This window comes from Tenrec ecaudatus, chromosome 8 (assembly GCF_050624435.1).
Source record: "Tenrec ecaudatus isolate mTenEca1 chromosome 8, mTenEca1.hap1, whole genome shotgun sequence".
Lineage (NCBI taxonomy): Eukaryota > Metazoa > Chordata > Mammalia > Afrosoricida > Tenrecidae > Tenrec > Tenrec ecaudatus.
The window spans coordinates 34,065,680-34,137,768 of NC_134537.1; the positions used below are offsets into that span (position 1 = coordinate 34,065,680).

Here is a 72,089-nt window from a genome sequence, read left to right on the forward strand (position 1 = left end):
AAAAATAAATAAAAATTTTCTCATTTTGAGTAACTTTTTAAAATAATTTTATTGGGTGCTCATACAACTCATCACAATCCATACATACATCAATTGTGTAAAAAAGCACATTTATTTGGCATCAGCTCCTCGTGTTTCCCTCTCAGTCCTTTCTCACCCCTCCCTCATGAACCATTGATAATTTATGAAGTATTATTTTGTCATATCTTACACTGTCCGATGTCTCCCTTCACCCACTATTCCATTGTCCATCCTCCAAGAAGGAAGTTATGTGTAGATCCTTCTAATCAGTTCCCCCTTTCCACTCCACCATCCCTCCACACTTCTGGGATCACCACTCTCAGCACTAGCCCTGAAAGGATCATCTGTCCTGGATTCCCTGTGTTTACAGTTCCTATCCTCTGATCTAGCCAGATTTGTAAGATAGAATTGGTATCATGATAGTGGGAGGGGGGAGGAAGCATTTAGGAACTAGAGGAAAGTTATATGTTTCATCGGTGCTATACTGCACCCTGACTGGCTCATCTCTTCCTTGCGAGCCTTCTGCAAGGGGATGTCCAGTTTCTTACAGATGGGTGATGGGTCCCCAATCTGCACTTCCCCTCATTCACAATGATTTGATTTTTTGTTCTTTGATGCCTGATAACTGATCCCTTCAGCACCTCGTGATCACACAGGCTGTTGTGCTTCTTCCATGTGGGCTTTGTTGCTTCTGAGCTAGATGGCTGCTTGTTTACCTTCAACCTTTTAAGACCCCAGACACTATATCTTTTGATAGCTGGGCATCATCAGCTTTCTTCACATTTGTTTATGCACCTGCTTTTTCTTCAATAGTGTGGGAAAGGTGAGCATCATGGAACCCAGTTTAATAGAACAAAGTATTCTTGAATTGAGCGAGTACTTGAGTGTAGGCCCAATGTCCATCTGCTACCTTCATACTAAACCTAGAAATATATGCACATAGATATATTTCCCCATCCTCATTATAAATATATTTACATATATACATGCCTTCATTTAGACTTCTATGAATTCACTTTGCCTCCTAACTCTTTCCTCTATTTCCTTTTACTTTCCTCTCATCCCACTATCCTGCTCAGCCTTCATTGGGGTTTCCGTAATTCCTCTGGGTTACATTACCCTTCATCATGCCCTACCAGGCCTCCTACACCCTCCTCACCACCAATTTGGATCACTTGTTGTTCCCTTGTCCCTGGGTTTGTTAACACCACTTCCTTTCCCCTCTCTTGACCCATTCACATACTTGCCAGACCGTCAGTCCTGTTGTTTTCTCCTCCAGATTTTTCATCCAGCCTATCTTATTTAGACAGACCTGCAGAGATAATAACATGCACAAAAGCAAAACAGAGCATAACAAAGCAACATATGAAAACAAAGCATCAACAACAACAAAAAATGTAATGACAAAACATCACCACCAACAACAAAGAAAAGCATATAGTTAGTTCAAGGACTATTTGTTGGCCTTTAGGAGTGTTTTCCAGTTGAGTCTGATGAGGTGCCAAGCCCTGGCCCCAAAGTCTATTTTTGGTATTCCCTGGGGACTTCATTGCTCTGTTCCCCTTCCTGTTCTGTTGTGTGTCCTTAGTGTTTTGCCTTGGTGTGGTGGGATCAGATCAGGTGCAATTCCCACACTGCGTCTCCAATGTTGTCCCCTGTAGGGCTATGGGAAAATGAGGGATGTCGTGTCTCTTAGTGGGGCGGGCCATATGGTCTTCTCTGTGGATTGGCTGCTCTAAGCAGAAATAACGTCCTCAAGGCTTGGTGATCCAGAATGTACTCCCCTCTCTCTTCTTCCCTCTTCATTTGCTCCTGTGTGCTCTGATCAGACATGTCCCTCTCCCTGAGCTGCAGCTTCAGTGCTGTCATCTGAAATAAATTCTTCTGGGAGGAGGGGCAGATGTCCACATAATTGGGATTGGGGCCAGCCCCTCAGACCTCTCCACTGGTTCCCTACTCCATACCAACATGTTGCATTTACATCTTAGAGCACCAGGTTGAAGTCTGGTCCCTCTTTCCCTGATGACATATAAACAAGACCCTCTCCTTGGGTGGTTTAGTGCCCTGATTCCCTGCTACGCATTACTTTTATCCCCCCCCCCACCCTTCTTTTTAGTTGACTACTGTATGTATCCCTGGATTTGGTCTGGCCCCTGCCATACTACCTGGACCTCACCCCAGGAATGTTTGAATACAGTGGCTTTTTCCCTATGCCCCTGTTGCATGTTTTTTTTTTTTTTAAGTTTACTGCAGCAGACTCATGTAGTACTTGTCCTTTTGTGCTTGGCTTACTTCATTTAGCATAATTTCCTCCAGTTCATCCCATGCGGTGATGTGCTTCACACGTTCATCGCTGCTTTTTAGCCATTCATAGTACTCCATTGTATGTATGTACCACAAGGTTTTAATCTACTCAACAGTTGATAGAAATTGGGGTTGTTTTCAAGTCCTTGCAATTGTGAACTGTGCCACGATGAACATTGGAGCACAGATGTCTGGCCATGGTTTGTTTATTGCCTCTTCTGGGTATATGCCCTTTAGGTAGCTTGATTTCCATCTGTTTTAGATATCGCCAGATCAATTTCCATAGTGGCTGTACATACCTACAGGTTCACCAGCAGTGGATGAGAGTTCCTGTCTCCCCATAGCCCCTCCAACACTAGTTGCTTTCTGATTTCTTGAATTGGGCTACCTTTGAGGGTGTCAGGTGGTACGTCATTGTTCTTTAATTTGCATTTCTCTTATCGCTAAAGATTGGGAACATTTTCTCATATGTTTGTTGGATTTCTGCCCCTGTGAAACTTCTGTTCAAGTCCTTTGCCCACCTCCGCAATAGGCAATAAGTTTGTGTGTGTTTTCTTTTTCTTTTTGGAAGCTAGCAGAGTATTGTAGATTTTAGTAATAAGGCCTATGTCTGATGTGTCATTGCTAAAGAGGTTTTCCCAGTCTGTGGCCTCTCTTTTTACTCTCTTGGTGAATTCTTTTGATGTACACAGGTGTTCTATCTTCAGTATATCCCACTTGTCAATTTGTGAATCATTTGTGTCCTTCCCTATTTCTAATAGCCTGTGAATTCCTTGTGCCAAAGTTCTCAAGTTGGTCCCAGTTCCCTCATTGATGACCCTAATCGTTTGGGGTTTTACCTCCAGGTCTGTGATCCACCTTGAGTTTATTCTTGTGCATGGAGTGAGAGAAGGGTCTTGCTTCATTTTTCTGTAGGTAGATATCCATTTTCCCCAGCGCCACTTGCTGAAGAGGGCATCTGTTTCCCATTGGATATTTTTTGGACCCTTATAAAAGATCAGTTATGTGTTTGCTGATGATTTTATTTCTGGGTTTTCAGTTCTTTTCCATTGGTCTGAGTATCTGTCATTGTACCAATACCATGCGGTTTCGACAGCTGTGGCTATGCAATATGTGCTTAAATCAGGTAAACCAAGTCTTCCCTCTGTGTCCTTCTTCAGGAGTTCTCTGCTAGTTTTGGGCATCTTCCCTCTCCAAATGAAGTTGGTAATCAGTTTTTCCATTTCTTTGAAGAATTATGAGGGTAATTGTATCGGGATTGCATTAAACTTATATAGAACCTTGGGCAGAACTGACATCTTTACTATATTGAGTATTCCAGTCCACAAGCATGGGATATTCTTCCATTCGTTGAGGTCACTCGTGGTTTCTTATAACAGTGTTCTGTAATTTTCCTCGTATAGACCTTTTGTTCTTTTAGTAAGGTGTATCCTTAGATATTTCAATTTGTGCTTGGCTACTGTGAAGGGTACCACCTTTTTGATCTGCTCTTCTATGGTCTTTTCCGATGTGTATAACAGTCCGATGGACTTCTGTCTGTTGATCTTGTATCCTGCCACTCTGCCAAACTCCTCTATTGCTTCCAGTACTCCCCTTGTGGAGCTTTTGGGATTCTCCATATATAATATCATATCATCTGCAAATATCGATAGTTTCACCTCCTCCTTCCCCAGGCAAATGCATTTGAAGTCTTTTCTTTGCCTTATGCTGTTAGCTAAAACCTCTAGTATGATGTTAAATAAGGGGCATCCTTGACTGGTCCCCTTTTTCAGTGGGATTGTGTTAGTCTTTCCTCCATTGACTGCCAGGTTGGCTGTTGGTTTTTCATATATAGCTTGTATTGGCTTGAGGAATTTTCCTTCCACTTCTGTCTTCTCGAGTGTTTTAAACAGGAATTGGTGTTGGATGCTGTCAAATGCTTTTTCTGCATCTATCAATACTATCATGTGGTTCTTATAGTTTTTCATGTCAATGTGCTGGCTGATACTAATGGTCTTTCATATATTGAACCATCCTGCATCCCTGGTATGAATCCCACTTGGTCATGGTGAATTATTAATTTTATATACTTTTGTATTTTATTGGCCAGTATTTTGTTAAGGATTTTTGCATCGATATTCATTAGGGATATTGGTCTGTAGTTTTCAATTCTTGTGGGATCTTTGCCCAGTTTTAGTATCAGAGTTGTACTAGCTTCATAGAAGGAGTTCAGGAGTTTGCCATCTTTTTCTATGTTCTGGAAGAGTTAGTGTAAGATTGGTATTAGTTCTTTCCTGAATGCTTCGTAGAATTCTCCTGTGAATGCATCTGATCCAGGGCCTTTTTTGGTTGGTAATCCCATGATAACCTTGTCTATTTCTTCTATTGCTATGGGTCTGTTGAGGTTCTTGACATCCTTTGGGGATAGTCTAGGGAGGATTGTTTTTCAAAGAAATTGTCCATGTCTTGCAAGTTGCTGAATTCATTGGAGGAGAATCCTTCGTAGTACTGTGGAACTATCATTTTGATTTCATTAGGGACTGTTGTAATGTCCCCTCTTTCATCCCTTATTCTTGCTTTTGAAATTTGTTCCCTCCTTTCTTTGATTAGGTTTTCCAGTGATCTGTCAATTCTGTTTGTCCTTTCAAAGAACCAACTTTTAGCAGCATTAATTTTTTTCCATATTTTTTCTTATTTCTCCTGAATCTCAGTCCTGATTTTTATTATTTCTTTTATTTTGCTATTAGTAGGATTTCCCTGCTTTCTCTGCTCTAGCTATTGTAAATTTTGTGACAGCATATCAATCATGAGTCTCTCTTCCTTTTTCAGGTGTGCATGTGTTGCTATGAAACGTCTTCTGATAATTTGTTTTCTGTGCCCCATAAGTTTTAGTATCTTGTGTTCTCATTCTTGTTGGTTTCTAGAAATTTCCTAATTTCATCTCTGATCTGTGCCAGTATGCACTCCCTTTGCAGTAGAGAGTTATACATCCTCCAATTGTTTGCTCTTGTTTTCTTTGTCTTCCTTTGTTTGTTTTTAGGCTTATGGCACAGTGGTCAGAGAGAGAGGTCTGTATGATCTCAATGTGCTTAAATTTATGCAGATTCGCCTTATGCCACAGCATGTGGTCTATATTCGAATAGGTGCCATGCGAGTTTGACAAGAATGTGAATTTTTTTTGTATTTGGATAAAAAGCTCTGTAAATATCTATCAGGTCAAATGGTCTAATAGATTTTAAATCTTTAGCCTTCTTGTTGAGTTTCTTTACCCGTGATCTATCTTTCTCAGAGAGGGGTGTATTGAAGTCACCCACTAGAATCGTTGAGGTTATGATTTCTTTTTTTTATCTTTTGGAGTGTTTGGTTGATGGATTCAGCGGGCCTCTCATTCGCAATTGTGTAAGGAAGGTGAACATCACAGAATGCCAGGTTAATAGAACAAAGTGTTCTTGTGTTGAGGAAGTACTTGAGTGGAGGCCCAATGTCCAACTGCTGCCATAATACTTTGTAAATAAATATATGTTTATAGATCTAGTCCCCTATCATTATTTATAAATGTATTTACATATATCCATGCCTGTATTTATACCTCTATAAATATCCTTTGTCTTCCAGTGCTTTCCACTATTTCCTTTTCCTTTCCTCCTGTCTCACTATCATTTTTGGCCTTCCATCCGGTTTTGGTAATTTCTCTTGACTACATTGCTGTTGATTAATCCCCTCCTCGCCATCAGTTTTAGATCACTTATTCTTCCCTTGTCCCTGGGTTTGTTGTCACCCGCTCCTTTTCCCCCACCTTCCTCTCTCCTGTGTTCCCCTGGAACCATCGGTCCTATGTTCTCTCCTCCGGATTGTTCATCCCACCTATCGTGTCCAGATAGACTTACATAGTCAATAATGGATGCAAAAAAAAAAAAAAAAACCCAAAGCAGGGCAAAACACAACAGCAACAACAAAAGACAAAAAAATAAATCAGCCACAGCTAATGCACCAAACAAAAATTAGTTAATCAATTAATTAATTAAAATTGAAAAGACCTCAAACAGTTCCAGGTTTGTCCACTGACCCTTATGAGTTTTTTCCAGTTGAGTCCCACTGGGGTGCCACACCCTGACCCCAAAGTCCCCCTTTAGCACTCCTCGGGGTCTTCTTTGCTTTGCTCCCCTTGCTACTCCACTGCATACCCTTAGTGTTTCACCTCGATGAGGTGGGGTCAAATCAGGCACATCTTCCTCACTGTGTCTCCAGCGATGTCCCCCTTAGTGCTATGTGCCAATGAGGGACATCGTTGTGTCTTGTGGTGGGGCCGGCCCTGTGATCCTATCCTCTCTGTGCATTGGCTGCTCTAACCTGGAATATTGTCTTCAAGGCTTGGTGGGTCTGGGTATGCTCCACTCTCTCTCCTTCCCTCTTCCTTTGCTCCTGATCAGATGCACCCCACTTCCTGAGTTGCAGCTTCAGTGCTGTCCTCTGAAGTGCATTCCTCTGGGGTGGGCGTGGGGTGGGGCGTGCCCATGTAGGTGGGAACAGGGGCCAACCCACAGACCTATTGGTTCCCTGCTTCATACCTGTTTACTGCATTCACGTCTTGGCATGCTGGCTAGAAGTCTGATCCCTCTCTCCCTCTCCTGTGGAGATATAAACACCCTCCCCTTGGGTGAGTTAGTGCCCTGCTCCCCTGCTACCCAGGCCTCTCTTTTTTGCTCCCTTCCTTATTAGTTGGCTGCCATACGTATCCCTGGGTTGGGTTTGACACCTTTCGTAGTACCTGGACTTCACCCCCAAGAATGTATGTACATAGTAGCTTTTCCCATATGCCCTTTTTTGCATTTTTTTTGCTTTTTTTTTTTTTTTTGCTTACTTCAGTGGACTCATGTTGTACTTGTCCCTCTGTGCTTGGCTTTCTTTACTTAACATAATTTCATTCATATCTTCCCATGTGGTGGTATGTTTCATGCATTCATCTCTGTTTTTTAGCAATGTGTAGTGTTCCATTGTATGTATGTATCAGTTTTTTAATCCAGTCATCTGTTGATGGAGATTTGGGTTGTTTCCAACTCCAAATGTGAACTGTGCCACAATGAACATTGAAGCACAGATGTCTGGCTGTGGTTTGTTTCTTATCTCTTCTAGGTATATGGCCAGTCGGAGGATTGCTGGGTCATGTGGTAGCTCAATTTCCATCTGTTTTATGTATCACCAAATCAATTTCACCAAATAGATAATGGTTCTACACACCTACAGGTCCACCAGCAATGGACAAAAGTTCCTGTCTCTGCACATCCCCTCCAACACTTGTTACTTTTCTGATTTTTTTGAATTGAGTTATCTTTGAGGGTGTTAGGTGGTATCTCATAGTTGTTTTAATTTGCATTTCTCTTATGGCTAAGGATCTGGAACATTTTCTCATATGTTTATTGGCCATTTGGATTTCTGCCCTTGCCAAACTTCTGTTCAGGCACGTTGCCTACCTCCTCAATGGACAATTGGTTTTTTTCTTGTTGTAAGTTAGCCGAGTATTATAGATTTTAGTAATAAGGCCTTTGTCTGGTGTGTCATTGCTAAAGATGTTTTCCCAGTCCGTGGTCTCTCTTATTACTCTCTTGGTGAATTCTTTCAATGTGCACACATGTTTACAAAGCCGGATGCAGCATTAGAGGTGAATTAGGCCAAACTCATTTCATGTGTTCTATACAGAAAAGAATTTTCCCAAGGTGACAGTAAAACAGTGACAGAGACAAAGCCAGAAATCTTTATAAGGTCAGATATATTTCTATCACATCAACCATCAACTACTGTGTGTTGTGCATGGTCTCTCAGTCACTTTTTTAAAATGTAAAATTGCAGTCACTCTGCTATCCAAAAATAGTAAGTGGCTGTGACTTAATGGGCTGAGTAAAAAAATAAACTGAAGAAGAACTTGCCCTATTTAACAGTTTCACTTAAAGGCTTAGCTGGCTCACTGCTTGCCTACAAGGTCACCATTATTTCTTTCCAAGAAAGGTTGTTGTGGGCAGTACTGTGGGCACCGTCATACTTTGTCATGTAAGAAGGAGGGGCCCATGAAAAAATATCTTGTTAAATGCAACTTTATACCATCTGTTCTCTGTCAAAATCGGAAAAGTACACCAAGAAATAATAGAAAGGTAATCAGACTTGAGTACTTTATCTTTTATCTTTGGTGAAAATATGGGTGCAGTCTATTTTGAATACTTTGAATTAAGAACACCATGTAAATAAAATGTCTCATAATTTCTTAAGATTCCCCTGAAAACCCAGCATTCTTGTGAATTTCTAAGAGGTGGATTGACTCTACCTAAGTCCAACTTCTGAGCTTGACAAGAGAGCCTCTTAATCACCAAAACAGTTTCTTCAACATCACCTTTCAGTGGTAGATTATTGAGAAGTTTTATAGCAAACAGCATGTTAGCCCATACACTGGCTCCTATTGCCATTCCTTTTCCACTTAATCCTCTTGAACACTTTCACTTACTTCCCTAAAAAAAGGAATGGCCCCAACCCCCTTTAGAGAATTTTTACAATAGTGATGACTTATTATAACACTGATAATAAATGATGAAAATATTTCTCTTCATTTTAACAGACTTCTCATTTACCCCTGCTCTAAATATAAATAAGTCAGGTTCCCTGCTACTGAAGTTTCAGAGCCTGGAGCATCCCATGCGTCAATATGCAGTGTCAATATGCAGTGTCAAACACAGAAAACCAGAACTAACTCTATATGTGGTTTCTAGAACTTCAATTATCCCCCACCTTGCTCCTCTTCAGGCACCATTCGGAGGATCCTTAGCCCTGCCAGGGCACTGGTTCTGCATTGTTTTGCTATGCACACGGTCAGCACTTCCAAACCACCATCAGCTCCTTGGGAGAAAGACTGGGCCTTCTCCTGCTGTAAACAGAGACAGACTCAGAAACCCACGTGGTGTCATGATGAGTCAGCATTGACCCAATGGCAGGGAGAAAGGTTTTCGGGATATAAGTTCTTGGATGTGGAAAATCTAAAACAAAGAGTAAGATGTGATCAAATGCAAGATGTTTTCTAATTCCAGGGTACAGTTGTAACAGTGAAAATGCACGCACATGGTAGACCAATTGGTTATAAAATGAATGAAGTGTGCACCTTACACTCCGATAAGGCGGATTCTGTGTCTTTTGAAATGCCAGTCTATCTAGAGAAGGTACTACTTTAAAATCACTCAACAAAAAATGTTTGTGGGCTAACAAACTTTCAGACATATCAACTTTGGTTCACTCACAGAGTCAATAACATATTTTAAGTGTGCCTTCTTTGGATCTGCAGTGGACATGGGACTAGGTACATTTTTTAAAAAGAATTCTAGGCTATATGTATCTACTATTTACAAAATAGGGAAATAGAGCTGAACCAAGTCTTTTGCTTCCCTACCTATAATTTCCTCTGTTTCTAATTTTGAAGCAATAAAGTTTTAACGAGATAATCAAATGTCTTTTGTGTCACAGGTGCCAGGGTGTTTGTTTTCATTAATGTACCAAACGCATTTTTAATAAGGTGGCCTTTTGATTAACTGGTTACAGGCATGGCTTTGGACCACTAAATGTCTGTATTTATATTCAGAATTTATTTTTATTATCTCCACATCCAAATAATCATGATGTGGCTATCTGAAAGATACATTACATTATGACATTTTTCCTATATACACCCAAGCACAAAAATCAATATGAACAGTCACCATTCTGAGCCATTTATAAGATTGCAGAGTGAAGGAAACCATGATTAATAAGACATACATGAAAATAGTTGAAAGAAATTCATGTGAATAGGTTTATAAATTTAGAAATATTCACACTTTGTGAACTGTTTTGAACATTCTAAAAAGCAAAGACAGGAAAACATCACAATTATAGTTTATCTTTGATTAAATGAGTTATTTAAAGCAAAAGGTATATCAGAAATATGAAATCATTCAAAGATATTCGTATAGCATCATTTATGGTGAGGGAAATGGAAGACACATTGGCAAAAAAAAAGAAAAAGCAATATCCTTCAGGACTGATTCTCTAGGAAATCTCTCAGAGAACTTTTTTTTCTCATTATTCTCTTTCTTGATTTAAAGAATGAAGTAGTCATGGATTATATTATATGGTAAAAATTCAATTTAAGTATCAGTTTGGTGCTTCCAAAATAATAGGAATTACATTGAAGTAGCTACTACCAGCCATTGTGTGACAAGATTCTAGGACAAATTAATTGATGAAATAACAAAGAATAAGTTTAGAATAAAGTACAAAACAATTAAAATTATATATGATAAATAAGCGTATACACAATGCTAAAATACATTTATAAATCATAACACCCATGAGTAATACAGATTTTACCCTGTCTCTATAAAACATCCGTCTATCCTTATTCTACCTTATACTCTCTGCTATCGAGTCAATGCTGAATCATAGCAGCCCTAAAAGACAGGATAGAACTGGTCCTATGGGTTTGCAAACTGTAGCTCTTTATGGGCATATAAAGCCCTATCTTTCTACCCTGCAGGAGCTGGCGATGTCAAACTTCTCAAATACATGTCATTGACTTGTGTGTTCTCCATTCAAATAAAGCTGTCATGTGATAATGATTACTCTAATTTTTTCCATTTCTCTTTAAAATTTCATTTTTAAACAAACACACACACACTTAAGTCATTTAAATCCATAGCAGGACTCTATCTCAATTGATAAATCTATTCTTGAGGGGACACTTGACTCCGCTCTAACAATGAACAGCAAAGATAGGGACTTTTGCAGGCACATGACTCCTTATATACATGTGAGAGATTCTCTGAGATATGCACCCAGGTGTGGAATAGATGAGACCTAAATAGGACAATATTATTTTCAATGTTCTAGGTGTTGCTAAGTTTTCCCCAAATGATTGGATCCATTTATAATCTCACCAGCAGAATTTGTGTTTTTGTTGTAGTTCCTTTCCTGTACCTTCTCTTAACATTTGTATTGATTTTAAATATTTGGAAATCTGTTGTGTATAAAATGTTATAGCATTTACTTGCATAGTCATTTTAAATGTATATGCTAATCTATTACATATGTGTTAAAATGTCTTTCGATTTATAAGTCTATTTGATCATATTCATTATGTCTTATGATACATAATGTTTCTGTTTTGATGTAGTGAAATATGAACATTTTAGTATAGAACACAAGGACATAGATGTGTGGTACTATTGAAGTGTTTAATTTAAATACTTTTAGACACAGACATTCTCTCTGATTTAACACAGATTCTGTCAGACAAGTTTCTTTTACTCTTGGCTTATTTTACACATATCCCCTTAGACACTTGAAACTGTAATCCCTGGATAAGACAGTCAAAGCACAGTATTCACTATGCGAACTGGAATTCTAAGACTTGGAGTTCTTTTGCTGCAGATTACCATCATAGCTCTACCCCTCCAGTCTAGGTGTCCTTGGAAATGAAGCCTGATAAAAGTCATAGTAAGAGATTGACAGTTTCTATTCAGTATTATTTTAGTTTTGTAGATATACATGCCAGCACATGGAAACAAAATATTTTAGTTTATCACTTGCCTCTAACAATCTCTATAGGAACTTTTTGTTTTTCTCTCATTATATGCCAAGCTAATAAATATTAACCCTGCTATGCCTGGTCCTTAGATGCTGGGCTGGAGAGTGGTGAGTGCACATTTCATCCTGGCTGTGATGTTGATGCGGTGGAGCTCGGGAAAAGTGTTCTCAGTGGATGCAACAACAAAGGTAATGGGAGATAGCCTAAGGGACCATATACATTTTATGAATATAGTCAGTCCATCTTGAATCAGAAGCCAGTGCATCACGCAAATAAGGACATGACAAAATTAATAGTGATAATAAGGACATGCCTTGAAACTACAAAGTCAAATGGGAAAGAGCTTTAAAAAATTGTGGGAAAATTCTCTTTCAATTATTTTTTTCATAAACTTTTGAAACTCCCTTGTAGGTATTCCAGTTACCTTATTATTATTCCCAACATGACATTCAAGGTTGTCAAATTCAAGTGTAAGAAGTAACCACTATTAGCCTTGTCTTCCCAGTGGATACAGAGCAAGTCAGTTGTCTAGATGTTGAAAATACTGAGAACAAGAAGATTTGTATTCCTTAAACCAAAAAGCCAGTAAACATTTTCAGACATATTTATAATCTAATTACTGACACCAAGATGAAGTTCTTTGATGTAAAAAAATAAGTTGCTCACATATCAAAATAGAAATGATTTCAACCAAACTAAATTAGTGTACAAATGTTTTTTAGTGCTATTACTGAATAACAAAATAAAATAAATGTGAGGACATTTCCCAAAGAGTTCATTTGGTTTATTTGATTTTTTAAGAAATACATATTTTGCCAATTTTCTCACTGAGAATTAAAAATTATTTTAAAAGGACCTGACTGCTACTGTATATGTCATATTAATTGGAATAATAATTTTGGTTTTGGATTTTGGTAGGTTGTTTTTGGAAGTGGGCTTGGAGATATCTTTGCCTCCAATTTCTTGCCTTTAGGGTTTCTTTCACATAATTATAGCCTGCTTCTCTATGTGATTTCTATTAATAATGAATACCAAGTCTTCTCCATTTAATGAACTTCCTTAATCATCTTAAAGCTTATTTACCTACTTTTATCTCCCTCTTTTTCAAACCCCATCCACAGTACTGTCAGAGCTAATTAACTTCTTTTACTATTTTAATCTTATAAAAGAAATGAAAAGCTGCTGCTGCTCACAAGCCAAAACCCACCACATTGTTTCAGTTTCCTTTTAAAATTCTAGACTTTGTCACTTCCCTAGATAAACTTGACAACACAGGATTAATAGGTGAGAAGCAGATTGCTCAAGAACAACTCATCAGACTTTGACGGACTGATTGCCTTAGGAGTATGCATTCGGCAGCTCTGAGTACCTATGTCAGACTAAGTATTTCAAAAGAAAGTTGCTTGGTTCAAAATGGAAAGGGCTTTTTAAAAAAAAAAAAGTGGAATTACTTTATTGAGGAAAATGGGGAAATTAGAAAAGATTGGAAAACAGAAACAGTCCAAGAAGAAAGATTCGCAATAAAGAAAATGAAGGAGACCAAAACACAGACCAAGAACTGGAACATAGAAGAATGTGACTAAAGAGGAAAATGTAGCAGATTCCTGACATTAACACTTCTTCCCATCGAGGAGTATTCTTAGACCCTTTGCATAGCAGCAGCAGTTCAAGGACAACAAAATGACTTAACAAACAAAAACTCCCTGGCATTGAATTTGGTCCAAGTCATAGTGAAAAAAGCACACAGCACATATACACAAGTGCTGCTATTGAGCCAAGGAAAGGGGAAGACAGACTTCACAAACTGGACACCCATCACTTACTTTTACATCTTGAATGAAGTGCAAAGCAGCAAACATATAAATATTTTAAAAATCTTGCTGTAAATGTGTGATGGAGCATACACGGACACAATTATGAAAGCTTCTTAGACATAACCAAACACCTTGTGAAGATGGGTCACAGGGCTGGAGGCTTAGGGTCATCGTCTCAGTACTCTCAGATTATGCCAATATATCATAAAAGAGACCAGGTGGAAATCACTGAAACTATGGCCCTTCGTCACCCTTCAGCTCTAGAACTGACCACATGCCCTGTGGCTCAATTTGCAACCAAACAATGGACAAGTCTATAAGGGGAGCCATGATACTAGTATGCACACCTTAGAATAAGCAACTATTTGGGATCAATAGGGCGGAAGCTGGGATGTGTTTCCCTTATGTCTGATACAGACTCTAGCACACAATGCCTTCTTATTAATTGGCATGGACATGTGAAAAATGGATGAACAATAAAAGAAATAAGAATGAAGTTTGGTTTCCACAAAATTCATTTATATATATATATATATATATATATATATATATATATATATATATATATATATATATATATATATATATATATGAAGTCTATTGACTACTGAGTCCCAACAACTCCCCTCCAAATTTTCCCCCTGAGAATTAAGTTTTTGAACCAACCAGGTGCTCTGTGAAAGAAGTATGTGTCCATCTTCTTCTGTAAAGGTTAGAAAATCTTTTTTTTAATCATTTTATTGGGGCTCATACAGCTCTTATCACAATACATACATACATATATTGAGTCAAGTACATTTGTATATTTATTGTCATCATCATTTTAAAAACATTTTCCTTTTTAATTTAAATCATTTTATTGGGTGCTCGTACAAATCTTATCTCAATCCATATACACATCCATCGTGTCAAGCACATTTATACATTTGTAGCCCTCATCATTCTTGAAACATTTGCTTTCCACTTGAGCCCTTGGTATCAGCTACCCATTTTCCCCCTCCCTCCCGGCTACCTTCTCCCTCATAAACTCTGATAATTTATAAATTATTATTTTTATCACTGCCCAATGTCTCCCTTCACCCACTATACTGTTGTCCATCCCCCAGGGAGGAGGTTATGTATAGATCCTTGTGATCAGTTCCTCCTTTCTATCCCACCTTTCCTCCACCCTCCCAGTATCACCACTCTCACCATTGGTCCTGAGAGATTCATCTGTCCTGGATTCCTTGTGTTTCCAGTTCCTAGCTGCACCAGTTTACATTCTTTGGTCTATCCAGTTTTGTAAGGTAGAATTGGGATCATGATAATGGACATGGGTGAAGGGAGGAAAGCATTCAAGGACTAGAGGAAAGTTGTGTGTTTCTTTGATGCTACACTGCACCCTGAGTGACTTGTCTCCTCCCCGCTACCCCGCTGAAAAGGAAGGTCCAGGTTGGAAAGCCTTATGGGTCAATTCTACTCTGTACTATACAGTCCTGTGAGTTGAAAGCGATTCAATGGCAATGGGTTTGGAAGTTATTTGTTATTATTGTTTTGGTTAGTTATTATTGAATATTGGCTATGAGTCATTGTGTAGTGCAAAAGGCTAATATGTTCAGCTGCCAAACCAAAATCTAGATGTTGAAGTTCACCTAGAGGCAACTCAGAAGAAAGGTTTAATCAGCTTCTGCAAAACTTGTTTGCTGAAAACTCCATGGAACATAGTTCTCTTCTGACACGTACGAGTAAGAGTCAACTCAGTGGGAAGCATTCCTTTGATTTTATTTGTTTTTAGTTTTTCAGGTTTTGTTTTTAGTTTTTAACTATTCTGGACTAGTAAATGAATACAGCAAATAAAATATTAATTAGACACAAATCTTAGCCTCAAGTTACTCATAATCTAAGTAACATACAGAAATTCTATAGTCATTCTAATATTAAGTAAAATTTAATAGGTGTTATGAAGAGAGCTGTATAAACTACAAGGGAGTGATAAGAAGGATGCAGTTGTCATTGCTAAGCAATCAGAATGAATAACAAGTTAATATTTCAGATCCAAGTCTAGAGTCTTTTTCTGTTATATTTGCTGTGTTTCAATTTCCTTTGAATATATTTCCCTTCTACATGCTACAGTCCTTCAGAGTATAACTTTCTTTGTGAAATAGAGCACTAGGAAACACTGGAAAAGAACTCATTGAGGAGCGTTTCACCAAAGGGTAACAGAAGACATATGCAGGTGATTGTATTTAGGGGGTTATTGTTGTTGATGTCTCCGTGAAAGACATTTTCTCTCTGTTTCTTATAGACCTTTGATTCAGAACCCATCAACGTGCAACCACAGCCTACAGTCAGGAAAGATAAAGCAGCTACTTTTCTGGCAGCGAAACTCTTGCTTCTTGATGAGATTGTGTCTTTGGAGAATGATGTGGTTGAGACAAAGAAGAAAAGGAGTTTTCCGGGTTTTGGATCTCCTCTGGACAGACTTTCAGCTGGTTCTATAGATAATAAAGGTAAACAGAGGTAAGTGAGCTCTTTGGGGATAATTTTCATTGTCTTAATATTCTAATTTATGTCTAGAAGCAAAGAATCCCATCTAAAAATGTCCAATGAAAGCATTGTAGGTCATGAAACCTGATAGTGTGTGAGATAACTCGCAGTATTTATCATAGGATTTTGGAAACAAATGTTTGTGAAATAAAATCACTGCTACTGTGTGCATTAATATTTAGTAATAATGTTTTCTGAGGAACATACAGTTTCACATAGATTTAATTATTTCTCCTGAAACATTGCAGCATTTGGGAAGTGAGGGGAATTATGTGAGGAATGGGATAAATTCTCTAGACAATTGAGTTTTCTGTTGAACAGGGGTAACCTGAATGCCATTTTTATGGTTACCTTCAATTTAAAGCTTTACAAAATATATAAATGTATCTGCAAGCAGCAGGGAAGAGCTCTCAGAACCTGCATAGAGAACCTGTGTGTTTGGGTCCAATTCTGTTGGTTTTCGACCATGTGTCTTGTACAAGTTCTTCTTCTCTATGATTCTCGGCTTTTTTTATTCCTAAAGAGGGAGAACACAATTACCTCAGTAAGGGTAAAATGAGATGATCAACTGCAAGTGTTTTCCATTTCTCTAGTTCTCCTGCAGAGGGCGCTGTGCTTTCCTTCTCTTTACCCCGCTCCAAAACGGCGCCTCCGCGTTCTTCCAGTGACTCAAGGCCACTCCTTTTAAATGCTCTTTGAAATAAATTTCAAGGGGCAGAATAAGTGCTATCAAGGAAATGGGAGAAAGAGTCCAGTGGACTCCTCCCAGCACAGTCCTTACTGCCTTCAAAGAATGAGCCGCTCAGCGAGCAGTCTGGTGTCCACAAAAAGCCAAAACAAAGCCCACTGACATCAAACCAAAACTGGCTTACGGCGACCCAACAGATCAAGATAAAATGAAGTTGTGGGTTTCAGAGAATGTAATTCTTCACTGGAGCCTTTTCCCCCTTAAGCAGCTGGTGGTTTCAAACTGCTGACCGTGAAGTCAGTAGCCTACTCATAATCCACAATGCTACCAAGGTTCCTCCTGGATAGGTTGAAGGGGCAGGAAAAAATATCCTTAGCATAACTTTCCGGGCCCTTTTCTCACCAATACAGTTTCCATTTCCTGAAAACTCATTCATAATAAGCCCCTGTGCTCATCCTGGGTCCTTTGAGGAAAACTAAAAAGAACATCCTTTTGAAATTAAAAAAAAATTAAAAGGCTCCAGAAACTTCTACGATGCTCCCTGTCAATTGAACTGACCCAGTAGATCCCCTTAGAAGCGACTGTTTGGATCGAACCTTCTTTTTAAAGGTAAGTGCATTATTGAGAGAGAATTTATCTGTAGCCATCCAGATTGCAGAAACCTGCTGAAACATGTTTCCTTTGTAATACACCAGGGTACTTAGATGGTTGTTGTTGGACGCCCTCGAGTTGGTTACAACTCAGTGTAATGCGATGTATAACATAATGAAACACTTCCCAGTCATGCACCATTGTTTATTTTATCATTGTTTATTTTGAGCCCAGAGCATGTATAAACTGTAAAAACTAACAGCAATGCATTTTTACTTACCCTCATCTGTTTTAAATACCTCTGGTGGTGTACTGGTTATACATTGGGCTGCAATCGGCAGTTCAAAACCATCAGCAGCTCCGGTACAGTCTCAAAAACCCACAGGGGGTCTTTATGGGTCAGCATTGACTAGATGACAGTGAGTTGTTGTTGTTTTATACTTGTTGTGATTATGGTCTGAATTATGTGTCTTTTACACATTGCCCTTTCTTTACCCATTTCTCCATTTTTCCAGCACCTATAACCAATGTATCTACTATAGTCTGAAGTCTGCTTCCTTACATTTCTAAAACTTGTGATGTTTGTTCATGATTCAATGACCTTAATATACTCATTTATTCCCAGGAAACAAGATATAATTTGCTAGAACTCTATGCCTAAGTTCTCTCGATGCTACAGTAGTAAGATTACTGAGGAATATAATTTATCCTACTTGCTCTTTAAATAATAATCCCACACCTGTATTTTGAAATCCAAGCCAGATTTTGAATCAACGAAAGCAAATTGGGTCTGTTTTGTTCGAGATGCTGTATTGGGTTCTGGAGAAAACAGCAGGAAAATATAGTCTTGTCCCTCCAAGCAGGTATACAACTAGATAGGTACAGCAATAATAAAATAATAACAAACTTACAAGTCATAATTAATTTTAGTACAAAACAAGAGGAGCTCTACTTAAAGAATAATTTAAAAAGAGAAGCCCAAAAACCTGAGTGGTCAGTTAATGTTCACAGGGCACAATATTTGTTTCTTATGAATCGAATTTAATTACTGGATCTGGCAACAAGGGAATCTAAATAAACTGAAAAACATATACATGGGCTATATGTAAATATACATGGATTTATAAAGAGTGAATACATAGAATATGTCAAACATATATTGCAAAAATGTTATGTAGAGTTATGTAAATATATATGTATGTGTGTGTGAAACATATTCAGATACTCTGTGGGTTAAGAATAAGATCTGTTCTTTGGTCTGTATTTAAGTAAAAAATGTAGGTGTCTGAGTAATTTACTGCTGGTGTGGTACAGTAATTTACTCGATAACTTGTAACTTTGTAAGCCCCACCAAACAACCTTGCACCTTGAAAGCCTTTCCTCTTTCCTGATGGGTCTAGGTAAGAGAAGATGGGAGGAAGATGCTACTAGGATTACATGATTTATTTATGAGTGATTTTTACCATGGTTAATTGCAATTGTAAGAACTTGGCACTCTGATACTACAATTGGTTGAGTTTGCTTACCCACTGGTGTAATATGAGCCATCTCAGAAGCAGGAATGGGCCATCTTTCTAGCATCCAGAAAGAAGGAAGAGTGGAATGAAGTATCTAGACCCTGAGATCCCTGCATGCTAAACCTCCTTGATCCAAGACAAAAACCAGACACCAGAGAAGTAGCAACATCAGAGGCAACAAAACCAAGAGTACAGACGGTGGGCTTCTCATGCCATGGAGAGGGTAAACCTGACTAACTGGCTTTGGTTAGGAGTCTTGCTTGTAGAGTGGAGAGCCTCCAGACACTTGATTGGGGAAGCTAGGATTGCTGACCAATGGAGTTACACGTGAGCCCCTTGGTCTGAGATTTATGGTGGAGTAGCACGCTCCTTTTGGCATTTATCTACAGTGATAAAGGATCTTTTTAACAAACACCAGAGTAAGGCAAAGCCCAAGGTAACACATCAGTGAAAGATCAAGGATCAGTGAGTGGCCCACCTGTGGGCGTGCTTAGAGTCTGTGCTGACTGACAAAACAAATCCTGAAAATTTCTGATCCAGGATTTTATTCGGTTAACTTCCCTAGTAAACCTCATAATCTTGTGTATTATACAAAAATTCTGTGTGATCATTGCAAAGAATTGTAGAACACAGTTAGGAGCAGATAGAGTGCCTTTAGACCAACAGTTGATGTCAGAACTCTCCTTTCCTATCACACCACAGCCCCTCCAACATTTTTTTCTGAATTTTTTGAATTGGGCTATCTTTGAGGGTGTTAGGTGGTATCCCATAGTTTTTAAATTTGCATTTATCTTATAGCTAATGATTGAGAATATTTTCTCATATGTTTATTGACCATTCAGATTTCAGCCTTGTGAAACTTCTGTTCAGGTCCTTTACCCACCTCCTCAGTGGGCATTTAGTTTTTTTCTTGTTGTAAGGTAGCTGAGTATTAGAGATTTTAGTAATAAAGCCTTTGTGTGATGTGTCATTACTAAAGATGTTTTCCCAGTCCATGGCCTCTCTTATTACTCTCTTGGTGAACTGTTTCAATGTACTCAGCTGTTTTGTCTTTAGTATATCCAACTTGTCAATTTGTGACTTCTCTGTATTTATATCCTTCACTATTTCTGATAGCCTATGCTTTCCCTATGCCACAGTTCTCAGGTGTGTCCCAATTCCCTCATTAATGACCCTAATTGTTTGAAGTTTTACCTCAAGGTCTGTAATTCACCTTGAGTTTATTCTTGTTCATGGAGTGAGATAAGAGTCTTGCTTCATCTTTCTGCAGGTAGATATCCATTTTTACAGCATCAGTTGTTGAAGAGGGCATTTGCTTCTCATTTGATATTTTTTTGGTCTTTATTAAAAATCAATTGCCTACATGCTGATGTTTTTATTTCTGGGTTTTCAGCTCTTTTCCATTGGTCTGAATATCTGTCGTTATACCAATACTAGATTGTTTTGATCACTGTAGCCATATAATAGGTGCTAAAGTCATGTAGAGCAAGTCCTCCCACTTAATCCTTCTTCTTGAGGAGTTATCTGCTAATTCTGGGCTTCTCTCTCCATACAAAGTTGGTAAGCAGTTTTTCCAATTCTTTGAAGAAGGATAATGGTATTCTTATTAGGATAGCATTAAATTTATATAGTACCTTGGGCAGAACTGACATCTTTGCTATTTTGAGTCTTCCGATCCACGAGCATGGGATAGTCTTCCATTTGTTGAGGTCACTCTTGGTTTCTTGTAATAGTGTTCTGTAGTCTTCCTTGTACAAATCTTTTAGGTTTTTTAGTCAAGTATATTCCTGGATATTTCAATTTGTGCTTGGCTACTATAAAAGATACCACCTTTTTAATCACCACTTTTATGATCTTGTCTGATGTGTACTGCTGTCCAATAACTTCTGCTTGTTGATCTTGTATCCTGTCATTCAGCCATATTCCTCTATCACAAAATCTACTTGTGGACTTTTGGGGACTTTCAATATATAAAATCATATCATCTGCAAGTAACAATAGTTTTTCCTTTTCTTCCCCAGATGAATACCTTTGATGTCTTTTCTTTGCCTCATGGTGTTAGCTAGGACCTCCAGTACCAAGTTAAATAGGAGTAGACATAGGGGGCAAACTTGTCTGATCCCCTTTTTCAATGCAATTTTTTTGTCTTTTCTCCATTGATTACCATGTTGGCTGTTGTTCTTTCATATATAACTTGTATAATATTGAGGGATTTTCCTTCCATTCCTATCTTCTGTAGTGTCTTAAACAGGAATAGGTGTTGGATATTGTCAAATGCTTTTTCTGTATCTACCAATATTATCATGTGGTTCGTATAATTTTTCATGTCAGTGTGGAGAATGATACTAATGGTCATTCGTATGTTGAACCATTCCTGAGTCCCTAGCATGAAACCCACTTGGTCATGGTGAATTCTTTGTTTTATATTTTTGTATTCTATTGGCCAGTATTTTGATAAGGATTTTTGCATCGATGTTCATAAGGGATATTTATCTGCAGTTCTCAATTCTTCTGGGATCCTTGACTGCTTTAGATATCAGAGTTGTACTAGCTTCATAGAAAGGATTTGGGAGTTTTCTGTCTTTTTCTATGTTCTGGAAGAATTGTGTAGGATTTGTGTCACTTCTTCCCCGAGTGCTTGGTATAATTCTCCTGTGAAGCCATCTGGCCTGGGGGATTTTTTGTTGGTAATCCCTTGATAGCCTGACTATTTCTTCTATTGCTATGGGTCTGTTGAGATTCTTGATGTCCATCTGGGATAGTCTTGGGATGGATTGTTTTTCCAAGTATTTGTCCATGTCTTCTGATTTGTTGAATTCATTAGAGTAGAGGATTTTGTAGTATTGTGTAATCATTCTTTTGATTTCATTAGGGTTCATTGTAATGTCCCCTGTTTCATCCCTCATTCTTGCTATTGAAATGTGTTCCTTCCTTTCTTTGGTTAGGTTTGCCAGCAGTCTATCAATTCTGTTAATACTTTCAAAGAACCAACTTTTAGTTGCATTAATATTTTCAATAATTTTTTGTTTTCCCTCTCCTGTATCTCAGCTCTGAAATATATTATTTCTTTCCTTTTGCTATTAGTAGGATTTTTCTGTTGGCTCTACTTTAATTGGTGTAACGTTGTACCTTTATATCAACCTTTTTCATATGTACATGTATCACTATCAAACTTCCTCTGATAAAGCCTTTGCTTAGTCCCAAAGGTTTTGGTACGTCGTATTTCCATTCTCACTGGTTTCTAGAAACTCCCTGATTTCATCTTTGTTCTTGGACAATACCAACCCCTTTTGCAATAGAGTTATTCATCCTCCAATTGTTTGTCCTTGTTTTCTTCATCGCCCTTTTGTTGATTCCCAGCCTTATGGCATGGCATAATGGTTGGAAAGACAAGTCTGTAAAATCTCTATGTGCTTGCATTTACACAGTTTAGACTTTTGTGCCAGTATGTGGTCTATTTTCGAGTATGAACCATGTAGACTTGAAAAAATGTTAATTGATTTGCATATGAGTGGAAATCTCTGAAAATATCTATCAGGTCGAGACGTCCAAAAGGTGCATATTTAGATCTGTAACCTCCTTCTTAAGTTTTTTTTTCCTGTAATCTGTCTTTTTCTGGGAGTGGAGTATTAGTCATCTACTATCATTGTTGAGCCTTTGATGTCTTTTTTCATCTTTTGGAGAGGTTGATTTACAAATTTTTCATTTTTCTCAATGGGAATGTATAGATTTATTATACTCACAGGCTCTTAGTCTACTGTTCCCTTGAAAATTATATAGTACCCCTCCTTGTCTCTTCTTATGGTTTGTACCTTGAGATCAACTTTGCCACAGATTGAGATGACAACCGCGGCTTTTTTTAAATTTCCATTTGTTTGGTCCAGTTTTCTTCAGCCTTTAATTCTCAGTCTGTTTTTGTCAGTAAGCTTGAAAGGTGTCTCCTTTAGACAGCAGATTGATGAGTTATGTTTTCTAAGCCAGTCTGCTAGATCTGTCTATTAATGCCTGAGTTAAGTCCATTGATATTCAGTATTATTACATCCATCTGTGGACTCTGTGATGTCATCTTATACTTTTGTGTAGGGTTTTTTCCTACCTTCCTATCTTATCAGTTTGTGGTGTGTGTGTGTGTGTGTGTGTGTGTGTGTGTGTGTGTGTTTCATTCTTGACTTCTTTCAACCATTAAGCTAATACTATCTTGGGGCATGTTTCGTCTTTGTTGCCCTCTGGTTGCAGTTGTTCTATGTGATGGTCATTAATGTGTGCTCAGTTACTGTTGATCTTCTACCCATACTGGGTTGGCAAGGATCTCTTGTAAGGCTGGATTTCTTTTATGTGTTTTTTGACGTTTTCCTTTTCTGAGGAGATTCTTACTTCTCCATCTATCTTAATAGATAGTTTGTCTGGATATAGTCTTTTGCGTTGTGTTACTTTCCTTCAATTTTTAGAATATGTTCCTCCATTCCCTCCTCTTCTTTATCATGTCTACTGATAGGTCTAAACATATTCTTATTTGGCTACCTTTATAAATGACTATTTGTTTTCCCCTAGCTGCTCTTATGATTTTCTCCTTTTCCTAAAACTTGGATAATATAACTATTATGTGTCTTGGTGACTTCTTCTTTCGATTCAGTATAACTGGTGTTCTTTTGGCTTCCTTAATGGTTGCCTGATGTTCATTGATTAAGCTTGGGAAGTTTTCCTCTAAGAATTCCCTTGCTATTTTTGCTGTTGACTTCTTTATTGTGTCTTGTTCCAGTAAGCCAATTCTAATTGTTCTTATTCATAGCATCATACATGACTCTCAGGTTTTCTTCAGCTTCTCTGATTGTATTATTTAACTGCCTTTCCCATTTGTTGAAGTCTGCCTGGTCATCCTCTAGGTCACTGGTACAATTCTCTGACTCCTCAAGTCTGTTAGCAAAGTCTGTTCATTTGCTACTGGATTTTGTAATTTCATTCCTAAGATTTTATATTTCGCTTCGTTGTGTGGCCTTTATCTCCTCAATCATTTCATCCCTTTTTATGTATTGCTTTCCTCATATCCTGTATGATTCCAAGCAGCATTATTAAGATCTCTTTCTGTGGCAGGTCAATGTCTGCTTCTTCTATGCATGTCATTAGGTTCATGACTTCTTTTGGCATTATCTTCTGTGTCTCCTGCTTTTTCATTGAGGCTGTGGGGACACGTTGATGTTTACATGTTGTTTTAGAGAAACCTGGAATCATATTCCAGAGTTGAAGCACACTGGGCTCTCTCTTTGGGAGACTAGTAGGAATGCTTCTTCAAAATCCCTGCAGCTACCTGCACTGGGTCTACCACTTTATCTTCCTGTCGTTTCCCTCTTACCCTAGTCATCCAGTATTTCTTGATTTGGAATGTGATTTGGATAGTCCAACAAAGATCGTGTTTCACTGGGTGATCTCCCAAAAAGCTGTTGTGGTGTGTCCCACGAGACTTGGAGCACCTCAGATTGTGTGTGGTGGTTCCTGTTGAAACTGGAGTGCCACAGACGGCAGGTGGGTATACCCTTCTTAATGTTGAGCACCATGGATGGCAGGAAAAATGATCCTAGTCAGAGAGATCATTGTGGAGGTTGGGCAGATGTTCCCACAGCAGCATGGAGCACCAAAAAGGTGGACAGGATTTCCTCCCCCTCCCCAGTCAATTGTAGGGCCTTGGGTTCTTGCCTGCTGAGACTGACTTTAGTGGGAAAGAGAGAAGAAAGATGTAAAAAATAGAGTAAAGAGATAACTGAGCCCTGTTCACTGAAATTGGGGCTGGAAAGGTCTGACCCCTACACCAAGGTGGCATGTGGGTGTGCCCACTTTGGTAAAGGGTCCTATGTGTGCTGGGAATAATTGCCCTTGTTGGCAAGATCACAGTGGAGGTCAGGAAGATGCTGGCAGAATTACCCTTGTAGACAAGATCATAGCAGATGCCAGGGAAAGGATCCTCCAGCTGTGTGGAGCACTGGAGATGACTGGTATAGATACCTTGTGCCATATGCCACACTGCAGCAGGTGGGAGGAATTTCCTTCAGCCTCATATAGGGCTGCTGGACAGACCAGAAATCGTCCAGGCATAAGAAGCACTGCCCAGGACAGGCAGGATTTCCCCAGCCATGTGTAGGTCCCCGAGGGCAGATAGGTTTCCCCCACATTTGGGCTTGCATAGTTGCTCTGGTTTGTATCTCGCTGCTGTGTAAAGCTATCTTGCTGAAAGACTCCCATATTTTCTTTGGCTACATTGCCAAATGATGGGATTTTTTAATTATTGGTTTTTTTTAATGCAATTAACCTTTACTGGTGATGTAGCCAAGGTAAGCAAATCAAAGACTCAATATCCCTTTTTATAAGAAATATACTAACTGCATTTCTTAAAGATTGATTTGTTCATTATTTGACACATGATATATTCATTATTCTTCACAACACCACAGTTTGAACATATCAATTATTTTTCTACCTTTTTTCATTATTTAACTTATATACATATATGAAGTGATTAAAAAGACTTTAGTTTGGGGTCAGTTATACCTTAACAATTCAAGAACATTTATAGTGCATTGGATATGCTGAAAACTATTCATGAATAATAATTTTTAAAGACATCTTTGGAGAAAAATTACTTATCAGTTCACTACCTTGAAAACTTGTAAACAAAAAGAGAATTAAACCTATCTTTCTTATCTTAATTGCCCCACTAAATACCTAATATTAAATGATGAGAAAGTTCCTCTTTATAGATTTTTTTACAGAAAAAGGAATAAGATTATTAGATGATTTACACATTCACTTTACAGACATAACAGTTAAGGAATTAATAAGGAATTATATGATTATGTCTCGATTTTGCTAACCACAAAGAAACGATTAATCTAGGTGATGATTATTGATGACTACTAGACTCACAAGAATTTAAAATAGCAAATCATTAAGGATCTCCTTAGGGGAAATTCAACATTACCTATAAATAAACTTAGAAACTAAGTAGTACTGCCTATCAGTTTCAGGAAATAGAGAAGACAGAAAAGTATCTCAGATAATGTGCAGTGCTTTGATGCAAAGGGAAAAATCCAGACAGTAGGGAAACTATTAGAAAAATAACCCAGTACTTCTAACAACTAATTTACAAGTATTTGGGTGAGGGGAAATCATAATGGAAGGAGAAGGGGATGCTAAGATTAAAATAAACTTTAAAATTTATTAGTTAATCTGATTTTTTTAACTCATACAAAAACTTGTTTCTAAAGTAACATTTGGTGATAGTAAGTAATTATTGTTCATCTTCTCAAGGTTATCCATAGTTTATTGTGCCTCACACAGCACAATATCTTTTCAGAGTCAATAAAATACAAGTAAGCATCTCCCTGGTATTCACTGCCTTTAGTCAAGATGCTTCTGACATTAGCAATGATCTCCCTCATTGCGCAATCTCTTCTAAAGTTGGCCTGAACTACTGGCAGTACCCTGTCAATGTACTGTTACAAGAGTTGATATATGTTTGTCAGCAAAATTTTACACAATTTTACTTGTGTAAAATATCAGTGCTATTGTTCTACAGTTTGGGCATTCTGTTGGGTCACCTTTATTGGGAATGGGCACAAATACGGATCTCTTCCAATCAGTTGGCCAAGTAGCTGTCTTCCACATTTCCTGGCATAGACAAGTGAGTGCTCCTAGTGCTTTATCAGTTTACTGAAACGTTTCATTTGATATTCCATCAATTTTTGGAGGCGTGTGCATTATATGCAGCTTGAACTTCTTTCCGGACAATTGCTTCTTGTTCATAGGCTATCTCCTTAAATGGCGGAATGTTGATCGGTTCTTTTTGGTACAGTGACACTGTATAGTCTTTCCCTCTTCTCTTAATACTTCAGGTATTATTCAGATTTGCTCATAGAATCTTTCAAGATTGCAACACAAGGCTTGATTTGTTCCTTGAGTCTTTAATTCTGCACTGCAAATTTCTCAAACCAATCACTAGTTCAGAAGTTATGAGTAAATTTGTGCTGAGTTTCAGATCTTCTGATTGTGTTTTCTTTCTGGTTTTCTAATTTTAGATCTTAACACATTTTGTTATATTTTCACTTGTCTTCTTGAGCTGCCCTCTGAAATGTTCTATTCAGCTCTTTGATTTCATCCATTTGCTTTAGTTACTTTATGTTTAAAAGCAAGTTTCAGAGTCTCTTATGACATCCATTTATATATTTTCTTTCTTTCCTGTCTTTTAATTACATGTTTCTTTCTTCCTGAAGGATCTTAATGTCCTCCCACAACTCAGCAGGTCTCCTGTAATTAGTGTTCAATGTGTCAAATATGTTCTTGAGATGTTTCCAAAATTCAGGTGGGATAGATGCAAGGTCATATTTTGACTCTTATGGACGTGTTTTAATTTTCTTCAGCTTTACCCTGAACTTATATATGAACAATTGATGGTCTGATCCATAGTCATCCCCTGTTTTGGTTTTAGCTGCTGATATTCGACTTCTCCTTTGTGTCTTCCCACAGATGTAGTAAATTTGATTTCTGTGTATTCCATCTGGGGAAGTTCATGTTTATAGTTGCTTTTTGTTTGTTGAGAAAAGATATTTGTACGAACAAGTAGTTGGTTTTGCAAAATTATATCTTGTGACCTCCACATTTGTTTGTCTCATCAGATCCATATTTTCCAACTACTGTTCCTTCCACTTTGTTTCCAACTTTGGCAGTCCAATCACCAATATTTTTATGTGGAAGTGTTTTTTTGTTTGTTTCTTTGTTTTCTAAGTCATTTTATTGGAAGCTCATAGAATTAATCACAATCCATACATGCATCCATTGTGTCAAGCACATTTGTACATTTGTTGCCTTCATCATTCTCAAAACATTTGCTTTCTACTTGAGCCCTTGGTATCAGCTACTCATATTCCCCCTCCCTCCCAACTCACCCCTCCCTCAGAACCCTTGATATAATTCATAAATTATTATTATTTTGTCATATCTTACACTGTCAGACATCTCCCTTCACCCACTTTTATATTGTCTGTCCCCCAGGGAGAAGGTTATACGTAGATCCTTGTAATCAGTTCCCCCTTTCTACCCCACCCTCTCTCCACCTTCCGAGTATCACCACTCTCAGCACTGGTCCTGAAGGGATCATCTGTCCTGGATTCCATGTGTTCCCAGTTCCTATATGTACCAGTGTACATCTTCTGGTCTAGCCAGATTTGTAAGGTAGAATTGGGATCATGATAGTGGGGGGCAGGTGGAGGAAGCTTTTAAGAACTAGAACACCGTTTTATGTTTCATCCCTGCTATACTGCTCCCTGCCTGGCTGGTCTCCTCCCCATGACCCTTCTGTAAGGGGATGTTCTGTTGCCTACAGATGGACTATGGGTCCCCAATCTGCACCCCTCTCATTCACAATGATATGATTTTTTTGTTCTTTGATGCCTGATACCTCACCCCTTCAAACCTATTATAGGGATCTACATATAACCTCCTCCCTGGGGGACAGACAAAAGAAAATTGGGTGAAGGGAAATGTTGGACAGTGTAAGATATGATATAATAATAATTTATAAATTATCAAGGATTTATGAGGGAGAGGGGAGTGGGAAAGGAGAGGGAAAATGAGGAGCTCATGCCAGGCACTTAGGTGGAGAGCAAATGTTTTGAGAATAATGAGGTTAACGAATATGCAAATGTGCTTTACACAATTGATGTATGTATGGATTGTGATAAGAGTTGTATGAGCCCCAAATAAAATGATAAAAAAGCAAACAAATAAAAAGAATTATTTAATTTTGTATAATAAAGTCAAAAGACTAAAGTTAATGTTTTCACATATTTGTTAGCAAGAGCTCAGAGGTTAGAGTTTTGCAACCATGTTGTAAAAAGATTTTATACGAATTTGCTTCATACAAATTCAAACAGGATCTACGACCACTTGCTACTCTTTTGTCACATTATATGAGATGATTAAGGTAACTTTACTACTTTATTTTTTATTTTCCACAAAGCTATAGTACTTTCAAATTTTTCTATGAATGAAGGCGGACATGTTCTGTAGCTGCTTCTCATGTGTGTGCCATGCATTTTCTCCTTTCAGTCTCATATTCAATATCTTCTCGCACTCATCAAGAGATGAAAGACCTGGGATCCATCTTCCTTACCTCCTATCTAAAAAACTCAACCACTTCCTTACTTAAGGTCTGGAGATCTCAAATGCAACTTAGACATGGAATTTTTTATTTTTGTGTGTGTCCAATGAGTAACACTGGCACTAGTGAAAACTGTTAGCTTCTTCTCAAACTTTGTTTTTAATTAATAAAATTCATAGTTCATTGGTGATAAAGTATATAAAATAATTACCAGAATGTTTAAATTTTAATTTGCAATATAGTTACTACAGATTTCTTTATTATTAAATAAAATCAAGATGAAACAATATATTTGGAAACAATAATTACAACTAGTGGTGACTATAAAAACCATTCACAAGTATCTATTATGATAGGAGGCTTGGTGGCTAAAAGGTTAAATCCTTGCCTGCTAACCAAAAAATAAGCAGTATAAATTCACCAAACACTCTCCAGGAGAAAATGCTTGGAAATATGCTTTTACAAAAGTCTATAGCCTAAAAAATCCTATGGAGGCTGCCGTCTGTCATATGGGGTTGTCATACATCATAAACAATTAAAATATGACCTGAGAGTATTTGTGATTTCTATTTATGACCAAGGTTCTGATGCTACTAATACTATTGTTGTTTGCTACCTACATTCGTAACTGAGGAAAATGTTATTGCAAGTAATTGAAATTAGTTTTTAAATTTTCACATTTAATTCAATGGACTCCTAAAATGTTCTGGCTCATTGCCTCAGATTTTAAAATTCTGAGTCTCAAACATATGGAATGCATTCTTTCATTCTCAATTACTATACAATGTTAACAAAGAAAAAATGCAAACACACCAAGAGATGGAAATGGAGGAGTAAATGAATAGCTGGGGGATAATACACTAAAAAAAACACACTTCCTACCATCAAGTTGATGCCAATTTATAGTGCTGCCATCAAGTTGATGCTAATTTATAGAGAACCTACAGGAGAGGGTTTAAAACTGCCACTGGAAGTTTCCAAGCCTGTAACTTTGCTGGAGTACAAAGCCTCATCTTTATCCCTTGGAGCAGCTAGTGGTTTTGAACTGCTAACCCTGAAGTTAACATCCTAATTCATAACCACTACACCACCAGGACTACTTGGGAAAAAACATACACAAGCATAAAAAGCTAGTCATGGAAAAGTCTTTGTCAAGTTATATGAAAAGGAAGTAAAGCCCTAAGCATCATTTTCTGTTCTGTATTATGTTTTACATATTTCACATGAATATGTTTTAATATCACACTCTTTTCATTCTAATGGTAAAGTTAACTATTAGTTGAAGTCCTCAATGCTATGAATTATTTAATATGGCTCTTATAGCCTTAGCATTTGTTCCTCCCAACAAACAACCTGTGTTTTGCTGCTAGGTCTGAGTAAGAAGGAGGAGGAAGATGTTAATTGCAATCCAGAGTATAACATCAATCATCTCCGTCCCCAACCCCAGCCAGTCCTGGGGCTTTGGGGGTTGGCTCAAGGGGAGTCCCTCTGGGACATAGGGGTACAGTGAATGGTATGACTCTTTGCTGGGCATGCCTACACAGTAGGGTATGCTGCCCCCCCCCCCCAGGGTTTCCCGTATGGGCTGCAATAAATTTCTTTCCTTTTGCTTAAAAAAAAAAATCAATCATCTCAGAATCAGGGAGGGAGATAAATCACTAACAAGAGAGAAGAGATAGTTTGGACTGAGTCTTTTGGTCCCCAAGATCCCTGTGCATTGAAACACCTTGATCCCAGAAAATTCTGACACCAGAGAAGTGGCAGAGAAAGAGCAGAGGAGAACCAGAATTTGGAGCTTGAGACAGAGCAGTGAGCTTCCCAACCCAAGAAGCAACTCATACTGAATGTTTTGAGGGAGGAGGTTGCTTTGTGAAGTAGGGTGCCTCTGGACACTTTATTGTAGGAGCTGAGTTTGCTGACCCATGGAGCTTGAGTTGAATGCTTTTGAGTTGAAATTTATAGCAGAATGGCATGTATTGGGGTCAGTTTGTTGTCAGTAACTTTGCCTGAACAGAGCAGAGGCCAGCCCCAAAGACTGAGGTCCAGAGAGAGACTTGCCTGTGGGCATAGCAGAAAAGAAACTGCCTTGGGTCATTGTCGTCTGCATTGTACACCTGAATCTTAACTTGCTACCTTCCTCATAATCCTGAGCATCATCTGTGAGCTTGTTGTGGTCACCACCATAAATTATAGAACCAAATAAGAAGGGGAGAATTCGATGGGAGGGACAGTTGATGTCAGAATAGATTAAAAATAGATGGGGAGCTGGAGGACTGCTCGGTCTCTTCTTTGTGGTAAGCAGCCTTAGGAGCTGGTGGAGGTCAGATGAAGCCCCCTTGCCATTCCTACAAATGACATCAGAAGCGAGATTCATTGCAATGACTTTTGAACTCGTTGCAAGCATGGAAGTTTGTACCAGAAAAAGAAGGGACAAAGGGAGTAAGATGTTTAATTCTTGGATGGTTACTTCGGCTAACCCACAGTGTACTTTGTACAACCTACAATGGCTGAGATTTTTGGGAAAAATATATGCTGCTGTTGAGGAGAGAGAAGCTGCTCCTGGAGTGGTCTGGGGGAAAGCCAGATGGGTTAGACAATGGATGATCAATAGCGGGCCAAGGTTTACTGGATCCACCCTTCCAGACTCTCAGGGCCATATGCACATAAATGAAGACACTTCTGGAGTAAAGAAGGGAAAATTAAATTGGAGTACTATGAAAAGGTTTAATGATTATATGTTTACTGACTACACTATGGATAGTGAATGTTTCTCCTAGTTGGTATTGTAAAATAGTCCTTCATATGTGATGGAAATCAATTATGCTTACAGAGGGTTTGTAAACCAACATGCAGCTATACTTGATTGGATATAATAGAAGGGTACTTAGGAGTTTCTTGGAAGGAACACACTTAGTTTTAAGCCAGACACTTATGTAGAATTTGCAGCTTAAATGGAAACCTGAATTCTACCAATAGCTGCTGAGAGTACAGGAAATTGTTTTTCTGATATTTTTGAAAAAATATTCTGCTTATATAATTAAAGGGAAGTAACTTTAATTAGGCCCCAGAAAAATAATATCTACTTTTTCAGTGGCTCTTTAATGTTGGAAAATATAGATGATTGGCCTGATATTTTACTTAAGAATCGTTTCTCTCTTTTCTTCACACATTATGGAAAAGACCTAGCAAATAACAAAACACTAATCTGTATTTGAGTGCAATTACTACGATAAGCATTTTCATACATGTTTTCCTTTAACTGTTAAAATAATATTTAAGGCAGACAAAGCAAATATTACTGTAGCTGTTAGAATTCAAACAAATCAGATGGCACATTTGACATAGGACATTTTGAATAAGTTTGACTTGTAACAAGACTGCTTAGTAAAGTGCAAGTGAATCACAATACATGGGATAAAAGACCAGGGTAGCATTCTGAAGCCACAAATGAAGGGTGGGGTCTCCAAAATGGAGAGAGAGTGATGTAGACAGAGTGGCTTTCAGTGGGGGTACAGAGCTCACTGGAAGCAACCATGCTAGAGGTGCATTGCCAACGGGGGTCACCCTCTGGAAGCTGTGTTAAATGCTTTTCCTTTCTTCAATATATAAAACCCAGGATTGATTAACCTATTTGTCACTGATTGATGAACCTATGTGTTACTTTTTTTCTCTGATTTCCGGTAAATGAAACACAGGGACGTTGAGCCTATAGGGAATGCAAATAGAACAAGGGTTTCAGGGGGTTGGGAGATGATGTCAAGGAGTCTAGGAAGCAAAAGTATGTTTAGAGACTGATTATAGAAGCAAGTGTACAATTCTGTTTGACATGATTGAATTATGGAATGATATGACATAGTTATTAACTCCCAAGTTACAGAAAATTAAAGGAAGGGGGAAGCATAGATCCCAAAATGGGGTTTAGGCTCACATTAAATCCTAGCTCCAACTTAAGAACAATTAGTTCTTACATCATGGCCCTGGTCAATACTCACCTTCAGGAAGGGAACACAGAAGATACAGGTGCTATAGCAAATGTGGCAACGAATTTAGCTAGAGCCTGGCTATCAGATGAAATAGCATCTGGATCCTTCAAGGCTCATCTCCAAACAAGCAGCCATCTAAGTGAGATGCCAACTAAGGCCACACGGAAGAAACACATCATCATCAGTCACTAAAGGACTGGAGTCCATATAATCTGAAGGCAAAGAAGGGATCAGTAGCAGAGCCTACATTGAGAGAATCTGGTGTGCAGGAGGTGATGGATGACAGTGGGACCCCAAGATTCACTTGTGGAACGTCATATGAAATAAATATCTAGGGAATACCCCTATATAAAATTAAGGAATGGGATGAAAGTGGTCACTGAATAGAGTGCTTGGGAGAGAGGAGTATAGAAGTTCAGAAACATAAATCTGACTTGAACAATGAAAACATTGTCAGTAGAGTCCCCTATGATGCAGGCTGGACCTGATCTGGTTTCCAAAATGTTCTGTATTTTTGGTTTGAATTGTTTTTTCTTTGTTCGTATTAGAGTATATCTCAGAGGTGTTATGTCAAGGGAGGCCACCCTCTTGAAGCTGTGTTATATGCTTTTCTGTTCTTCAGTATGTAAAACCCAGGATTGATGAACCTATAGAGACAGCAAGTAGAATAAGGGTTTTGGTGGAGGGAGAGTACAATGGTTGGAGAGGGGGACAAAAGGGAGATGATGTCAACAAGGCCATGTAGAAAAAAGAATGTTTGGAAACTGTGGTGACAATTGTACAAATTGATTTTACATGATTGAAATATGGAGTGATATTATATATATATAAAATCCCAACTTATAAAAAAGTTAGTCAGGGAAAATAAAATTATATTCTAGAAATTCATAAACATAATAATAAAGAAAGTCTTGGAGAATACTAATTTAAGGTAAAATTTAAAGCAACAATAAAGAAAAGCAATGGAGTGAAAGGAAACTTTATTTTGTCTCCTTCCCACTCTCTCTCAGACCTCTAACCAAGGCTGCATTGCCTAATGTGATTGCCTGATTTCCAAAGTCAATGGCAAAGAAATTTGTATGGAAGCCAGACAGGCCTGTCTCTTGGGGCCAGAAGTAGGATGGGCCAACAGAAGATACCAAGACAAATGCACACATTTATAAATTCAGAGCTGATATTATACTCCAGGACACTGCTATAGGACCACCTAATTGGAAGACGAGGGTTCCACAAGACACAATCAGAAAAATCATTTTACCTCATACGCCCATGCATTAAAGCCTATTCAGTGGGACTTAAAGTTCTTAATCCTTGGATTAAAAACTTAGACAGGTATCATGGCTCCTCTGGTCACAGTAAAGTATTAAAAATCCCTCTTTTCATTTTTATTAGAAAAATAACCAGATTTAAACAATTAAAATAAGAAATTGTATGTTTAAGCCAAACCCATGAGTTTGTCTTATTAAAGTTACTCTTTTCTCCAACTTGAAATTTACTCAATTTGAAAAACTACAGTGTAAAGGGGAGTGTGGTTAATTTGTCCATTCTATACCCTCTGTCTCCTCTAGAATGGGAGATTTAAGTGCAGAGATGTTTAAAAGTCTCTTTCATGTTCCTGAAAGTCTGTCATAGCCTAGCTTTAGTGCCCTCTATCTTTGGTAAATACTGAAAACAGACGTTCACATGGGATGTTTTTATGAGGCCTTCAGGCAGCCCCCATATAGATATAGATGTAGATATAGATATAAGCACCCATTCCACCAGCAGTGTTCCACTTCAGGAGTGTGTGTGTGTGTGTGTGTGTGTGTGTGTAAATCTTGTCCCTTTTCATCAGCCAACCCTCTCAGCTTCTCCAGCCACCCAACCCCTATACTCCTCTGTTAAATTTCCTTGCCAATCTTCCGTAGCTGCTATCCTGCTCCCTTAAAGATTTACAGCCTCAAAAACACTCTCCATATTGTTGCTATGAGTCAGGACTGACAGAATGACAGTGTGTTTTATCTCCCCTGGCAAAGAGCCCTTATATCAAGGTTCTTTTACAATAAACTTGCCAATTGTATCCACAAGCTCTAGATCTTTCACAGAAAACCCATATCCTGACCTCTAGTGGTAGAAAGTGTAGCTGCTCCTCATGTGGCCTCCTCTCCACCTCGGTATCAAGCCAGTTCTGTTTCTTGTCCATAACATTTGTTGGCATTGTCCTGTCATGTTTATCTCTCCATGGGGGTTGTCAACCTCTTTGAGTGATGTTCTTAAAGCATTTCCCCATGTAAAAGAAGAGCAAGAGTATGGAGTTCTTTAGTACTTGCTCCTGAAAATTGCCCCTTTCTTGCCATACTTATTCATATTCATTGTTTTATTGGATTAAAGTTGGAAAAATCCATTTCCGGTGACATATTTTGTAATACTGCATGTCGAGTACCTCACTTTGGAATGCAAAGGTGAGCATTTGCCACCTACTAAATGGTAGTATTCTCAGGAATATGTACCGTTTGACGGAGGATATTTGACCATGGGTATTTACATGTAATGAATTTACCCATGCATGTGGTTATGCATATAGAGGGAAAAGTTATGAAAACTTCTTAGATATAACCAAATACCATTTTCCAGGTCAGAGGGTTTAAAGCTAGAGGGGTTTTTTACCCCCCAAACCATTTCATTGGGAGCTAATATCGTTCCATATTTTGATCCCATCAAGCAGTATTATACAACTGCTAACACAATCTGTTCAAAATATTCTTTTCCTTCTTGACCTCCTTGACATCAGCTACCCTTTACCCACCCCACATCCCTGCCCATGGATCCCTGGAACCATATTCTACTTGTTGTCTCTATAGGTTCTTCTAGCCTGGATTACATATACTGAAAAAACATATAACAACATTCAAGAGGGTTACCTTTAATGATATAATACATCTGAGATAAACTCCAATATAATTTTTTTAACTGAAAGATTGTTGAAAATCACATCAGGTCAATGTACATCAGAGGGAGGATCAACTGACAAAGTTTTAACCCTTCAAGCCAGGTTTATCATTTTGATCTCCTGTAGTCATCTTGCCAATGTATTCTGTTTGGTTTGGTAACCAGTTTCTTCCCATCCCTCTATTAGGGATGGGAGAAAAACATCCACATACAGACAAATGATTTTCTACAAAGTCCCACTAATCATTAAATGGAAAGAGGATGCCCTCTTCACTACATGGTGATGGAAAAATTGGATATTCATCTGCAGAAGAATGAAACAAGACCCATATCTCACCCCATGTACAAAAACAAACTCAAGATGGATTAAAAACCTAAATGTAAAATCCAAAGCTATCAGGATAATCAATGAGAAAATTGGGACAAATCTAAGTGCATGCATGGGCTACCACATATGACAAAGGAAGCACACACTGTTGAAGACAAAATAGATATGTGGGACATATTAAAAATAAAACACTTTTGTACATCGAAAGATTTCATTAAAAGATTAAAATGAGACCCCACGGATTGGGAAAAGATATTTAGCAATGTCATAATGGACAAAGGACTAATTACTAAAATCTACAGTATATTACAAGCCTACAACAAGGAAAAGGAAAAAAAAAAACCTAACAGCTCTCTGGAAAGATGGGCAAAGGACCTGAACAGACGATTCACAAAGGATGAGACCCAAATGGTTAATCAACACATGAGGAAATGCTCTTATTCACTCACCATCCAGGGAATGCAAGTCAAAACAGCTATGAGATGCCATCTAACATTCATCACCATAGCCCAAATTTTTTAAAAAAATACTGAGAACAACAAATACTGGTGAGTGTGTGGTGAGATTGGAACCCCTGTTCACTGGTGGTCTTGTCCATACATACAACCACTGTGGGAAGCAATATGGTGACTCCTAAAGCACACGGCAAGAGAAATGCCAGGTGATGAAGCAATGCCTTTCCTGGGCATACACCCACAGAAATAAGAAACGGATCATGAAGAGGTCATGCTCCCCATGTTCATTGCAGCACCGTTTACAATAGCAAGAAGTTGGAAACAGCCTAAATTCCCATCAGAAGATTGGGTAGAAAAAGCCTCTGGTTTATACACACTATTGACTACTACGTATCCCTAAAAAACAGCAATGAACCCATGAAACATCTCATGACATGCAGGGATCTGGAAGATAGTATGCTGGGTGAAATTAGTTCATCACGAAAGGACAAATACTGCATGAGCCCACTGCTGTAGGGACAAGCAACAGGACGGGCACAAACTCAGGCTTGAAAAGCAAACATTCTACTGGCCAGGCTGGCCAAATGGACCATAGAGCATCTTCTGTATGTATGTATCTTAACGGTCACTTTAGCAGAGGGCTGCTCACATCGGCTGGGATCATATTCTCAAGAGGATGGAGGGCGGAGGGGGAGGACTATTGAATGACTGCCATGCAAAGTTATGACAAGCTCTCCCGGACAGGCAGACATCCCTTTCAGAGGGACAAGGGATACTGATGGGAAAATCAGTTCAGGAGAGGGGAAAGAGAGCAGACATGCCTAGAACATAAGTGCATGGCTGTTGGTAGAAAAGAGGGAGGACCGACTTCCAGCTCAGGGGAAAATGACCCCAAAAATGCTTTTAAAGACATGAAGGAGGAAATGTCCCTGGTAATATGCACCAAATAAGCCACATTAGTCCAAGTTTGGGGGACTATGCTGGGGACCCAGGCTAAGTGTGATAGAATACTGTGTTAGGCTGGCTTGACTAGAGAAACAAATTCATTGACACTCATACATGTATAAGAAAGAACTTTATATCAACGAGTAATTGCATTTTATAAGATAGCATCCCAACACAGTTCAGATAAAGTCCATAAGTCCAATATTAGCCTGTAAGTCTGACACTAGTCCATAATTTCCTCTTCAGATTCACGGAGAACATACAATGATGCAAACTGCAGGAAGATCTCAGGCCAGTGGGTGCAAAGTCTTGTGGATCCAGTGGTGGTGGAAGCATTTCTAGGGCTCTCAAAGGTCTCCGCATAGCTCCACTTGGAGTATGCTCAGCCTCAGGGGAAAGAGAGGACGTTCTCAGAATCCTCAGGAAAAGGCCATGACCACAGGAGGCAATATCAGGCTGTGGCCTGATTAACAGGCTAGACTCCACCCCTACACTTATTTACCAAGTTGGCATGAAATTATGTAACTACACATACACGGAGGCATTGAGTCCTACATCTTCAAGGCACACAACATGTGAGATCCAATGCAGAAACCAGTAGATTCTCTGAATGCTACCTCAAGCATACTTGTAAGGTGAAAACTTAAGACTGAAATGTCACAGTGTTTGAAGAAGCAGAAGACAGCTCCATCAAGATTATTGAACTGTTGGAATGCAGACAATCATTAACTTACTATATTAATATCCCATATGCTATATTATCCTGGCAAATCTGTGATTGACATTTTCAGTGAATATTATTATAAATTTTCACTGATAACCAACTCCCATTGTTTATGTAAATAGCATCCAGCCACTAAAGGATTGGTTCTGTGCAAGAGAATAAATAATTCAGGTCCTGTGATATGGAGTTTGGCCCAATAACTCTCTCAACCATGTTTTAAAAATTAGTACAGTGGGCTAATCAATGACAATATTCAGGGAAGATCTTTATGCCCAGGGAGATTATTGGTAAGACCCTCTACCATAAATTACTAAGGAGGTCTCAAAAGGGAGCCAAATGCAGATAACGAACCTGAGATCTAGAATGGGTTTTGGCCTCACATTAAATTCTAGCTCCAATTTAAGAACAATTTGTTCCTACATCATGACCCTGCTCAATACTCGCCCTCAGGAAGGGAACACAGAAGATATGCAATAGCAAAGTGCGGTGAAGATATTAGATGGTTCCTATCTATCAAATAAAATAGCATCTGGGGTCTTTTTTGAGGTGTTTTTTAATTTTATTTTATTGGGGGTTCTTACAGCTCTTATCACAATCCATACATACATACATCCATTTTGTCAAATACATCTTTGCATATGTTGTCCTCATCTTTTAAAAAACATTTTCATTCTACTTGAGCCCCTCGCATCAGCTCTTCACACACACACACACCCCTCCATCCCTCACCCAGGGTCCCTTGATAATTTATAAATTATCTTTTTTTTTTCATGTCTTACATCAACTGCTGTCTCACTTCACCCACTTTTCTGCTGTTTGTTCCCCTGGGAAGGCCATACATCGATCATTGTGATCGGTTGCCCCTTACTAGCCCTCCCCTACCCTTCCTAGTATGGCTGCTCCCCTTATTGATCCTGGGGAGGTAATTTGGTCTGAATTCTCTGTTTCTAGCTCTTATCTGTACCCATATACATGTTCTGGTGTAGCCAGTTTGGTAAGATAGAATTGGGGTCATAATAGGAGGAGGCGGGGAGCTTTAAAGAAATAGAGGAAGGTTGTATGTTTCATCAGTGTTATACTGCACCCTGACTGGTTATTCTCTTCCTTGTGGCCATACTAACAGGTGCCCAGTTAACTACTGATGTGCTTTGGGTCTCCACTCTGCTCTCCCCCTCATTCCCATTGATATGCTTTTTGTTTGTTTTGTTTTGTTTGGGGTCTTTGATGCCTGTTACCTGATTCCATCAACACCTCATGATCACACAGGCTGGTGTGCTTCTTCCATGTGGGCTTTGTTGTTTCTCAGCTAGAAGCCTTTAAGACCCCAGACGCTATATCTTTTTATAGCCAGGCACCATCAGCTTTCTTCACCACGTTTGCTAATGCACCCATTTCATCTGGAATCTTAAAGACTTGTTTCCAAACAAGCAGCCATCTAAGTGACAGGTCTACTAAGTCCACATGGAAAAAGCACACCACCATCAGTGACCAAAGGTTTATAAGTCATAAAATTCAAAGCAGAAGGAGAGAATAGTATCAGAGCCTAAATAGCAGAAGGCTACATAGGTGGCAGTGGGAGCACAAGACACATTTGGGGGGAACCACATAGGAAAATAAGCCACCGGTGGTTATCTCTATCCATAATAGAGGGATGGGAGGAAAGTAGTTACTAAATGTTGGAGTTCATTGGAGAGATGACTACAGAAGATCAAACTGATAAACCTGACTTGAATGATAAAAACCTTGTCAGTTGACCCCACTTCTGATGCATATTAGACCTGACTCGGTTTTCAACATTTTCTGTATTTTTTTATTTTTTGTTTGTTCATTTTAGATTTATCTCAGATATGTTTTGTTATTGGGGTGGGGGCACCCTCTTGAATTTTTGTTATGTTTTTCTGTCTTTCAGTCTATGAAACCCAGGATTGATGAGCATATAGGGACAGCAAGTAGAATTAGGTTTTCTGGTGGTACATAGTGTGGTGGGAGGGTTGGGGCAGCAAAAGGCAGCTGATGTCAAGGAGTTCAAGAAGAAAAAGAATGTTTTGAAATGGATTGTGGTCATAATTGTACAATACTGCTTGATGTGATTATGAAATGATTTGATAACTGTATTAACACCTAATAAAATGGGTTTGGACAAAATATATTTAAAATTAACAATCCAATTATTCTCCTAACATTAGATGAATATTCTATATTCTTTTTTGAATATTCTATATTCTTAAACTACTTTCAGAATACTTTAGAAAGAAAGGTGGATTCTTTTATTTTTAAGTATATGTATAAAAGCATAAGTCTTGTCATACCATTATTTTGTCACAAGAGGGACTAGATATTAAGAAAACACAGCTTTCCCTTTTGGTCATAAGAACATTTATCTCAAGGCTAATTTTTCACAACTGTTTTTTTTTCCTCTGTGCATTTATTTTAGAGAGTAGTACTGTTATGGTTACTTCAGATCGTGGGGGGGGGGGGGAGTTAAGATAAATATGTTTGTCATTTTACTTCTGAATGCATGTAGAATGTACAGAAATTATTTGACTTGGTGATCTAATTTCTTTTATCTCTTTTATGGTAATAATTTCTTTCATGTGTGCATTAGTGCTAAAATCTTTAATAGGAATGGTTTTTCAAATATATTACGTTTATTTCTTTTCCTTGTTAAATTTCAAAATATTTGTGTGAACTGACTTCAATGTGAATATCTGCAATATTTCCAAACTTGGCTAAAATAAATCAAAGTAATTATGGATCTATTGCCAAAACCAAAAACATTTATGATTTAGAGCTCTACTTTGTGCCCTTGATCTTTTTAAGTCTTTTTGGAAGTATTTTCAGCAGGGGCCCTCTATCTAGGGGACAATTGGAAATCCCCTTTACTGGAACCATTCAAAACTTTAAAATTTTACCCTCTTCATAAAGTTTTTATTTATAAAATAATTCTTACGTAAAACATAGTTTTATTTTGTTTTCTCAAAAGCTACAAGGCAAGAATGGTAGAAAAGAATAGCATTCATGTTTAAATGTGTAAAATGTTTTTTCATGTGTATTGCCTTGGCTCTCTTCAATTTGAAATGTTATCCATAGCAACGAATTTATTATTCAGAGAACAAAGACACATTATATATGCTATCGTCAAGTGTTCTTTAATAATAAGTGTGCTATATAAATCAGCAGCTGGGGGAGAAGATTACTTTCTAGTTAATAGACACATTATTTCTGGTGGTGGGAAAAAAATCACAAGTGTAGGTTATGCACAACTTAAATGAGATAAATGACATTTACAACTGAAAACTACAACTATAAAATAGGGGGATGTATAGGTATGTATACATGTGGTCATGTGTAGATGTATCTGTTGGGTCAGGCACCGGTCAGGGCTAGCTTCCAAAGGGCTCCAGGACAATGAGAGACACCACCCTACCTCGGAATTTTCACAGATGGAGACAGCTTAAGCCCCTGCAGCTGCAGCTCCTGCCCCTCCCTTTCTTGATTACCCTCCTGACCAGCTTAAAAACTTGGTCTTCACCACAGATAAGCACAACTTTGCAAGCCCCCAGCTGGGGACCCTTGAACCTCACCTGGGAGCTCAGGATGCTTCTGTCCCTTTCTCTGCCCTCTCCTCCCTCCCAGGCAGCAGGACTTCACTGGCTCCTTGCTGGAACCCATGAATGTCCCCAAGGGGCACAGAATAAACTTCTTCTTGTCCTCCTCTCTTCTCTGGCCTCAGTTTATCTTTGAGGCAAGCCTAATAGTATCTATCCTTAGAAGCAAGGATGGCAAGACTTTATCTCACATACTTTTAAGACGATGTCAGAAGACCAATAGTTGTGTCTTAGTTGGCCAGTCACAAGCTTTTAAGACTCAATATGCTATTTAACAAAATATGATATAAAATATAAACTTTACTTACTCTGTTATGCCAAATAACTCAGTTGTCCCATAAGACTAGGGGTCTCATGGAAGAAGCACACCAGCCTGTGTGATCATGAGGTGTCAACGGAATCAGCTATCAGGCATCTGAGGCACAGAATGAAACCATATCCAAGGTGAATGGGGTGGGGGGCGGCCATGGAGAGAAGACCCAGTGCCCATCTGTAGAAAATTGGACATGCCCTCACAGACAGGTCACAGGGAAGAGATGAGCCAGTTAGGCTGCACTGTAGCACCAATGAAACACACAACTTTCCTCTAGTTCTTTGGTGCTTCCTTCCCCCCTCTATCATGACCAGAGCATGCATACTGCTGGATACAAATAGAATTAGACCAGAGCATGTGCACTGCTAGATAAAAGCCCCAAATACAGGGCATTCAGGATAGATAAACCCCTCAGGGCCAACAAGGAGAGTAGAGATACCAGGAAGATTAGGGGAGGGTGGGTGGGAAAGGGGAAATCCATCACAAGGATCAACCTAGAACCCACTCCCAGGGGGATGAATAACAGGAAAGTGGGTGAGGGGGCGATGGAGGACAATGTAAGATTTAGAAAAATAATCTATAACTCAACAAGCATTCATGAGGGAGGGAGGGAGGGCAGGGAAGGGAGGGGGAAGAAATAGGAAGCTGATATCAGGGGCTCAAGTGGGAAGAGAATGCTTTGAAAATGCTGGTGGTGGCATATGTGCAAATGTACTTGACACACTGGAGGAATATATGGATTGTGATAAGAGATGTAAGAGCCCCCAATTAAAAAAAAAAAGGATGGCCTTAATCTCCAGACCTTATAAACCAATACAGTTTGATTAAGTCTAAGAAGTAACTATGTTTGAGCTTCTGTGTGCTTTTTGTATGTATGAATATATATAGACATTTAGCATTTCCATATATATATATATATACTTATGTGTTGTTGTTGTTATTGTTAGCTGCCATTGAGTTGATTGTGACGCATAGCAACCTATGAACTACAGAATGAAACACTGCCTCGTCCTGATTCATCCTCACAGTTGTTCTTATGTTTTAGCCCATGGTTGCAGGCACTGTGTCAGTCCATTTTGTCAAGGGCCTTCCTCTTTTTCATTGTCCGAGTACTTTACCAAGCACAATGTCCTTCTCCAGCATCACCATTCAAATGTGTGACACTTCTTATTCAAGGTCCAGATTTCACATGCATATGAAGGCAATTTGAATTGGGTCAAGGTTGGAAACAGGGAACTTATTACAAGGATCTACATGTGACCTCCTCCCAGGGGGATGGACAACAGAAAAGTGGGTGAAGGGAGACGTCGGACAGGGAAAGATATGACAAAATAATCATTTATAAATTATCAAGGGCTTATGAGAGAGAGGGGAGATGGGAGCGGGGAGGGAGGGGGAAAAAAGAGGACCTGATGCAAAGGGCTTAAGTGGAGAGCAAATGCTTTGAAAATGATGAGGGCAAAGAATGTACAGATGTGCTTTACACAATTGATGTATGTATTTATATGGATTGCAATAAGAGTTGTATGAGTCCCTAATGAAATGTTAAAAAAAAAAAAGAAGAGAAGAAATTGGGTCAGGCTTACCTTAGTGCTCAAATTTACATCCTGGATTTTCAATCTGGTTAAAAGGTCTTCTGCAGCAGACATACCTAATGCAACATATCTCTTAATATCTTGACTGCTGCTTCCATAGCATTCATTCTGGATCCAAGCTAGACAAAATGTGACAGCCTGCCTCTGCAAACGCTCAACACTCTGGGAACTCCACGGAGCAGCTTCACGTAACACCACCAGGTTACCATGGGTCAGACTTGGCCCAGCAACAACAAATTCGGTAACTTCTGTGAATCACTAGAGTACCTGTGATCCTTAATATTTTGGGGTTTTAAGATTTTATGTTTTTTGGTTTTGTTTTTTAGTTCCGATTCAGGAGTTTTAGATGCTTGCTCCCAATAACTCAATATGCATTTGTGGGAGGGAGTTTTAGGTGTTTGCATAGCAAATATGATACGATGGGCTCACATTTCTGTGCCAAGCAAGGGGGGAGGGAGTCACTATGTATTTCTTTCATAGGTGCTCCTGCACAGTGGGATACTATGAACTGGTTCTCTCTGTGCGCTCCATTAGTCTGAAGTATTCCGTCTGCTGCCCTTGTTGTTTCTGCCAGTCTTAGTACCAGTCATTCTCTGGCTTCAGGAAGATTCAGTAGCCCTGTCTTGCAGCACTACAGTATCCATTTCGTCCCTCTCAATTGCATGGCCCAGAATTCCCACAGTCCATTAACAATGCCTTTTTTAAAAAGGGTTCTTCCTTCCTCAGATTGCCTACAGATTAGCTCGATTCCCTGATTCAGCTGTTACCCAGCCCAGTCCTAAACTGGATGCAATGAGCGAGTGATACCAATGGGTAGATTCTTCTAGCTTCGGTTCAGTTCTTGTTCCTTGTGTCTCCTGCTTCTAGACTCCTTCTGGCTCTCTAATATTTGGACTGCTGCTGTTTGTTTGTTTATTTAGTGAAATTTCGATGCTGGCCGAGTAATTGAGAGGCAGCAGTCCCTTCACTGTCTTGCTTCTCTTCTCCCATCTGATATCTTGACGAGCAGGCCTGTGAGCAATAATTGTTGATGCAAATACAACTAAATTCTGACAACTACAATATTTTCTCCATCTATCTTTGTGTTTCTTATTACTCCAGTGGTGACGATTTATGCTTCCTTTGCATTGGGTTGTAATTCATATTGAAGGTGTAGCCTTTGATCTTCATCAGTACATGCTTTAAGTCTTTACTTTTGGAAAACAAGGTTGTTTCATTTGCATATATTGTTGTTATTCAGTGCCATTCACTCAGCTCTGACCCATAAAGACCCAATGCACAACACAACAAACCACTGCACTGTCCTGTGTCATTCTCACAGTTGTCCTGATGCCTAATACAGCCACTGCATCAATCCATCTCACCAAGGGCTTCCTCTCCATTGCTGCCCCTTCACTGTTCCTAGAATGATGTCCTTCTTCAGGCTCGGGTCTCTACTGACAATGTGTGCACAGTATGTAAGATTAAGTCTTACCATCTTTGATGCTAAGAAGCACTCTGGTCATACTTCTTCCAAGGAAGTTTGTTCTTTAACCCTCCATAGCACTTTCAATATTTTCCCCAGCACTACAATTCAAATGCATTGATTCTACTTAATCTTCCTTATTCGATATCTAACTCTCATATTCATATGAAGCAATGGTGAATACGTTGAGAATTGCTTGGGTCAGCCTCATCTTAGTCTTCGAAATAACATCCTTGCTCTTCAATACTTTAAAGAAGTCTTGTGAAGCAGCTTTACCTAATGCAACACATCTTTTGATTGATCTCTTGACTGCTGATTCCATGAGCATTGACTGTGGATCCACGCAAGACAAAATCTTTGACAACTTCAATCTTCTCTCCATTTTGTTACCTATCGGTCAGGTTGTGAGGATTTTTGTCTTCTTTACATTGAGCTGAAATCCATACTGAAGGTGATTCTTCTTTATCGGCAAGTCCTTCAGTTCATTCTCACTTTCAATAAGCAAGCTTGTGTCATTTGTACATGTTGTTAATAAGCCCTCATCCAATCCTGATCCCGCATTCTTCTTCATATACTCCAGATTCCTTGACGACTTGTATGGTAAATGAGATTACTTATATGGTAAACTGAATTACTTGTATGGTAAACAAGACTTGTTCGATGAACAAGAATGGTGAAATGATACAACCCTAACACCCGCCGTTACTGATTTTAAAACAAGCAGCATGCCCTTGTTCGAGTCACACAACTGCCTCTTGAGCCATCTACAAGCTCCAAATGAGCACAGTGAAGTGTTCTAGAATTCCCATTCTTCTCAAAGTCATCCACAGTTTATCATGGTCCACACAGTCAAATGCCTTTGCATAGTCAATGAAACACAAGTAAACATCGTTCTGGTATTCTCTGCTTTGTCCCAAGATCCATCTGTCATCAGCAGTTATACCCTAGTTCTACAACCTCTTCTGAATCCATCCTGAACTTCTGGCAATTCCTTGTCAATGTACGGCTGCAACCATTGTTCAAGGATTTTCAGCAAAAATTTACTTGTGTGAGATATCAATGGTATAGTTCTATGGCTTGAGCATTTGTTGGGTCACCTTCCTTTGGAATAGTCACAAATATGGATCCCAATTAGTCAGTTAGCCAGTCTTCCAAATTTCCTGGCATAGACACGTGAGTGCTTCCAGTATTTCACCATCTAGCTGAAACATTTCAATTAATATTCCACCAATTCCTGGAACCTTGTCTTTGGCTGATGCAGTTAGTGCAATGTGGACTTCTTCCTTCAGCTCAATTGTTTCTTACTTAAATGTTGCTTCCTGAAATGGTGGAATGTCGACACTGTGCATTCTTTTAATCTTTTCTGTAAAATAATATAGAGTTATGCTCTTTTCTTACAAATTGAATAGATTCAAGAAGGCATGATCTGCAAAGAGAAAACTTATATATAAAAGAAAAGGATAGATGCAGTTGAGTACAGGGCACCCTGTGGCACAGACATTCTGAGTTTCTGAACTTTATTCGAGGCAGGTTTAAATAGTGCACTCCCGGGGTGCAACAGGCCTGACCGCCCACATGGGAGCAAACCAAGAGGGGAGTGCAGCAGCATAGCAAGAGGAGCAAATCCACGAAGTCCCTGAGGAAGTTTGATAATAGATTTCTGACTTGGGGGACAGTGCTTGGCACCTCATCTGAACTGGTTGGAGGGTATTCACCAGGAAATTCTAAAGGTATAATGGGGTGGGGGCTGGGGCAGTAGATGGCTCCATCCTTGACTGCAAGAAGAGCAACAGGGTCTTATGGAAAGCTTGTCCCTTGAACATGAGAGCTGAGAACTGTAAGGATGTATTTCTATCACCAAGACTTTTTCCTTCCTTTTTGTTTCCAACCTATGCATTTCAATTGCCAATAATTATCAATGCATCTTGATTGATGTTTGATCAATTTCTTACTGAGTCAAGGTAAGTTTCTTTAATATCTTCATCACAAATTTTTGTAATTGATGAATAAATTGAACAATTTCTACCGATTGGATATCCTTGAAGGTGAATAGAAATGATACTATCACACACAACATTGTACTTCATGATTGATTTCGCAAGATCTTTTCTGACTATTAATGTGATGCCATTCCTCTTGATGGTGTCCTTTCCAGCATGGTAAAATAATTTGATTTTCTAATTTAAGATGACTAACACCACTCCACTTCAGTTCACTAACAACTAAGATATAGATCTTCATGTGTTCCATTTCATTTTTGGCCACTTCCAATTTTCCTGAATGCATACCTCACACTTTCTTTTTTTAATTATTAAATGCTTTTATTTGAGGCTCTTACATCTGTTATCACAATCCATACATTCCTCCATTGTGTCAGCACATTTGCACATATGCCAGTACCATCATTTTCAAAGCATTCTCTTCCCACTGGGGTCCCTAATAAGAGTCCCCATTTATTCCCCTGCTTTCCCCTGCCCACCTTCCCTCATGAACCCTTGATAAGTTATAGATTATTATTTTCATATCTTACATCATCCTCCATTGCCCCTCATCCACTTTTCCATTGTTCATCCCATTGGGAGGGGGTTCTAGGTTGATCCTTGTGATCAATTCCCCTTTCTCCCTCCACTCTCCCCTAATCCTCCTGGTATCTCTATTCTCATTGTTGGCCTTGAGAGGTTTATTTATCCAGGATTCCCTATGTTTCAAGCTCTTATCTGTAGAAGTATGCATGCTCTGGTCTATTTGTAAGATAGAATTGAGGTCATGATAGTGGGGGGAAGGAAGCACCAAAGAGCTAGAGGAAGGTTATGTGTTTCGTCAGTGCTCTACTGCACACTGACTAGCTCATCTCTTCCCTGTGACCCCTCTGTGAGGGGATGTCCAATTGTCTACAGATGGGCATTGGGTCTCCATTTCATGCCTCCCTCCCCATTCACATTGGGTATGATTTTGTTCAGAGCCTGATACCTAATCCCATTGACACCTCATGATCACACAGGCTGGTGTGCTTCATCCATTTGGACTTTGCTGCTTCTCAGATAAATGATCACCCGTGCATCTTCAAGCCTTTAAGACCCCAGACACTATATCATTCGATAGCCGGGCACCATCAGCTTTCTTCATCACATTTGCTTATGCACCCATTTTGTCTTCAGCAAACATGTCGGAAAGATGAGCATCAGAGAATCCCAGATTATTAGAACAACGTGATCTTGTGTTGAGGAAGTACTTGAGTCGAGGCCCAATGTCCATCTGCAACCTTAATTCTTAGCATATAGATATGAGTACATAGTTATAGTTGCCTCTCTTGTACATATACATTTACATATGTATATACCTATATTTAGGCCTCTATCAATGCCATTTGCCTCCTGGTTCTTTCCTCTATTTCATTTTACTTTCCTCTTGTCCCAACATCATGTTTGGCCTTCATTAGGGTTTAGTAATTCCTCACTATTACATTGCCCTTGATTAACCCCCATAGGAATCTTACACCCTTCTCTCCATTGATTTTAACTCACTTGTTGCTCCCTTGTCCCTGAGTTGGTCCCCTGCCCCCTTCCTTTAATCCACCTACCACTTCTCCCATATCCCCCCAGAACCAATGGTCCAATTATTTTCATCTCTGAATTGTTTATCCCAGCTATCTTATCTAGATAGACATGTAGAGACATAAATAAGCTCAAAAACCAGGCAAAGCCAAACAAAGCAACAAAGGAAGTCAAGACCACAAAACAATAACAGCAACAACAATTACAAAAAGAAAGGCACTGACAAAAATGGAAAAGCATATAATTAGTTCAAGGTCTGTTTGTTGGCCTTTTCCAGTAGAGTCTGATGGGGTCCCACACTCTATCGCCAAAGTCTATTTTTGGTATTCCCCAGAGATTTCATCACTTTGCTCCCCTTGCTGCTCTGTTGCATGTCCTTAGAGTTTTGCCCCAGCGTGATGGGGTCAGATTGTGCACAATTACCACATTGTGTCTCCAGTGTTGTCTCCCACAGTGCTCTGGTTTAGTGAGGGATGTCTTGTCTTGTGGTGGGGCCGGCCCTATGGTCCTCTATGTACGTTGTCTGTTCTGAGCAGGAATATCATCCTTGAGCCTTGATGGGCCAGATGTCCTGCCCTCCCTCTCCATCCTTTTTCATTTCTCTAATCAGACACACCCCTCTCCCAAAACTGTAGCTCTAGTGCTGTCCTCTGACATACTTTACACTTTCAAAGTTTCAAGCATTAGAAGATTTTTGCAGCTGTTTTTCTTCACCTTGAGTTATGCCCCCTGAGCACATGAAGAACACAAGGGCACAACTCACACAGGTTTTACTCAGCTCATGCCACCATGAAATCAGCTCCTTTTCAGTCACATCTCTAGTTCCCTTGGATCTGAGGGGTCATCCTCCTCCAGGTGTCCTCAAACTACAGCCCGCAGGCAACATGTGGCCCGCCGTGGACATTCATCCAGCCCACTGGGCGTTTTTGCCCCATTTGGTTTTTTACTTCGAAATAAGATATGTGCAGTGTGCATTGGAATTTGTTCATAGTTTTTTTAAAACTATAGTCCGGCCCTCCAACGAGTCTGAGGGACAGTGAACTGGTGCCCTGTTTAAAAAGTATGAGGACCCCCGTAACACGATCTCTGATAATGTCCTGCTTCCTTTGTTTATGCATTCAATATCTAATAGTGCCGGACACCATGCACATATTTTCAGCAGCTTCTTATTCCAAAATGGGGATCCAAATCCTTTGTCATTGTTGTACTTAGTCTGGAAGCTCCCCTGAAACCCATGCACTTTGGAGGACCCTGATGGCACTTGAAATACCAGCAACACACAAGCCACCATCATCAGACTAACTGACAGACAAGTGGTGGAAATATCAAGTATATGGTGTTTATTAAGGGGGCTCTGTTAGTGTAGTGTGTCTTACACATTGAGCTGCTAACTGCAATGTCAGTGATTCAAACCTACTAGTCACTCATCAAAAGCAAAGTAAGACATTCTGGTCCTATAATAATTCAACTCTGTCCTGTAGGTTTGTTGTGAGTCAGAATCACCTCAGTATCAGTAGGTTTCATGTAATATGATATTTTCATGGAATAAACTCAACAATTAAATTCTCCAAGAAATAAATCATCAAGTTTATATGTAATAAGTACAATGAAAACTTATTGAATATAGATTACATGATTGTATATTAATGTTAAGTGAGGTATACGAACAGAAATAGAGGATGAGAACATATCTGAAATAAATTTAATATGCTAAGATTTTATGTTAACTGTGGATCTTCATAGGTTAAATGTTGTTCCAGTTGCAGATTATACAATTTTACCATTTATGGCAACCACAATTAAATAATCAAGAAGAAACATTGAGAAGAAAAGAAGACAGTTAGCAAAAAGGTGCATCACAGAAACTAGTTGCCATATACAAAAACAGAAAAAGAATTTTTAAAAGAAAAAAGCACTCAGAAACACAAATAGCAACAAAAAAAGAGAGCAAGAAAGCGAAACACTTCATTTTCAGTAATAATCTTAAATGTAAATGGTATAAATATCCCATGCCAGAAAAAAGAAACCCAAAAGTGGCACAATGGATTAGAACACACACATACACGATCCATCCTTTTGTTGTTTATAAGACAGGAACCTTAGATATAGGAAGCATACAGACTGAAAATAAAGAGATGGAGAAAAATAGTCCATGCCAACATTAAACAAAAGAAAGCAGATAAAAAAAAGAAAGCAGACATAGCAATACAAATAAAATGTATTTTTATTTAAGAGCTAATGAAGGATACTACACAATAATAAAAGGGTCAATCCAACGAGAATATATGAAAATTGTAAACAAGGTTAAGTTAAAAAAATACATATTGCTACTAGGGTTCCAGTCCATATATATACCGTTTTATTCAAAAATGTGTTTAAATGTACTCTGAAATCAATAGATAGATATATCAAAAAAAGTTCTCTTAGTATTACACCTGACTTAGTCTAATGAGGATGCCTTCACAAAACAGATTTAATCAAAACAGTGGTTTCCAAGAGGTTCTGCTGAGCAAGTTCAATTCCAGACGTTAGCTCAGAAGGTCATGATAACTGTGCTTTGTTATTCCACCTGAGCAACCTTGATAGATTGCTCAAATAACACACGACAACCCAGGGACTTATTAGAAAGAGGTTTGAAGAAAATTGGAAAATGCGTTAGTGAGTAAAAGCCAGGAAATTTGTCCTGAGGAAAACGTTTCCCGTTATGATGATGTCCCTGTTCATTCTGGCAAAATAGCAAGCTTACCTTTTTAACCTAGTATAAAATGAATATTTCAGAATTCCCAGGGGAAGGGTTGGAGGGATGAGAGCACCATGTTCAGAAGTGTATATACCTAGCTAGAAAGTATTCTGAGAAACAAAGAAACAATAGCTTCGCGTGTTGATATTTGTGTTTCATAAAGGTTTCTATGATTTTATAGCAATTTATTTCCCTCATAGATTCACCTAACAGCAATGTACCAAAATACTTTAAATGAATACTAAGATGAAAAGAGAAAGACAATCCCACAATATTAATGAATTTCCATACATCAGTTGCAACAACAGTCAGAACTTCTAAAAAGAAGATCACTGTAGAAATTGGGAACTTAAATAAAAACATATGTCAACTATATATAGCAAAGAAACTCACTGCTGTTGAGACAATTCTGATTCATGGTAGTTAGAATATTGGATAAGATACTATAGGATAGATTATCATTTTTCCTTCGGGTCGCCAAAGCTGTAAATCTTTATGGGAACAGAAAGCCTATATTTCTGTCATATAGAATCTAGCAGCAGAACAATACACATTCTCCCGAGGCACATATGAACAATTTTCCAGAACAGGCCCTATAAAATCACAGAAAACATATCTAAAATAATTTAAGTTGAATAAAACCATAAAAAGCATGTTCATTTCTAGCATCATAGTTGTATGATGCTAGAAATGAACAATAGGAAAGTTAATAAATAAATTGAAATGAAATGTTATACTTTTGAGTCATGGAGGAAGTAAAAAATAAAATTTTTAAATTCAAAGAATTGAAAACACAAAAGAGCAAAATCTTTTGGAACAGCAAAGCAATACTTAGAGGGAAATATATATAGCAATAAATTCTTATATTAAAAAGAAAGCCCAAAATGATTAACTTAAAGTGACAATTAGAACAAATAGAAAATAAGAAGCAAAAGGACTCACAAGGTCCCAGAAAGGAGAAATCAAAAAGATTAGGAAAGAAATAAAACGAAATGTGAAAACACTAGAAAGAATAAAAAAAAACAAAAGCTATTATTTGAAAAGATTAATAAAATAGAAAAGCTGCTGACTAGCAATATTGCCCAAAGTGAAAAGCCTACAAAGACGAATAACTAAATTTAAAAATTAAATTGTGACATTACAATCATTCCAATATAAAGACCACAACCATTAGTATGACAAATACTCCAACAAACTTGAAAACCTAGATAAAATGGAAACACACCAAGAAACACAATATATACAAACTAACACAAATAAAGGTAGAGTTTAAACAGACTTACTACTTAAGAAGAAATCCAAGATGACATCAAAAACTGCCAATAGCAATAAAAGCCCAGTACCAGGTGGTTACACTGGGTAATACAGAAGGGAGTTGATACCAATTCCAGTCAAAGTATTCCAGAAAAGAAAGGAATAATTCCTAATTCATTCAATAATGTAAACATAAGCCTAGATAAATACTAGATCAAGGCAAAAAAATAATAAAAATAAAGACAACTACAGATCAATATCCCTTATGAAAATAAATGTAAAAATTTTGAACAAAATTCTAGCCAACAGGTTTTAACAATATCCTAAAGACAAATCATACACCCTGATCAAGTGGTATTCATACCAAAATTATAGTTTGACTTTAGAAACCCATTCAATGTAAAACAAAGGAAAAGAACCATGCCTGAATAAATTGATGTAGAAAAATCATTTGATAAAATCCAACACCCTTTCCTCCAAAAGAAGAGTAAATAAGAAATTTCTGTAAATAAAGGGCTTATAATCAAAACCAACATCCAGTATTAGACTCAACTAAGAAAAGCTAAATGGTGTCTCTTCAAAAGTGGGAACACGACAACAATGACCATTGTCATAACTCTTAATCAAAACTCCTTGAGATCCTGTCTTGCTCCAGCTAGAAATAGCATAAATTAAACAACCAAAGCAGATAACAACAAATATTGCAGAATATGTGGAAAGATTGGACCATAGCCATTGTTAGTGGAATTAGAAAATGGTACAATAACAATGGAAAATAATAGAGTGTTTTCTCAAAAGTCTATAAATAGACTCTATAGGCAATCCTATAGGACAGAGCAGAACTGATCTTTAAGGTGTCTTTAAAAGAGGGTTGACGATTCTAAAGGAGAATACAGCCTCATATTTCTCCTTTGGAGCACTTGGAGAGTTTGAACTGCTGACCTTTTAGATAACAGACCAATGCTTTTTTTTTAATTATCCTATTAGGGGCTGATACAACTCTTATCACAATCCATACATACATCAATTGTGTAAAGCACATTTGTACATTCATTACCCTCATCATTCTCAAAATATTTGCTCTCCACTTAAGCCCCTGGCATCAGTTTCTCATTTTTCCCCTCCCTCCTTGCTCTGCCCTCCCTCATGAAACTCTGATAATTTATAAATTATTATTTTGTCGTATCTTGCCCTGTCCAACATATCCCTTCACCCACTTTCCTTTGTCCGTCCCCGGGGAGGAGGTTATATGTAGATCCTTGTAATTGGTTACCCCTTTCCACCCCATCTTCCCTCCACGCTCCTGGCATCGCCACTTTACTCCCTCAATGCAAGAATACTTTGTTCTATTAAACTGGAATTCCATGATGCTCACCTTCCCGACACAATCGCTGAAGACAAAGCAAGTGTATAAGCAAATGTGGTGAAAGAAGCTGATGGTGCCCGGCTATCAAAAGACATAGCATCTTGGGTCTTAAAGGCTTGAAGGTAAACAAGTGGCCATCTAGCTCAGAAGCAACAAAGCCCACATGGAAGAAGCACAACAGCCTGTGTGATCACGAGGTGCTGAAGGGATCAGGGATCAGGCATCAAAGAACAAAAATATCATATCATAGTGAATGAGAGGGATTGTGGAGTGGAGATCCAAAGCCCATCTGTAGGCAATTGGACATCCCCTTATGGAAGGGTCACAGGGAAGGGACAAGCCAGTCAGGTTGCAGTGTAGCCAAGATGAAACATACAACTTTCCTCTAGTTCCTTAATGCTTCCTGCCCCCCCCATCATAATCCCAATTCTACCTTACAAATCTGACTAGACCAGAGGATGTACACTGGTACAGATAGGAACTGGAAACACAGGGAATCCAGGACAGATGACGCCTTCAGGACCAGTGGTGAGAGTGGTGATACCAGGAGGGTGGAGAGAGGGTGGGGTTGAAAGGAGGAACCAATTACAAGGATCTACATGTGACCTCTTCCCTGGGGGACGGACAACAAAAAAGTGGGTGAGGGAGACGTTGGACAGTGCAAGATATGACAAAATAATAATTTATAAATTATCAAGGGTTCATGAGTGAGCGGGAAGCGGGAAGGGGGGCAGAAATGAGGAGCTGATGCCAGGGACTTAAGTGGAGAGCAAATGTTTTGAGAATGATGAGGGCACTGAATGTATAAATGTGCTTTACACAATTGATGTATGTATGGATTGTGATAAGAGTTGTATGAACCCATAATAAAATGATTCTTTTAAAAGACCTTGTTGCTGAGGCAAAAGTCTGTTATCAGTGAAAGCAAGAGCTATTTCCACTGCTAATTGTTATGCAATAGCTACAATAATGAGCTTCACCATTAATCATGAGGTTTGTATGTAAGATTATCATGCTTAAGGACCAACTCCGAGGAAAGCAACAACATTGGCCTTAAATCATCATTATTCTCAGGGTGCTTAATAACAACTTTTTGAAGACTACTTTTTATTTATCTATTCCATGACATCCAGAAAAATAAATTGCTTCCTAATAGGCACACAATAAATAATGCAGATACTAGTGATTCAAGATTTATTTGATGCTTTATGTTTAAATTATGTAGTATCGATCAACAGTATAATGTCAGTAATTATAAAAACTAAAAAGTGATTTAAAATTTCCAGTGTAAATTTTTTTTAACTCTTTAAGGTTTCAAAAATTCAAGAGATAATCTTATAAGGTAATTAAGCCTCATATCACTGTGATATTTAAGCAATGATTGGTATCATTGTCGGCCAAAAATTTGAGCAGATTCTTGCATGTTTGGGGGGAATAAGAAAGAATAAGTTACTTATTTCACAGTCTTTGAAAATGGTAATGTACTGCTTCTTTAACTGTGTGCTTATTGGACTTCTATATCAATATACAAAATCTAAAAAGAGGAAACAACTAACGGATCTAGTTAACAGATCATCATATTAAAAAAGGGTTATTTTCCAAGCTGGAAACCCCTGAATTTTCACCTTGGCTATATAGACAATGCGTGATTTGAACTTGGATATGTTGTTTCACATCTCTAGGTCTCACTCACAGTAGTAGTAGTAGTGCTGGTTTTGATAACTGTTAAGAAAATAAAAAGATATCGGGCACATAATGGGTGGTCAATGAGTAGTAATTATAATTTTTATCCTAACCCTTTAGAAGAGTTCCTGCAGCTACATGAAATAAGAACCCGACAGTATTATTGATCATTTATCCTTTAGCTTACAAATATTCTTCTTGTTTTGTCTCAGGAAAGTAGTAAAGCACACCAAAAGACGGCTTCGTGCCCCTATGGATCGAATTGGTGGAAACCGGCTTTCAAATTCCAGAGGTTAATGATACCAAGTGTGAGTACAAATTAAATATTTTTACTAAAATTTCACAATTTCACCCTAGGTTACATGTTTCTCTTTTAATTTCTTAGTTTATTGTAAACATTACAGTACTGAATTCACCTGTTACTGTTGTTAGGTGCTTCCATTGCTTCCGTGTAAGGTTCCAAATAAAGACAATTATTGTAGTATCCCTCTTTTTGAAGAAGACCACAATAGGTTAAGAGAGAGACCATGTTCATAAATGGTTACCAGGAAGAAAGTCACAGGAAAAGAACATTTAATACATTTGTTTTTGTTGCTGTTGCTAGCTGCCATCTGTTTGGCTCCAACTCATCGTGACCCTCTGTACAACAGAACAAAGCACTGCCCCATCTTAAAAGTGGTTCCGAATGTTGTAGCTCCTGCTTTAATGCATCTTACCGAGGGACTTCTTTTTTAAAAAAAGAAAGAAAAATTGTTATTTGTTTAAAATTTAAAACAAATGAAACTTTTTTTCACTTAAAAAATGTAAGAGAAAAGTAACTGTTGCAAAGTTGCTAATATTTCAGGCAAAGAAAGATCTAGGACTGAGGCCTCTGAACTTCCAGAAAGGTCAGCATTTTCTCCCCCACCCATTTCTTGTATACGAATTTCATTTTAAATCAAGCAGAAAAAGTGTGTCTAACTTTGTGGAAAACTTTGTTTCACTTCTGCGAGGTGTGATGTAATACTTTTTTGTAGCTGGGTCATTTGTGGGATTTCACCTTCGAGGTTTCACTTTACATCTTCCTGCTAAAAGTGAAACTTTGGAAATTTTCCTTGGTTTGAGGTCAAGTCTAAATACAAATGCTTGTTTCCAGTTCAGTAATACGTGTTTCCAGAAAAAAGATCTGACTTTTACATGTTGTTCTTCTGTATATGGTAAGACAAAACTTTTAAGATATTTCATATCTAAGCAACTCAGCTTCAGAGTGGTATTTGGTCTAGTGTTTCATAGAATTGCTAGATGCCATTAGCAACTTATACATTTCTACTATTGAAATCAGTTTGTTTCCTTGATTAAATTTGATAGAAAAATGGCGATTGTGTTGCCATTTGCTATCATGTGAATTAAATTTCTTTTACTACTGTGAGTTGAACCCTCTTAGCATGGCCACAGTCTGCAATGATTTTCAATGTGCTCTTTAATAATGAACAGAAATTGAAAGTCGGTCAGATTTTGTTTACCTTTATTTTGTCTGCCACGACAACAACCTAAGAACCAAGATTGAATCAAGAGAAATAGAAAAAGGAGGAAATAGAAGCAAAATGTGTTTTTTAATTTTTATTAAAATACAAACATAGCCACTTAGCTTATATATTACAGGTGGTCTTGTAATGCATATTTTACCTGAAATTTTCATTTTGCATTGTTTTCACATTTATATTATTGGGTTAACAATTGAAAAGCAAAACTCTAGCAAATACCATGATGCAAATAGTGTTTTAGCTCATCTCAGCTAAAGTCTATGTATTTCTCCATTTTCTATGGAGTTCTTGTTGGCATTAACAACTTCAACTTTCACTTTTGCAGGGGCAAGTTCCTTGGGTAAAAAACCACAGAGGCATGGAAGATGACGCAGTGACGTTCTTCCCACGGCTTAATGAGTAAACGGTTATGGAACTGACTTTCAAAGCTTGGACCTTAGTCCGTCACATCAGAGCACTGCTGTAGTTTTAATTAAATTGTCCAGATCATATAAATGTGTCTTAAAATATTTTTTCAGCATTCAAAGATGTTTGCCTGCCCCTAACTTACTTTCTAAAGTAAAAATCAAAAGCAGTAAAATGCTTTCTGCATGCATTTAAAGTCACATTTATGTATTTGAAAAATAATAGCTGAAGGTTGATTTGCTTCTATAAAATTTAAATACAACTGGTTTATCCACTCTGAGGGTACAAGGAAAGGTGAATCTATACATCTTCCTCTTGAGTAATTTTACTTTTCTCCTTTTCTTTGAATGGATCCTGTTGGATCCCAAAACTAAATCAAACCTGTAACTGTCAATTCCAGCTAGTAGCAACCTTGTAGGAGAAAGTGGAACTGCCCTTTAGGATTTCCAGGATTTTGAGTCTTCAGGGAAGCGGACTGCCTCAGCATTCTCCAGGGAGTGGCTTCTGGGATCCAACCAACCACCTTCTGGTTAGCAGCCAAAATTTTTAGTTACTGAGCTACCAGGATATTTTGGCTGCTAGGTAATGATTATGAACTTCTTTTTCTTCCCTCATTCAAATTACACTCAAGGTCAACCAAATAAAACACAGTCCCAAATACCAAAATATGTTTTCACTGCAAGGAAAACAGCAGTAATAAAACCCCTAAACACTATTCTAAAAAAACCATCAAACAAACAAAGCGGTAAATGCCTTCAGATCTGAGCATATTTACTTAGAAATGAAGAAGAAAATGATATTATTTGTTAAGATTTGGTTCCCAGTATCCCAATTTTCCATTTCCCTAAATCAGAACTAATAGTTAATCAAGAGCTGCAGTGGCCGATGAAGATTGGTCCAGCAATCTGTAGAAATAATTGTTGAAATTAAGAATGAATTTTAAAAAATCACCACCACATAGTAGACCGCCAGAAAACACTGGTATACATTGGGTTTATAATTTTAGCACCTTTTTTATGTTAGTGTATCATGTGATAAAGTACTTCATCTATTTATTATACACTGAGCTTAGGCACTAAGGGGTTTAATGCATTTATAAATGATTTCTTTGAATGATTCCATCTTTAATTGACCTTTCAAAACAAAGCTCAGTTATCAGCAATAACTGTAATGTTTCTATATTTTAGGCACCGGATATGTTTTCAACAAACAAAGATAATGTATTCCTTGAATCAAGGGTTTATCATGAGTTAGCTAAGTTTATGAAGCATCTGAAAAAAAGCTTCTCCTTCAAACCCTTTTATTCATCTGCAAAAAAGAACTGTTAGGTGAGAGAGGAAAACTTTTTTTAGCATGAAAATAAAGAGTGTTATGAGAAGGCACCTTCATTAGAAAAAAAGAAGGAAATGAGTAGTTGTTCACTTTAGCTTTTAGTAATGCATACGCTTACATGATCCAAAGGACAAATGAACCCAAGACACATCGTATGGCAAGAACGCCTTTTTAAAGAGTAAATCAATGGGATGGATTGACCTTTGAAAACAAATAGATCATTATTCCATGTGCTTTTTAAAAAGCTCTTTTAAAAAAACCCCTAAAAATAGGTAAGAAAAATGAGCATGTGAACATAGAATGCTCAGTATTTAGGTATGTGTAGCTTGTGTGTTCTCTGGCAAATTTGCAAATAGCTGGAAAGTCTTCAAATGCCATTTTTTAATTAAAGCACTACATAAGTTTCATTGTAATAAAGAGACTAAGAAAATGGTAAATTAATGTTGGGAACGTGAACTAATTTCTGGTTTTCAAAACTTGCATAGAAAATACCTTGTAGGACTTGATATTTGGATAGTTTTTTACAAAGTTGTCATTTCTCTTTCCATGCTCATCTCACCCTACTGGAGAATTGCATGAATGTTTTCATTCCTAGGACATCCTTGCTGGCTTTCTGCTCCCATTTGGGTATTCAGAAACTTCTAGTCCAATTCCACGTGGCTTCCTATTTTGACACCCCCTCCCCCAAAAAAAGAAGAGGGGAAAAAAAACCTATTTCTATGAGTTGGTTCCAACTTACTGTGACCCAGCAGAACAGAGTTAAACTGCACGAGAATGTTTCCAAAACTTCCACAGAACAGACTGCCACAACTTTCTGCCCTTAAAGAAATAGTGAATTCAAATCACTGACCATTCTATTGGTTAACAGCCAAGCCAGGCATTTAGTCACTCTGTCCCCAGGACGCTCTTCATGTTTTAAAAGATATTAAAACCTATTAGAACCTAAAAGTGTATCATGTGCAAGATTTAAATTTGGAGTAAGCAGATTTATTTCTGAACTTTATGTTTACAAATTCAAAATTAAATTTGTGGTATACAATTTATTTAAAATAAGGAATGTCAATATATTGATTTATATTCAATTCTAATGTACATGGTATTTGTCTCATAATATATATATGCAAGATTTCAATCAAGAACAATCTTTAAACTTATTCCATTTATAACTTTGTTTTATTTCATATTTTAATTTTAACCACTACTTTATAGAGAATAGAACTTGAGTCAGCAACATGCTAGAAATAGCATAGGACACTCCATTAACATACAACAAGTTAAGACATAGTTTTTATTAAGGATATAACGAGTCATCTCATTTACCTATTGCATTTACCTCTTACTCAAAGTAACTTTCCAAGGGAAACTATGAGTTTCCTGTCTGAATGAGGGGAATAGAAAAAACTAATAGACGTTGAGCTACATATCTGAAAATAAATGAATAATAATATGTAATAATATGAAGTAATTTTTAAAACTCTAGCATTTAGTTCCAAAATAATATATTACCTTTTTGATCTTTCTACCGCTGTGGGGCTTTAGAGTGCCAACTCTGAATATGGATTCTGACTTCTGGTATCAATTTAACTTTTCACTAGAATAGATTATTTCTTGAAAATATTACCTTAAAATATACTCACAATACATAAACCTTGATAAATTGTACACATCATTTATATAGATATTTTGGAAGTAAAATTTATCAAATTATTTTAAAGTATTTAATTAAACCTTATAAAAGTCAGGAGCTACTAAAGTATTTTGGAATGGCAGTCACCCTTAAAAGGTTCTAATACTTGAATATTGTTTGTACTACTCTAATGTCAATAAACATGAGATGATGAAATCATATGCTCCTGTCTTTCTTTATGGTACCTAATGTGAGTATTGGCAACTACTGTAAATGCATAGGTGTACCTTCGGACACTACGCTGTAATTAATTCTTATCCATTAAGGCTACCATGTAAGTACATAGCACTTCAGGCATATTACTGGTGTGTTTGTGTACTTACTTTAAACCAAAGTGAAATAAACAAGCTTACATCCATTGGGTCAATGCTGACTCACAGCGACCCTAAAGGACAGGGGCGAACCGTCTTTGTGAGTTTCTGAGACTAGAACGCTTAACAAGAATAAAAAGTCTCCTATCTCTCCAGTGCTGTAACAGGATAATTTATTTATCTTATGAGATAATTTTATAAGTGTCATACAATTAATATTACAAAGGAAAAAACCCTCACGTTCCCATATTATTAAATGTAATTGTGTAGGTTCATGTAGCTAGCTATCACATACTATACTAGATATTAATACTTTTTAATTATAAAATTATATTGACAATGTACTATGCAAGCACAAGTAGTAGATAAAATTCAAATAAAATTCAAAGTATTACAGTTGAGTAAATAAACTTGTTCAGATGCAGACAAGGGGAATCTCATATATAAATATGAAGCAGAAACTAAGGAATTACCAAACACCTTGTGGGTTTGGAATACTGGATTTAAGGATTTAAGACCGTTATGTCAAAATATTGCACATCCTGGCTTGGCGAGTAGCATGCAGGTTCTTGAAATGGCCTAGCTACGATATTACTATAGTTGTCCCTTGAATATCACATGTTTCAATTGTGCAGATTCACTTATACACACATTTTTTATAAGCCATGTGATGTTAATCTCCAGTAAGTGGCATATCAGAGTATAGAGAGATCTCTTGGGGTTCTCACGTATTTTTGCATTTGGTTTTTTGTTTTGTGTTTTTAGTTTTCGTGCAATGCAGAAACTTTGAATATCATCACAGGACCCTTATCAAGTGTGATTAGTGGTAGTGGAAGTATTCCCAAGAATAAGAGAAAAGTCAAGACACTATAAAAAAAACAACGTAGAATTGCTTTGTAGACCATAGAGGGAGTTTCCTGTCATTTCAAGATAAATGCCTTCAACCTAAGAATCACTGCAAAAACAGAAAAGCAAATGTGTGAAGCTGTCATTATAACTATGCCAGAAGGTGGAAAAGCTTTTACTTTTCTGGAATATCATTGTATGTCATATGGAAAATGAAGATTTTTTGAGGGTGCTGTATATGATGACTATAACATACAAAAACGTGTTAACAACTGTGGGCCAATAGTCATTAAGTCTGTGGAAGTGAATGAGGGGAGGGGACAGTTTGACCTGTCAATCAGGTCACAGCTTGATGACCTCATTTGGAAGTGCTAAGGAGATAAATAGTTCACTGGAGGAAGGGCACAGGCTCACTTTCTGACAAGACACATGAAGCTAAGCTAGAGTGCCTTGAGTTGAAGGAGGCATGTGGAGACCCCTTCCAGTACTGAGATGCTTATACCACCACTGGATCCACAAGACATCCACCCATTGGCCTGTGATCTTCCTGCATTCAACGTCACTACATGTGTTTCATGATTCTGAAGAGGACTTTATAGATTGGTATTGGACATATGAGCTATTATCAGATTTATGGACTTGATCTGAGATGTCTTCTCAATATTCAATTGCTCTTGGATATAAAGCTCTTTCTTATATACATATACGTCTCTCTGAATTTGGTTCTCTACCCGGACTATCACAGTCTGCTCTATTGTTCTCTACGCATCTGGGACAAAAGTGAACAAAGGAAACCAAAGACTCAAAGAAGAAACTAGTGCATGGTACTAATTGTCTACATGAACCACAACATAATCTACCTTGAGACCAGAAAAATTAGATGGTGTCCAGCTACCATTGCCAACTGTGCTTACTGGGAACATAGTAGACAGTCTGGGATAGAATGAGAAAAAAGAACAAAACTCAAGTAGCTCATGGAATAAAATCCCTTGTGAGTACTTCACTCCTCTAAACAATCATCTAACTGAGAAATAACAATTACCATTTACCTTAGGCCAAAAATGAGAACGTACCAGTGAACAAGGACTAATAGGAAAATACAAACATAAACAGGAAGGATGAGCTGCTTGCCTGTGTGGTGAGCTGCTTACCTCAAAGTCAGAAGTTCAAAATCACCAGACTCTCTCTGAGAGAAAGATGAAGATTTCTACTCCCATGAAGATTTAGAGTCTCAATAACCCACGGATCAGTTCTACTCTGTCATATTAGGTTGCTATGAGTCAGAATTGACTTGGTAGCCGTGAGTTTACTCTACAGTTCATATAACTAAATTTTTTAATGCAGTTCAATAAGTGAAAGGTAATGATAAATGGACTTCTATTTATTATGTGAAAAGGAGGTTAAAGGTCTTAAAGAGATCATTTGAGTCTGTTAAATTATATCTAAGTAAATCTAAGATGCATCCTTAGGAATATTCACATTTTAAGTTAAAATAGTACAGATAAAACCATTTCTGAAATTTATAATATTTTTTATCTTTAAACACATTAGTTAATCATTTGAAAACATCTGCAGATTTTTTCTAATTAATTATTTGACTTACAGTACTCATATATCAAATTATACATTTCTTTAAGCTCTCCATTTAAATGGCCATGCAATTGACTAGGTTATTTTCTGGAAGGAATATGGGAAGTTAAAGTTTTGATTATATATTATTTTGGTTATTATCTTTGGTTATTCCTGTTTGAAATGGCAGAAATGAATGTGATTAGTGTATATTTTGAGCTCGGGGCGAAATCACTGAATTTCTCAGAGATGCTATTAAGTGAAAATGGCTGACAGAAGGTCTGGATCTGGCTTGATGCACTCAAGAAGCCTAATTCCATACTTTGTAGCAATAGAATAATTTAGATAAGGATTAAGATAAGCTAAGGATTGGACTTGACTGTTTTAAAAATTGAGTTTAGTATCTGATTCCACTTTGTACTGATTTCTTTTTCTTATTATTGTTGATATAAGGATGTATAGAAATGTTTACTGGGAAGTATAAAAATAGAGAACTTGTAAGCCTACTTGCCTTGGGCTATTAAAATTTGATCTTTAAATGGGTTTAGGACAGGCCTGCAAAGAAGACTCTGAAAAGACAAATCCCACCCAGTGCTTTGGAGTACTCAGGATGTTTGTATTCAAAAAATATTGCCTAAAAGGCTGTTATTGACGGATTGATGGGAAAAAAGGAACTTGTTGAATATTTGAATTTTGAGCTATTGGTTTTTGTCAGAAGCTGGAAAAAAATCTGGAACCATGAAGAAAACTCCTCTCAAGGACTGAATATTAAGGGGAGCCTGAGACAGCCTAAAATGCTTGTGAGGTGACCACCTGGATCCACTTGTTGAGTGGAAGTGGGAGGAATGCAGCAATAAAGAGAACGGTTGAGTCTGGCCACTGACACCCATGGACCTGGTTACCCGAACTAGAGAGGACAAGAACAGGTTGACTGGTCTGCAGTTCATGACCTAGCCCAACGATGTTAGAGTTATTGAGAATTTGTGATGGGTTCATGGTCTAAAGGCAAGGCAACCTTTGGGCACCCAGGTGAGGCTAAGTGAGGCAGTCCACATTGAGCTGACCAGACCCAACGAAATGAAGAGAAGATTTTTGAGCCTGTGCACTGCTGAATATTGCTGCAGACTTTATGGACGGCCTGTCTTGATTTGACTTTGCTTATAGATATGGATTTCACAAGGTTCCAACTGGAATGAAGAGTCATCATGTCAAAGAACATGATTGTCTCCTCAGAGCACTGGGTTGATATAAGTGGCAGAATAGAAGTTGGATACCCAAAATTGGGAGGATAAAGGCATGAAGTGATTGGCTTACAAACCTTCATTGGTGGGAGAATATATTCATAGGGTTATAGGATTAAGGCGTAGGTGTTCACATAAGTATAGAATATGTTTGTTTTGTTCACTGATAGAATGTTATATTTAAATGAGGGTGGCACTTTTTAAATTGTATGTATTTTAGTTTTATCCCATTAGATATAAACATGATTTTATTATTGTTTGTTTGAAAGTTATGTATGGCTAAAGAGTTATGTGAAAGTGTCAAATTGACAAGGGGTGGTCTGTGGTAGTTACATAATCTGGTGTCAATTTGAGGATTCAAAGTGAAGGGTGAAGTCTAGCCTGTCAATCAGATAGAAGCTTGATGACCTCATTTGGAGGTGCTAAGGATATAAATAACTCACTGGAGGTGGGACACAGGCTCACTCCCTGTGAGATATTGCTGTTGACAAGACACATGATGTGAAGCTAGTGTCCTGAGTTGAAGGAGTCACATGGACACCCCTGCTAGCGCTGAGATGCTTACACCACTGGATACACAAGACTTCCCACTCACTAGCCTGTGATCTTCCTGCATCCAGCATCATTGATTGTGTTTCATGATTCTGAAGAGGACTTTATAGATTGGTATGAGACATATGGCTAATATCGGACTTATGGACTTGATCTGGACTGGGCTGGGCTGTTTTCTCAATATTAAATTGCTCTTGTGTACAAAGTTCTTTCCTATATACATATGAGTATCTATGAATGTGTTTCTCTAGTCTACCCAGACTAACACAATGTATAAAACTAAGATTTCAAAGATGGACCTTTATTCACTATCAACTAGTTGGATGAAAATTTAAAAACTGATACAATTCAGCCATTTATAGAAATAAATGATTAAATTTTATCTGCTTGTCCACTTTCTCTCACTAATTCTATTCCCTCTCTAAACTGAGCCTCCACGATTACTAACATACACAAGCAATATCATGATATCACTCAGAATCAATTCTTTCTATTTTTATCTCCACAGCTTCCCTTAAGCCATGCAAACTTTATGAAAGCAGAAATCCATTCTCAGACATTGAACTGAGACTAGTTCTATCAATCCATTTTTTCCCTTATAGGCTGCCTTTGTTATTATGCCATTATCCCAGTCATTTCTGTCTTTCCAGATGGTCAAGATTTCTTAATATCTGTGTGGCAGACAAAAGGAGCCGTGGTAGGCTGCAATTTGCATGGTCAGCAGTTCAAAACTGGGAGAAAGATTGGACTTTCTACTCCCGTAACATTACATTCTCAGAAACTTTCTACTCCCATAACACTACAGTCTCAGAAACACACAGGAGGTCACTGTGAGTCAGCATTGACTTGCTGGCAGTGTGTTTGCTTTTTGGTTTGGGTATGGCAGAGAAATATAAACCTAAACATAGCCCAAACATATTCCACATAAGAATCTCAAATTAAGTATGCAATAAATACAACTTAACAAACATTTGGATGTTTGATAGGAACTGAGGATCCCTAGTGGTACACAGCTAAACATTTGACTGCTAGCCTAAAGGATGACTGTTCAAGTCCACCCAGTGTCACCTCTGGAGAAAAACCTGGTAATATGCTTCAGTAAAGATTAGCACAAAGGAACCCTATGGGAGCATTCTTCTCTGTCAAATGGACTTACTGTGAGCCAATATTGACTTGAAGGCACTTAGCAACATATTAGTGATACAATAGAATTCCATTATCTTAAAAATAGTTTCTTAACATGGCTTATGGTTCATCCCTTTCTTTGTCTCCGCCTACCTCATCAACACTCTTCTTCAGTCTGTCTGGTTCTCCCTCATCTCTCCAGTCTCTAATATGTGGAGTGTCCCGGGCCTCATACTTTAGATGCCTTCCCTTTTATATTGAGTCCTATGCTCAATGGTCTCATCACAAAGGCAAACACTATTGATATGCCAGTTACTGTCAAATGTATACATCCAGTCTTCTTAACGTCCAAATTCATATATTCAATGGTCTACTTATGTGTGGATCAAAACTATGTATATGATAGAGAAGAATGAGAATTCCAGAACACTTCATTGTGCTCACGCAGAACCTGAACATGGAGCCAGAGGCAATTGGGCTAACAGAACTAGGGAATATTGCATAGTTTAGAATCTGGAAAGGTGTGCATAAGGGTTATATATTCTGGCTATATTTATTTCATCTGAATGCTGAGCAAATAATGAGAGAAGCTGGATGATATGAAGAAGAACGTGGTATCAGGATTGGAGGAAGGATTTTCAATAGCCCACAATATGCAGGTGACACAACCTTGTTTGCTGAAAGTAAGAAGGAACTGAAGGACTTACCGATGAAGATCATAGACCTTCAGTATGTATTGCAACTCAGTGTAAAATAGACCAAAATCCTCACAACTCGACCAATAGGTAATATCATAAGTGGAAAAAATATTGAAGTTGCCAAAAATTTCATCGTGCTTGGATCCACAATCAATGCTCATAGAAGCATTAGTCAAGAGACCAAGGATGTGTTTCCCTGAATAAAACTTCTGCACAAAACTTCTTTAAAGTCTTGAATTGTATGATTATGAATTTTATGCCAATGAACTATTTAAAAATATGTTGAAAAGCAAGGGTGTAAGACTAAGCTGTGCCTGATCCAAGCCAAGGTATTTTCAATTGCCTCATATGCATGTGAATCTAAGTTGGGCATCAAATAAAGAAGACCAAAGAAGACTTGCTATGGTCGAATTATAGTGCTGGGAAAAAAATATTGACTATACGATAGAGTGCCAGAAGAACAAACCAATCTACCTTGAAAGAAGTACTGCCGGAAAGTTCCTTAGAGGCAAGAATGGCAAAAATTCCTCTCACATATATTTGACACATCATCAGGAGAAACCAGTACTTGGAGAAGGGCATCATGGTTGGAAGAGTAGGGGCAGTGAACAATTAGGTTCCAAAAAGATGGATTGACACAGTGGCTGAAACAAAGGGCTCAAACATAAGAACAATTGTGAGAATGTCACGGGATTGAAGGACTGAGCAGTAGTTCATTCTATTGTAGAGAGTCACAATGAGTCCGAACAGACTTGATGTTACCTAACAATAACAACAAGTTAATTCTCTACTGCAAAGATTTTGCTACACACAGTTCAATAAGCTCGGCACTTTTGTGGTAGAGATGGGCCTTTCCAACTATGCCTTGTGCTTCTCTATAATTCCCAGCCTCTACCTTTATAGATGATTGAAATATATGACTGTTCCTTGAGTTTAAGAGTTGCTTCATCTCATCCAACAGGATCTGACCCTGCTGATGTAACATTAGAGGTCAGGTATTCCAAATGGTATAGGACAAAGTGGAAGAGTGAACAATATGCACCAGGCTTCACTAAACAAATAATAAAACTAACAACAAATTATACCGTGGAGAATTTAAGATTACATGATGAATATGATTTTACTTAGTCTCCCAAAATATTATTTGGCAATGTGAAGTAGGACACAACTGTAAGGAGACCCTAAGATGTGGCACAGTCTCAAACACAGGTAAATAAATGGCAGGCAGAGAAACTGATATCATTGGCTTGAGAAACAAAGATCTATGTGAGTAAATTATAATCCATATGAAAAACTGGCATTTGAAACAACCTGGAATTCAGATAACCTATCTCTTGAACTTCTTGCTAAAAAGGTTAAAGACATCGTACTGGAGGTCCTAGCTAACAACATAAGAGAAAGAAACTATATCAAAGGTATTCATCTGAGGAAAGGAAGAGGCAAAACTGTCATTATTTGCAGACGATATAATTTTATACATCAAAAATCCCCTAAACTCCACAAGTGGAGTGTTGGAAGCAACACAGGAATATGGAATAGTGGCAGGATACAAGATCAACAAATAGAAGCCCATCAGATTGCTATACACATCAGACAAGCTCACACAAGAGGCAATTAAAAAGGTAGTACTTTTACAACAGCTAAACACAAATTGAAATATCTAGGGCTATACCTAACTAAAAATATGAAATATTTGTACGAGGAAAATTATTACAAGAAACCAAGAGTGACTTCAACAAATGAAAGAATATCCCATGCTCGTGGATTGGAAGACTCAACAGAGTAAAGATGTCAGTTCTGTCCAAGACACTATAAAAGTTTAATGCTTTCCTGATACAAATACCATCATCCTTCTTTAAAGAATTGGAAAACCTGATTACCCACTTCTTTTGGAGAAGGAAGAAACCCAAAATTAGCAGAGAACTCCTTAAAAAGAAGGAGTGCTTGCTCCAAAAATGGAGTGCTTGCTCTACCTGACTTTAATTTAGCAGGTACTATATGGCCACAGTGGTCAAAACTATGTAGTACTGGTATAACGACAGATATTCAGACCAATAGAAAAGAGCTGAAGATCCAGAAATAAAAACATCAGTATACAGGCACCTGATTTTTGATAAGGGCACCAAAAATATCAAATGGGAAGCAGATGCCCTCTTCAATAAATGGTGCTGGAAAAAAAATTGACATCTACCTACAGAAAATTTAAGCAAGACCCTTACCTCACTCCATGCACAAAAATAAACTCAAGGTAGATCGTAGACCTTGAGGTAAAACCCAAATGATTAGGGCCATTAATGAGGGAATTGGGACAAACCTCAGAACCTTGGCACAGGGAATACATAGGCTATCAGAAATAAGGAAGGATACAAATACAGAGGAGTCACAAGTTGACATATGGCATATACTGACGATGAATCACCTGTATACATCAAAATAATTCACCAAGAGAGTAATAAGAGCGCCCACCAACTGGGAAAACATCTTTAGCAATGATACATCAGACAAAGTCCTTATTACTAAAATCTACAGTACTTTGCAAACTACCATAAGAAAAAAACTAACTGCCCACTGAAGAGGTGGGCAAAGGACCTGAACAGAAGTTTCACAAGGGTAGATATCCAAATGGCCAGTAAGCATATGAGAAAATGTTTCTCATCATTAGCTATAAGAGAAATGCAAATTAAAACAACTCTGAGATACCACCTAACACCCTCAAAAATAGCCAAATTCAAAAAACCAGAAAGCAACAAGTGTTGGAGGGGCTGTGGTGTGATAGGAACTCTCACCACATAGGTATGTACAGCCACTATGGAAATCAATTTGGCGATATCTAAAACATATGGAAATTGAGCTACCATATGACCCAGCAATCCCCATACTGGATATATGCCCAGAAGAGGGAAGAAACAAACCATGGCCAGACATCTGCGCTCCAATGTTCATCACGGCACAGTTGACAATTGCAAGGAGTTGGAAACAACCCCAATTTCCAAATGGGGCACATGGATTAAAAACTGTGGTACATACATACAATGGAGTACTACACATCACTAAAAAGCAGTGATGAACTCATGAAGCACATCACTGCATGGGAAGAACTGGAAGAAATTATACTAAGTGAAGTTAGCCAAGCACAAAAGGACAAGGACAACATGAATCCACTGAGGTAAGCTTTTTAAAAAAAATGCAAAAGGGCAACAATCTGGAGGACAAGAAAACGGAACTGATGGTTCCGGGGAACATGGGAAAGAGGGAGGTGGGGGAAAGGAAGTGGTGTTAACCAACCCAGGGACAAGGGAACAACAAGTGATCCAAAAGCAGTGGCAAGGAAGGTGTGAGAGGCCTGGTAGGGAATGATCAATGGAACAGAGGAATTACTGAAACCCAAATGAAGGCTGAGCATGATAGTGGGACAAGAGAAAAGTAAAAGGAACTAGAGGAAGGAACTAGGAGGCAAAGGGTATTTATAGAGGCCTAAACACAGGCATGTACATATGTAAATGTATTTATATATGATGTTGGGGAAATTGATCTATGTGCACATAGTTAAGTTTGGTATGAAAGTAGCAGATGGATTCACTTGAGTGCTCCCTCAATGCAAGAGCACTCTGTTCTATTAAATTGGCATTCCATGATGCTCACCTTCCCACCACGATCACCGAAGACAAGTGGGTGCATAAGCAAAAGTGATGAAGAAAGCTGAGGATGCCTGGCTATCAAAAGATATAGTATTTGGGGTCTAAAGGCTTGAAGCTAAACAAGCAGCCATCTAGCTGAGAAGCATCAAAGCCCACATGGAAGAAGCACACCAGCCTGTGTGATCATGAGATGTTGAAGGTATCAGGTATCAGGCATCAAAGAACAAAAATTCATATCACTGTGAATGAGGGGGAGTGCAAATAAGGGACCCAAAGCCCATTTGTAGGTAACTGAACATCCGCTTACAGAAGGGTCATGGGGAGGAGATGAACGAGCCAGGGTACACTGTAGCAACGATGAAACATACAACTTTCCTCTAGTTCTTAGATTCTTTCTCCCCACCATCCACCCCCACTATTATTATCCCAATTCAACCCTACAACTCTGGTTAGACCAGAGGATGTACATTGTTATAGATAGGAACTGGAAACACAGGGAATCCAGGACAGATGATCCCTTCAGGACCAGTGGTGAGAGTGGTGATACCGGGAGGGTGGAGGGAAGGTGGGGTAGAAAGGGGGAACCGATTACAAGGATCTCCATATAACCCCCTCCCTGGGGGACAAACAACAGAAAAGTAGGTGAAGGGAGACGTTGGATGAAATAATAATAATTTATAAATTATCAAGGTTTCATGAGAGAGGGGGCTAGTGAAGGAGGGGACAAAATGAGGAACTGATACCAAGGGCTCAAGTATATTGCAAATGTTTTGAGAATGATGAGGGCAATAAATGTACAAATGTGCTTCACACAATGGATAGATGTATGCATTGTGATGAGTTGTACAAGCCCCAAATAAAAATGATTAAGTTTTTTAAAAAGAGTGTACAAGCCCCAATAAAATAATTTAATATAATAATAAAAAAGTGGCTTTATGGTTACATCTTATTATTCATGCTATCCAATCTGATGATCATACCAATATTTATTAATGGTTTTATTAACTGCCCCCAAACTCTGCTAATCACTTGACAA

At 38.1% G+C, this 72,089-nt stretch overlaps 1 protein-coding gene across 1 annotated transcript; it reads left to right on the forward strand.

Annotated features, from left to right (window-relative positions):
- Positions 1-11,991: 11,991 nt before the first annotated feature.
- On the forward strand, positions 11,992-56,423 carry OSTN (osteocrin). The gene is made up of 3 exons (XM_075555632.1): positions 11,992-12,090; positions 16,001-16,215; positions 56,339-56,423. Exons 1-3 carry the CDS (start codon positions 11,992-11,994, stop codon positions 56,421-56,423), a joined length of 399 nt encoding a protein of 132 aa, XP_075411747.1.
- The last annotated feature ends 15,666 nt before the right edge of the window (positions 56,424-72,089 follow it).

Excerpts from the sequence above, each read along its gene's own strand:
- OSTN (XM_075555632.1), top strand. The coding sequence starts at position 11,992 with ATGCTGGGCTGGAGAGTGGTGAGTGCACATTTCATCCTGGCTGTGATG. Across the intron at positions 12,091-16,000 it reads CAGTGGATGCAACAACAAAG|ACCTTTGATTCAGAACCCAT; the intron begins GTAATGGGAGAT and ends TGTTTCTTATAG. Across the intron at positions 16,216-56,338 it reads GATAATAAAGGTAAACAGAG|GAAAGTAGTAAAGCACACCA; the intron begins GTAAGTGAGCTC and ends GTTTTGTCTCAG.